The sequence below is a fragment of the Lactuca saligna genome, chromosome 1, assembly GCF_052625555.1.
Source record: "Lactuca saligna cultivar CGN05327 chromosome 1, ASM5262555v1, whole genome shotgun sequence".
NCBI lineage: Eukaryota > Viridiplantae > Streptophyta > Magnoliopsida > Asterales > Asteraceae > Lactuca > Lactuca saligna.
In genome coordinates, this window is record NC_136417.1 from 43,522,073 (window position 1) to 43,594,161 (window position 72,089).

General features: G+C 34.4%; 3 protein-coding genes and 1 long non-coding RNA gene across 13 annotated transcripts; 2 read left to right on the forward strand and 2 right to left on the reverse strand.

Moving 5' to 3' along the window:
• Positions 1-8,646: 8,646 nt before the first annotated feature.
• On the reverse strand, positions 8,647-12,031 carry LOC145034377 (uncharacterized). Of its 8 annotated transcripts, none has more exons than XR_013678069.1 (6): positions 11,670-12,031; positions 11,374-11,551; positions 10,995-11,084; positions 10,883-10,916; positions 9,011-10,799; positions 8,647-8,851 (listed from the first exon to the last, which is right to left on the reverse strand). It is a non-coding gene; the product is annotated as an uncharacterized LOC145034377 (long non-coding RNA). The 8 variants fall into 8 exon arrangements; XR_013678067.1 differs by having other exon boundaries at positions 10,995-11,088; XR_013678064.1 differs by having other exon boundaries at positions 10,995-11,204.
• An 8,692-nt stretch (positions 12,032-20,723) lies between these two features.
• On the forward strand, positions 20,724-24,391 carry LOC145034396 (cell division control protein 48 homolog A). Its single transcript, XM_078982803.1, has 6 exons — positions 20,724-20,878; positions 21,024-21,189; positions 21,733-21,961; positions 22,071-23,413; positions 23,491-23,850; positions 23,944-24,391. Exons 1-6 carry the CDS (start codon positions 20,850-20,852, stop codon positions 24,247-24,249), a joined length of 2,433 nt encoding a protein of 810 aa, XP_078838929.1. The 5' UTR covers positions 20,724-20,849; the 3' UTR covers positions 24,250-24,391.
• An 11,885-nt stretch (positions 24,392-36,276) lies between these two features.
• LOC145034407 (cell division control protein 48 homolog A) lies at positions 36,277-39,923 on the forward strand. The gene is made up of 6 exons (XM_078982814.1): positions 36,277-36,423; positions 36,569-36,734; positions 37,279-37,507; positions 37,617-38,959; positions 39,037-39,396; positions 39,490-39,923. Exons 1-6 carry the CDS (start codon positions 36,395-36,397, stop codon positions 39,793-39,795), a joined length of 2,433 nt encoding a protein of 810 aa, XP_078838940.1. The 5' UTR covers positions 36,277-36,394; the 3' UTR covers positions 39,796-39,923.
• A 16,240-nt stretch (positions 39,924-56,163) lies between these two features.
• LOC145034417 (OVARIAN TUMOR DOMAIN-containing deubiquitinating enzyme 12-like) lies at positions 56,164-59,262 on the reverse strand. Of its 3 annotated transcripts, none has more exons than XM_078982826.1 (11): positions 59,071-59,262; positions 58,085-58,487; positions 57,826-57,998; positions 57,655-57,728; positions 57,514-57,568; positions 57,343-57,417; positions 57,154-57,227; positions 57,015-57,063; positions 56,821-56,905; positions 56,659-56,715; positions 56,164-56,565 (listed from the first exon to the last, which is right to left on the reverse strand). In XM_078982826.1, exons 2-11 carry the CDS (start codon positions 58,407-58,409, stop codon positions 56,489-56,491), a joined length of 1,044 nt encoding a protein of 347 aa, XP_078838952.1. In that variant the 5' UTR covers positions 58,410-58,487; positions 59,071-59,262; the 3' UTR covers positions 56,164-56,488. The 3 variants fall into 3 exon arrangements, with proteins under 3 accessions (XP_078838952.1, XP_078838960.1, XP_078838968.1); XM_078982834.1 differs by lacking the exon at positions 59,071-59,262 and adding an exon at positions 58,839-58,951; XM_078982842.1 differs by lacking the exon at positions 59,071-59,262 and adding an exon at positions 58,614-58,747.
• Between the last annotated feature and the right edge of the window lie 12,827 nt (positions 59,263-72,089).

Here is a 72,089-nt window from a genome sequence, read left to right on the forward strand (position 1 = left end):
ATGGAGTGTGGGTGATGACATCAAGGGGAGTTGAATGGAAGGTTTGTGTGATCATTGAGTGGTTCAATAGATTAAATCTTTTCTTTTTCAATTGAATTTCAAACCAGATATATATTTAATCTCATTTTATTATTACCTTTATATTTGATTTCTATATTTTTTTTTAATTAAATCACAAATAAAATTAACCATATTTTTAGGTATTATATTTTTAATATATCATTTTTTAGGTGCCATATTTTTTCAAATAAATAAATCAAATGAAATAAGTGAAAATAAAAACCTACCAAAATGCAACACCCATAAAAATCATGAAAATTTTAAACTTTTAAAACCAATCCACAATCATCATTGTTTACAAAATAGTTTTCAAAACATGTTTGACATCAGAGTTTTCCCAAAATCATAAATCAAAACACGAGGAGGTGCACGATCACGCCTTCGCCTTTCCACGATCATCTGAGGTACCTGAAACATAACCCAAAACTGTAAGCCCAAAGCTTAGTGAGTTCCCCCAAAGTACCAACACACAACAAATAAGGCATATACAATAACAACATGCAATGGGCCCACAAATAAAAGACTGGATAACCCTGAACCCATAACATAAGTCTGGCTTTCCCTTGGGGCTCACAGCTTATGTCTAGCTTGCTCTCTGACCAGATCAGTCCTCGGACTGCATACCAACAATCCCTCAGTACGAGTCTGACACGCCTTACACGGCCCTCAGCTCGTATTTGAAATGCTCATGAGTCCTCAATATGAGTTTGGCATGCCCTACCCGACCCTCAGCTCATATTTGGATTGCTCCAAGGTTTGTTGGCTACAACACGGAGCAGTAGAACCTCAACCCACCCACACCATTTGTATACATATAACATATACTAACATATATAGATAATTATACAAACAATATCACATGTACTCCTACCGATCTACCAGGCTAGCATATCAAAACTAGCATGCATATCTATTCCATACTCAGCATATCAATGAATATTAGGTTATCAAACCAATGGACGGGCCTTGGTGCCTTTGACCCGTAAATACAGTGAGGAAAACTCACTTCGCAAACTGAACAGAACTGATGAAGTCCGACTCTAAATCTCAGCTCTCTAACCGATACCTATTTCCACCAAGTGACCGATTCCATCAAAATCCCAAAATACCCGAAATGCCCTCAAAGTCAAACTTGATCAAAATCAAAGTCAAGTGGTCAAACCCACCAAATCAACTGAGTCAACTCAACATGGTTGACCCATGGGAATACGCGGGGCGTACTCCGGAGGTACGCTTAGCGTACTCCAATCCTCATAGAAGACCACCATTGGGGTGGTTGACTGAGTACGCGGGGCATACCCTCGCAACCTTCAATATCCATTTAGTGCTTAATGGATTAAGCACTTAAGCCCATACTTCATATCTACGGTCCAACTGCACCCTAGAGTCATAAAGTTTCCAACTTTATGACTTTACAAGTCCACAAAGTGCTTAACACTGGGTCTTAATCCATTAAGACCTTATACAAGATGAATTGAGCAAATCTAACTAAAGGGACTTCATTTTTATAAGTAAGGACCCCTCCTAGGGTCTGAAAGGACAACTCAAAAAATCCAAAACTTGTCATGCTCAAGATGGGACTTTTGGGACCAAAAAGTAACATAAAACACCCAAAAATGAGATCTAGTAAACAAGTCATCAAGGTATGAACTTTATACCTTAAGATGATGGAGAAAGGAGCCAAATTTCCAGATCCAAGCCTTTCTTCAAGCTTCCAAGCTTTATCGCCACCTTCTTTTTCTTATGGAACACTCACAAAGTCATACTCAAGCTTCCAAGGTCTCAAGAGAGGATAGGGTTACAAGGGAACTCGATTTCTACTAATGGAGACTGAAAAGTAGGGAAGAAATGAGATTTAAGGATGTTTAAATACTTGCCAAACCCTAAAAATTAGGGTTTCGACTTTTAGGAAGCACGCCCAGCGTACCAAGATATATGCCCAGCGTACTAGGGCGCGCCCTAGTATGCTTAGCGTACACCTCGTACGCATGGCGTACTCCGAAACCATAATTACCATAACACCATTAAGGCCATTATGCTTATAATTGTTGAACTTTGAGACCAATTGCAATATAATTAGATTAAAGGACTGGAAATAGGATTACCTTGACATCAGGATGTTACATGAAAAAGAAATATATCCATTACAAATCTGATAATTACTTATTTCGATAAAATATTACACATTAATTTTAAATTTATAATTATGTTTATAAATATAATGATGATGATATGGAAATCCATTAAACTTTGTAGGGTTTAATAGAGTGTAAATATTAAAGAGTATAGTTGAATAAAAATTAAAATGATGATGTGGCAGCGATGTGACAATCCGTTGAACTCTTTCGAGTAGAGTTCAATGGAATGTAGATGCCTTTAGGCTAATAAGCAACCTATCTAAAATCCGCTTTTTACGACGCGCACAGTCATGTCGGTTTAATTGCGAAACTTCGAAGAAGCATAACTTTTTCATATGAAGTCGGATTTAAAAGGTTTTTATATGTACGAAATCATTATCATATATACTATAACTTTTGTTAAGATTACTTATCCTAAATAATCTTCTATCAAAATGTCGTCGTTTTATTATTTATTATATCTAAATTATCTAGCCCTATCTTGCAGGCGTTACAATCTCTATCTTAGTTATAGGTTAGAATCCAAAAGAAAAAAAATGATATGCCCAGCTCCTACTCCTTCGAATATGATTTTTGCAGGTTTGAGTGTAAAGAAAACAAGAATAGTGGTTCTTTTTTTCTTTTCTATGTGATTTCTGTATTGCAGTTGTAGGCAAATAGTCTTTGGAATCTTTCCAACATTTCCACTTCAACATAAGGCTATGTTCTTCCTAACCTTCATTGTGTACCTGTTTTGTGATGGCAACCGAAAAAATCACAGCTCCTGGTCTTCGTCTTCTCCCTTCTTTTTCCCTTTTTCTATCATGGATGATAGTGGTAATCGATCTATCATCCATCACCAACGTGAAAATGATGAGGGGTTCTTATTGGTTAAATGTGTTGTTGTTTGGTGGGTGTTGGCTCACATCTTTCTCTTTTATTTTAAACCCGCCTTTAGATTTGAAGAAGGAGAGGAGGATCTGTGAGATCTGCAAATGATGAATCAAAGTACAAAGGGATATGATGGGTGATTTTAGAAAGAGGGGGTGGGAGGGTAGGTACTTACCAGGTGAAGGTGTGGTTCTCAAAGAAGATGATGAATAGAGGAGCCCTCATCTTCCTTTGATGAATCAGGTAATGGTAAGGAAACAATCCAACTAATTCACAATGAGAGAAACCCATTTCACCTGGATTTTCATCGATTTCACTATGTGAATATGTGTGCTTTTTCATTTCTAGAAATCGATTTGTGTGTAGGTGTTCATCCAAGAAATCAATTTGTATGTGTTTGTGGAAGGTTTTTGTTTATAGGATGGTTTTTAGGCGGGGATGAAGTATTAGAAAAAAATTAGTTGGAAATGGAGGTGGCAGACGGTGATCATGGCGGATTGTGGTGGTGGTCTATGGTGGCAAACAATGGTGGTGACGGAAGATGTTCTTGAGAGAGATGAGGGAGAGAGAGAGAGAGAAAAAAAAAGTGGAGCCTATAATTTTTATTAATAAAATTTTAAATTAAATATAAAAAAACATAAACAATGTATCAAATGGGTATTTTAGTCTTTTTAGTTTTTTGAAGGACCAAAAACACATACACACACAAAAGGACCATCAATGCAAAAAAGTTGTGGTTTCGATCAAATCCGGGAAAAAATATATACTATAGGGACCATTTTTGTAGTTTTGTCTATAAATAAAATAACCTAAACGGAAAAAAATGATTATCTTTAATATGAAGATTGATTGGATTTTTTAAACTTAAAGTTTTGAATATCATTATAGAAAACATATCATATTGATTAGAAAACTAAAACTATCTTTTTTTTTAGATGACTCACTTGACAACTCATTAAGAATTTGAGATACCCAAACCATAATAAGAAAGCTTTAAGGCTATGTGGAGTGGTATCGGTAACCACTCGGCATTTGCCTATTTGACATTTGACAAACCACGTCATGACCGCAACATGGCAAAAATAGCATATCTATTCGGCAACTTATTGTCAAGCACTCTCCCCTATTTGACTTTTTGACCAACCAATCACAAAAACTTTACTATTTTTTTTAATTAACATGGCAAAAATGACATCCTGCATCCTTTGACGCTCGACGGAATGCGGGTCGGCAGCCCTTGGCGAATCCTACCTAGACTCGGCAAACGTTGTGCCATGAACTCGACATGCCGATTTCGGTGACCAATCTCTATGGGTTTCTGACGTGCTACTCCTCTCTCTTCTCCTTTCTTCTTCCTCACTCGGCAACCTCTTCTTCCCCACTCCTTCTGTTTGGCGTTACAAAGAAGAAAATAGTGTTTGGTTGAGGTGGAGCTCGGGGCACTTACGCCACTCCCCCCGGCCTAAATGACAAATTTCAAAAGTCTACTCAAAACCTGCCATAAATAGCATTTAAAAGAGATAAGGAACGGAGAAAAAGTCGTTTCCGTACGCTTAACAAACACAACCAAAGATAATGATAGTTTTAAGAAAGGGCAAAATCATAAAAATAGCCACCAAGAGACAATTAGTTAACAATATGATCACGTTTTTGTTCTTATCACAAAAAATAATAATAAGAATGATGAGCGCTACTGTCATTAAGAAATTGTTTTTGTTAATACTCTCACCACAAAAAAATAAAATAAAATAAAATAATTGAAAAAAAATTAATGATTATTTTGTAAAAGTAAAAACGACCCTACTTACTTTGGTCAATATTGTAATTTTCCCTTTTAATAAAGACAACGCGTAATTTGCAGGTTTTAAGCAAAGATAGATAAATCACGTTTAATCACTTGCTGCTTAAGCTTAATCCAACTATTACATGCTAATAAAATTGTACAACTATATATAGGCCAATACCAAATTTTACTTACAACTAAGAATAAAACAACAAAAACTCGTAAACTAAATCAAAATTAATAACTTAAACTAATGATTACTAACGAAACAAAAAGTAAAATATGAATTAGACAAAAAAGAGAGTTGAAGACCACCAATTTTGACTTGCAAACTCCTCCACTAACTCAAAGATCAAAGCTTTTAATACATGAATGCTTGGTCAGGATGCCATTAATGCTACAGCAGCTTCCCTTTCATTTCCTACCCCTTCACCCAACAAATAAGCACTTTAAATTGAGTTTTAACTTGATACTAAGTGAATAAAGGCAAGAACATGAAGAATTATATAGTTGGCGTCAAGATTCTAATTACTTCAATGCAGCATTTCCTGTTATATCGATGCCAACACGTTGATCAAGTGATGTTTGAAGGAGATTTGGAGAAGGAAGTGCTACCTGGACACTTTGCTGTTGTTGCAGTCAAGTGTGAGAAGCCGAAGAGATTTGTGGTTGAGTTAAGATGCTTAACGAATCCTGGTTTCATAAGATTGCTAAAGGAAGCTGGAGAGGAATACGGGTTCAAACATGAAGGTGCCATTGTCATACCTTGTGAACCTCACGAATTGCAAATGATTATACAAGAAATGAGAGATATGTAACTGAGATTTGTGAGTTTTGTACCATTGATTCTTATAAAGTGTGTAGATAGCTAAGATTTATGAGTTCATTTCACATTATTCAGGTTAATTTCGACTGAATTTCCTCGATTCCAATTGATTTCGTTCATTCCTCCATATGATTACGATGCATGCACAATTGCACATTAATCATTTTATATGTAAAATCGGTTATTCAGTCGATAGATGTTTGTGTGTGATTTATTCAATTATGCGGTAGAAAGATTGTGTGGGATTCCATTATGGATTCCAAAATATTTGATCTTATATGGGCCCACTTGATGATAAGTTTAACTGCTTCATAATGATACCATTCATTGTTTTGTTTTGTTTAATGAGTACCACAAACCATTTATGTAATCACACCAAGCGTTGGCCTAATAGAAAGCAGTAAAATTCAATAAATAAGCATATAAAACGATTTACATTACATTAATAAAAATAATCCCTACCCAATTTGAACTAGTGTCATACTGTCTGGTGGACAGGTGGACAGGTTGACAAAATATGATTGAAAGTATGGATGACACAACTTTCATGACTAAGTGCTTAATCCATTAAGCATTTTAATGGTTTCAAAATATTATTGAAAGTGTGGATCAGACAAGATACAACAACACAAAAACATTTCAATACAAATGGGGGAGGGGTAAAATGGTCCAAAATCATTAAAATCAATTAGGAATTTATTATAATTGTAAAAAAGTAATACATATATTTTTCTTTTTAAAGAGCAATGTTGATTATGGTAATAAAATGATGGGTTATTAAAGATAAATCAAGAACTAATAAAATAAAATGTACTTTTTTTGTTTGTCTGATTAATTTGGCAGGGGGTATAAATCCTCTGTTTTTATTTTCTTATTGCATTTGGATGAGAATGGTAAGAATGAATAGGTTATATAAGTACTTTTATAAACCAATGTAGCACATTTGTATTTTAAATAAAGGTAAAACAATTAAGTATTTAAGCATTGTACTTTCGAATATAACATCATATTTTCAAAAAAATTATGTTTTTTCTTATTCATATTTTCTTTGGCAACAGATAAGCATTTCAATACAAATAGGGGGAGGAGAGATAAAATGGTCCAAAATCATAGATGATGCAGGAGGAGTAAAATGGTCCTAAATCATTAAAACGAATTAGAAATATGTTATAATTGTACAAAAATAATACATGTATTTTGCTTTTACGAATTCTCACTGGTTTCACCTGAAATTTTATAAATTTTATTAAAAATCGAGTCATGATGAAATATAGAATAATAGATATATAAAATAATTGTACATCTCCAATAAATGTTCAATAATGTTGAAGACAACCCGGTTGCCCCTGACAAATTAACATCCAAACCGGTCTCTGGAGAAACCTTAAAAATCACAAACAATTAAAAAAATTAAATTAAAATAGAATCCAATTAAAAAAATTAAAAATTAAAATAGTTTTTTACTTAATGTGAAAGGCATGTAATTGTTGTCATATAGTATCAAAGCCGCAATAAAGTAAACAAATGGTAAAATAGTACTTTTCTAACAAAACTTTAATTTAAGGAACCAAAAAATGGAAGTACATCTCCTCTATAATATAATATAAATTCTCACAACACAACTTCAAATTAATCATGATTTATAAAATATAATATAAATTTTCACAATTTCCCATAATCTTGGATGAAAACCCACTGTGAATCCTTCAAACACTCGTAAACCTGGTTTCTCACATGGAATTGCAAGTTCAACAATAATTTTGCACTCGAATATTATAAATAATTTAAAAAAACAATTGATTAGCATGTAGGAGTGAAAAAATTAGTGCCAATGAAAAACAGGAGTTTTGCTAACAAAACCTGCAAAGCTACTTTTATTAGATACGCAAGTACTTTTATAAATCAATGTATCACATCTTTATTTTAAATAAAGGTAAAACAATTAACTGTTTAAGCATTGAACTTTCAAATATAACATCATATTTTCAAAAAAAATTATGTTTTTTTTTCTTATTCATATTTTCTTTGGCAACAGATAAGCATTTCAATAAAAATGGAGAGCGGAGGGGTAAAATGGTCCAAAATCATAAATGACATATGAGGGGTAAAATGGTTCAAAATCATTAAAACGAATTAGGAATTTGTTATAATTTTAAATGGTGATTTGTAAAATCTACTTTTTTTTGTTTGTAATATACTTAACATTCATTTCTAAATCTTCATTTTTTTAATCTGTTGTTTTATTTTCTTATTTAACCATTGTACTTTGAAAGTACAATGGTTTAATAAGAAAAAAAACGTATATTTTTTTAAATATGAATTTAAAATTAAAGTATGATGCTATATTTGAAAGTACAATCCTTAAATAAGAAAATAACATAATTTTTTTTTAAAATAACAATTAAAAATTAAAGTATGATGCTATATTTGAAAGTACAATGCTTAAATAAGAAAAAGTAAAATAATTTTTATTGAAAATAAGTACAATGCTATTATTTCGAACAAACAACTTTCATGACTAAGTGCTTAATCTATTAAGCATTTTAATGGGTTCAAAATCTAATTGAAAGTGTGGAACAAAGCTTTATACCCTACTGTATTAGGTTAGGTCGGTATACTGAAATCTCAATCTTTGATTATGAAACAAAGTTTTATACCCTACATTGTCATCTTTACCGGTAACCATGTAGTAGTTGACACCAATTAAATGTTTATTTATGTAACAATGTTTCTGTATTCTTTTACCAATTTATGCAACTTATACAAATAATCTTAGATATCGGAATGAGTGTCATTAAAGGATATTAATCAGCAATTAAAAATAAATGATTAAAAATTATTATAAAAAGATTTTCACATTCTTTACAATTAACCACGTAATGATTATACAAATTCCTCAAACTTTCAGTTGACATTCTTTTAAGATATTTCTTAAAAACTAATCATGGCTATACTTAATAGAGAAAAGGTAAAACAAAAACATTATAAGGGTATTATTACCACAAATCCCAGCAACAAAACATCATAATGATACATAAACATAGATTTTTTTACTTCAATTATTTCTATTCTGCCATTTGTGCGACTGCGGTGTGATAAAAAAGTACAAAACTTTTATCATCACAACTGTTTCTCAGGAGTAAAAATGTGAATCACTTGATCCTTCACCATATCCTGCAATAACATTGATGTTTAGTTTCTAATAACTGTTCCATAACATTTTTCCTTTCTGTATGTGTATTTTGCTCATAATAGCAATGTGTTAATGTGAAAAAAAGTGAAAATGCAACGTTATAATAAAAAAATGTTATATTAAACATTTGGATGGAGTACCTTGCTATTTCTTGCATGTCTATTCTTCTGCATGTTCAGTTCAGTTACATTAATTGATTGTATACACCAAATTACACCAAAAAAAATATGAAACATAAGACAAATAAACATCATTATTGAACTAAAGCCATATCTAAATTAATTTTGTTTGGTTCTGATGTAACCAGTAGAATATAATATTTTTTTCCGACTTAAAGAAAATTAATTTTTAGATTAAATTCAATCTGTATTTCAAAATTCGATCACATGGACAAACCCAAAGAAAAACATGACACTTGATAGACCAAATTGGCAAATAATTAAACACAATTTAAAAGTAAGAAAAATGGTTAGTTAACTTAATAGACTTCTGTCTCATCCTTTTATTCCCACTGTATAAGATTCAATTCAACCAAAGTGTCATAAATTCAAAAATAAATAATAAGAGAAAATAGTTAACATAAACTTACATTGCATTGTCATCTTCTTCAAAGTTCAAATGGATGGTGATGGTTTACCATATTGTAGCTTTTTTGGGGAAACGTGGGCAGCAACAAATTAACATCATGTGAAAAAACCCTACCTAGTTTTGGTAAAATTCCGAAAATGCCCTTATTCCCCTTGACTTAGGGTAATTTTCCCAGCAAATTTAATGACTTTTATCTACCATTTTGCCTTTTATCTTATTAACATCATGTGAAAAAACCCCACTAAGTTTTGGTAAAATTCCGAAAATGCCCTTATTCCCCTTGACTTAGGGTAATTTTCCCAACAAATTTAATGACTTTTCTCTACCATTTTGCCTTTTATCTTATTAACATCATGTGACAAAACCCCACCTAGTTTTGGTAAAATTCCAAAAATGCCCTTTTTTCCCTTGACTTAGGGTAATTTTCCCAGCAAATTTAATGACTTTTCTCTATCATTTTCCCCTTTATCTTATTAATTTAATAATATAGTCTTAAATTTAGGATGTTACAATATTGTTGCATTCAGAAAGAGATACTTTCTTCTCAATAATAGCATCTAAAAGAGGTTATGATATTTTCAGAACAATTCCAGTATAAGAAGTCATCATGACAGAATCTTTAGTGCCAAAATCAGATTTATTGCAGGATAAATGGAAAAGTATCATATTATCCCTAAATTTCTCAAATTATTATCTGATTGTAATTCTTGAAATCAAAATAATTACTTAAGAAAAGAAAATCCAAACACCCTTTTTTATATTTGCTCCAAAAGATATAATGAATACCAACTACTTCCTACTTTGAACTTTGAAGTAGTGTTTGGGATTTACAAAACATACTTTGAGAAATTTGAGTCTAAATCCAATGGAAACAACTGGAAACGGAGACTTATATCAACAATTTAGGTGAAGAGTCTTCTAAAAGGATAATTCATGAAGCTGTAACAATTTCTCCTTAAAAAATGCAACCTCATGCCTTGCTTCCACCATGTCTATGCCTCCAAACATTGTATCTTCTCCACCAACAGATGACACTATGTGCACATACCCTTGAAAGAAAACGCTCATATTTACACTAAATATTAATATCACTTTATTGGAATTCGGCAAAATTAAGTGTGTGATCTTTTATAAGAAGATGTTTCACAAAAAAAATTGACAAAAAAGTATAATGAACTTACCTGATATGATTCTTCCAAGATGGGTTCATTCATCATTTAGGCGTGGAATCAGATGCTTGGATTTTTTTTCGTTCTTTTGTTTATTCAAGTTCATCTTCAGGCTCATTTCCTTCAATTAATTGGTTTCAACATACCTGCTAAAAATATTTCTATTCCCAATCTGTAAAGGTCATCAAGATCAATCAACATGAAAAAGACAAAGTATAAAAAATTGACAAAATTATTAAAAAGAAAATCCATTACCTCAATGGGGTAACATGTTCAACTATTTCGAATTCTACAACAACAAAATCAACAACTTTGATGTTACAGGTGGATATTGATGACAATTTTAATTACTAACCTAAGTTCATACCTTTCAGTTGATATCCACTTCCCATGAATCTATCAAAACATAGCAGAATCATTGGTAGACTTTTGGTTTCCAACTTCTTAAGCTACAAATCTAACTACATAGAACAAATAATTTGTCAAAAGGGGTAATTAGGTTAATAAGCTTCTAGTCGTTAACTTATTGTTCCAAGATATCCATTTCCCTTTCAACATCTTGTGATCTGCACCAATTCTGCCAAATAATAATAATAATAATAATAATAATAATAATAAGGGTGAAGAGGAACATATGATCGATTGAAAAGGAGCAGAGGGGGTATACTAATTTGAATTCCTTGAAACTTACCTGCGATCAATGTGATCGAATTAGAAGAAGAAAGAAAAGGAAAAAAAGGGCGAACCTGGAGCTTGACGCAAAGAAGAAGGAGGGTGCAATTTTGGCTGATTGTGGTTTGTCGATGAAGAACATCATCTGGTCCATGATTCGGTGAAGCAATAGAACCGATTAACAAAATTACTTCAAAGAGTACTCTTATATAGGCCTCAATAGACATATTTGTAGGACTAATGGGTCAATAACTGTAAGAACGTGGGAGGAATCAAAGCAGAAGTTACATATCTGCGAAATTCAACTAAGATTGAAGCATTTACAGTGAAATTCAACTCTTATATAGACAAGACAGTTAATCAAAACCACCTGATTTCTAGCAATCATGGAATCGTGTGGTGCAGTTCTTGATTAAAACCAATTTGTGGTTTAGGGTAAAAGTCGGAGGCGTGCTGCAGTTTAATGCAGTTTCCAATTGAATTGCTTCTTGAGGAGACAATCGACAATTGTGTAGAACGTGGGTAGAGACACAATCGTACATAATCGTGGGGAGAAGAATCAGGAGGCGATGAACTGCAAACAACCGCCAAAATCGAGTTTATGTGGCTCAGATTGAAAGAACGTGGAGTTTAGACGGCTGAGATTTTGAGGATGGCAGTTAGACTCACTGTCGTCAATAGAATAAATAATTCGTCGTGGTATAAAGTTTATCTCCTTAGTTTTCAAATAAGTTGTAATTATAAAATCATATGACTATTGTTATATGGTTTTTCACCTTTTGGAAATTTGCATCCTAAGTATATATTGCTACTACCTATAACCTATAAGACTCGTTCACTATATAAGTTTATTTAATATATATATCGAGCTACATATTAAGAAACTTTGAATTTATAATGAAACTAAAATAAAAATATTGAATTATTGAAATTGAAATGCTATTTTTTTTAAATTTTAATAATTAATTTAAATAAATAAACAAAAAATAATTGGATTTATTTTAGAAAATTTTAAAGTAAAAGGAAAGTTGCATTAATTAAATTGATAGTCATGTATTTTACATTTATATATTATATGAAATTTAATAAAACGAAAAAAAACCATAAAATAGCATGTGACAAAATGAATGAGAGTATGACATGTGACAAAATAACTCCTAAAAAATCTTTTTACATTTTAACTGATATATTGACTGTCAATATAGGCTTAAATTATGTAAATTTATTTTGAAAAGAACGTATAATTAGAATAATATTAATTAGGTGACATTTTTAAATAATTGAAAAACATAAAATAATGACAAGTAGAAAATAGTTAATTCAAAATTATCAAAAATTATCATGTGGCAAAATAAAAGAGAAGATGACATATGACAAAAGATTCTTATTTATTAGGATAAGATTGAAAATATAAAAAATAGCAAATTTCATATATGCCTAAATAAAAGCCCAAATATCAAATTTACTCTATCTAATACCAATATATATATATATATATATATATATATATATATATATATATATATATATATATATATATACACATCCTAAATAAACACCTAAAATATCATATTTGCCCAAAATCTTTTTTTGAACAATGTTTAATTATACTTTGTTATTTAAAATCATTTTAATTATTAATAAAACTTATATTGACCATAATACCCTTGGATTCTCCTAAATATGATTGTAAAAAATCGTTTCCTTCTGGCTCCCACGACTCAAACTAGGGTTGTTCTTCAAAGAACTCAAAAAGTCAAGACGATCTATTTATTTTCTGGATTAGTATTGGCAGGACAGTTTTTATTTATCTTATAGTTGGATTATCAATCTTATGATTTCGAGTTTCATAACTGATTGTATAGCATGAGTTTCAAGAAGGAATTATTAAATGTGTGAATCCTATAACATTACCTTAAATGAATGATGCATTACTCTACGGGTGGGCAATCTATTTCTTGATGTGTACTTTTTCTCACAACTTTCTTGATAATGTGTGTGTTTGGTTTTCGTATGTGTAGTTCGTTGAAAACTATTACTATAGCCTTATGACTATTTGGTAATGTTAATTACATATTAGTAGGGATGAGCATATGGACCGGGGAACCGACCGGAACCGGAACCCGATAGAACCGGTCAGGCGTGGAACGATACTATAATTTCGTCAATTTTTGTAACCAGGACCCGGTAAGAACCGGTCGTTAGAACCGGCCCAAAACCGGGAACCGGACCGAATAACTCTATTGGAATATATTTGCCTTTATGAAAAATGTGTATAGTTGTATATAGTTCAGGGTTGGTTATGTAAATATTTTGGAAACTTGGTAAAGTTAGTCATTGTATCTGTTAGAAGAGAGTAGAAGTAGATAATCTTGTATATAATGAATCTTCTTGATTCATTCTTTCAATAATGATAAAAATGACTTCTATCTCCAATTCATTGAAAAATAACATGGTATCAGCGCAAAAGTTTTTCGATCTGTAATTTCTCCATTGCTGTTTTCTCATTCATTCTTTTCATTTTCGGATTCATTTATGTATCTGTTCTTGATTCATCATGTCGATTCCTACATCATCAAGTAGTTCTATAGGATCGATTCCTTCGGGATCGATCGAGATCTCAAATCCTCTTTTTCTCAACTCTTCTGATAATCCGAGTACTATACTTGCGTCAAAGGTTTTTGATGGAATTGGATTCGCGATGTGGAAGAGATCTATAATTCTTGCTTTATCAACAAAGAATAAGACCGATTTCATTGATGGATCTATTAAGAAACCAAATTCTAATTCTCTAGATTATCACAATTGGAACATAGTTAATTATATAGTTATCAGTTGGTTGCTGAACTTGTTGTCTAAGGAAATAGCTGAAAGTGTTCTTTTCTTGCAAACTGCAAAGGAAATCTGATATGAAATCAATCAAAGGTATGAGCAATCCAATGGAGCATTAATTTTTCAAATTCAAAAGCAATTGTTTTCTTTAAATCAAGGTTCGGATGATTTTTCCACTTACTTCACAAAGATCAAGCGAACTTGGGATGAGCTGAAAACTATACATGAAATTCCTAATTGTTCTTGTGGATCTACTGCTGCAATCAACAAATTTCTAGAAGAACAAAGGCTTGTTCAATTACTCATGGGATTGAACGACTCGTTCAAAGCTATTAAAGGTCAAATTTTGATGATGTCTCCTCTTCCTTCAATTTCTACTGTTCATTCCTTATTAATTCATGAAGAAAGACAAAGAGAAATTTCTGCTAATCCAAATCTGGCTACTGATTCTATGGCGATGCATGTTAACAATTTAACTCCAAATTATCAATCATCCAAGAAATATTGTTCAAATTGCAAGAAAATTAGACATGTCAAGTCTCAATGTTATAGATTGATCGGTTTTCCATCTGATTTCAAATTTACAAAGTCAAAGAAATTTGAGTCTGCTACTCACAATGTTGCTGACAATACTCTAGACAATAATCAAGGAATTTCCCCTAATCAATACAAACAACTTATTGAACTTTTATCAAAGGTGAATATAAATGAAGCTACTTGTGTTAATTCTGTTCTTACTGATGGTGCTATGGACACATCGGGTAACTTTATTGATTCTCATGGAAATCATGTTTCTTATGCATTCAATGTTGTTATGGGTTCAAATCAAGATCAATCGACATGGATTATAGATTCAGGGGCTTCAGGTCACATTTGTTGTGATAAATTGCTTTTCACCACTTTAAACAATTTTTCAAGACCTCATTTGATTGGGTTACCAAATGATCAGTCTATACAAGTTACTCAATATGGAACTGTACCCATTCATGACAAAATTATACTTTCACAAGTATTATATGTTCCTGAGTTCAAGCACAATCTCATTTCAATCTCAAAGTTCACTTCTCAACTTAAGGTTTGGGTGATTTTTACTGATGAGTTTTGTGCAATGCAGGCCCCTTTATCTAGGAATAAGTTCATCATTGGAAAAAGGATTAAAAAGCTCTACATCAGGAATTACAAGACTTTGAAGAATCCTACATTTGTAGACAATTTTTCCAAATATTGTATGAATTGTAATAAGACTGATAATAATCATCTGTGGCATTTACTCTTATTCAAGCCTTTATCAAGTATGTTAAGAATCAATTTACATCAATGTTAAAACTATAAGAACAGACAATGCCTTTGAAATTGGTTCCAGCAATGAAGGTATTAAGTTTTTTCAAGAACAAGGAATCATTCATCAAAATCTTGCCACCATACCCCTCAACCAAATGGAATTTTTAAGAGAAAACATAAGCACTTGTTGGAAGTTTCTAGAGCACTATTTTTTCAATCTAGAATTGGTAAAGCGTATTGGGGAGAGTGTGTTCTTACTGCTGCATATATTATCAACATAATACCTTCTAAGATTATCAACAATTTTTCACCATATGAAATGTTATTCAAAGTCAAACCAGATCTCAATAACTTAAGGTCTTTTGGATGTCGATGTTATGCTTCCACAAATTCTCATAATAGAGATAAATTTCAACCAAGAGCAGATACTTGTATATTTGTGGGATATCCTTTTGGGCAAAAAGGGTATAAGGTTCTCAATTTAAATAACAAGGGTATTTCTGTCACAAGGAATGTTGTTTTTGTTGAAGACAAATTTCCATTACGCAATGGTTATATTTTTGATTCCTTATATTTTTCTGCTGTATTTGAAGAACCTTCTCAATCACTAAATGAAACCCAACCTTCTTTTTCTTCAAATGATCAATTCATTGAATCAATGATCATATTCTTGAACCACCTCAATCACCTCAACAAAATCCTACTCAACCTCAACCCCAGTTACGAAGAACAACCAGAATATCTGTCAAACCTGCCCAGTTAAACGATTATATCTGCTAAAATATTCAAACTTGCGTTGATTGTTTTGATGAATGTTCCAACACAATCACCAACTGGTTCATACCATACAAGCCATTTTTTGATCACTATATCAATCAAGTTGATTTCTTAGCTTTCAATGTTCAATCAAAACTTGTCGAGCCCTAATTTTATCATCAAGCTAAGGGAAATCCTTTATGGGAAGAAGCAATGAAGAAAGAATTTGATGCATTACATTCTAATCATACCTGGGATATAGTTCCTCTTCCGAAGGGTAAGAAACCAATTTCATGCAAATGGGTTTATAAATTGAAGTACAAATCGGATGGAACAATTGAGAGGTACAAGGCCAGGCTAGTGTAACGCCCACAGATCCGAGCTAGTCAATTTAGAGACAATAAGTGTCGAAAATGACTTTTTGGCAAAAGATTATTTATAATAAATAGTATTAACCAAGTTTTAGAATAGGTCTCAAGGTTTCCGTACATATAAAGAATGGCGAAATCCGAGTTATAACGAAGAAGTTATGGCCGATCGAAGTTTTACGGCAAAACCGACACGACACCGGGAAGCGTAAATAGTAAATTTATGATGGAACAAGTTTTAGCATTAGCGATCTAAATTAAAGTCTTAGAATATGTTAAACCGAGAAAATCCATAAAAAGAACGCCCAAATCTGACTTCGTATGAAAAAGTTATGATTTTTCTAAGATTCGGCTTAGCAGTGCACGACCTGAAAACTCGAATTTTAGTTCGTGCGGTTTTTAGCTTACGCGACCTAAATGAGAGTTGAAGATCTCATTAATAGGAACTCAATGATAAAAAGATGGACGAAAACGGATTCCGTATGAAGGAGTTACGAATTCTTCGCGGTCATTTAGCAATCTAAACGCCTCCTACTGTTAAATTTGAGATCGGTCAAGAATTAGCCGACGAAGTCTAAATGAAAGTTGTAGATCTTGATTTTACCTACATGTTGAAAAAAAGAACATAAAAAACGGAGCTCGTATGCGAGAGTTATGAATTTTCTAAGTTTGAAGGCTGATACGCGATAGGGGGTGACGTGACACCACCAGAATTGGACACGTGGCACCACCAGAAGGCTGCCACATGCACCAACTCAGTGAGTAGGTCCTCTTACTCGGCGAGTAGGTCAGTCAGCACCCCTATAAATAGAGGTGTCGGGTTCCCTCATTTCCTCACCCCTCACCCATCTTCTTTCTCTCTCTATACTCTCTCTCTAAGCTCCCTAACCCCACTAAAAGCCTAGGTAAACCCCCTAGCACCCGAAGGAAGCCCCGAGGCTCCCGGAGCCTCGAGAAAAGAGCCTTTTGGCTCGGGAACGCTGCTCCAGCGAAGCCCGGTTTTCGAGGAAACCCGCTGTAAGTGAGCTATGCCTACCCTATCTTTTGTATAGCTTATGTTTTAATATAGTAACGTTATTAGGAACTTATAATGAGTATTTGGGCTATTATTATGAGTTATATTGAGTGTTATTTAATACTTATATAATAATAATAATAGCTAGACTATTAATTTGTCGCGGTTATCGTTAGACTAAACCCTAGTGGTATTGGTATTAGGTTTTATCGAAGGAAAATTGTTTTGAGAGTATCGAAGCGTTGTCCGAGTACTGCGTCACCACCTTTCAGGTGAGTGCATGGTCCCCTTCAACTTACACATAGATATGAAGTATTTACTACGTGCTATGTGTGCATATTGTCTGTTTACTTGCTGTCTATGCTCGGTGAAAGATTTTATACATGTTTTAAATGATTTAAACTATATATGTATTTTATATCTACGAAAATGTTGGGGTAAAACATGGGTAGATATAATAGATGAAATATGAGTTGGACGATGAGTTGAGAGGTGATATAGACCATGAGGTATGGGTGAGAGGTGTACGATGTGAGAAGCCTTTTTCCTAAACGATGTCCCCGTCATTCAGCAGAGTATGGATGACAACCACGGACTATTCTAGACAGTCCAATGGAACACTAGCAGACTCGCAACCTGTAGGTGTTGTGAACGATGTGTTCACCCGGTGTACTCTAAACCTTGGTGACTATGCAGACTTGGTGCCTAAACCTTGGTGATCATGCATACTTGGTGCCTAAACCTTGGTGATCATGCAGACTTGATGCCTAAACCCTGGCGACTATGCAGACTTAGTGCCTAAACCCTGGCGACTATGCAGACTTAGTGCCCGTTGTGTAAACCATGGCAACGATGGACTTCGTGCCGATTCCTTTGGATGATCCTTAGGAACAAATGAACGAGGAATAAGCTGCCCAACTACCCGACGTTCTGTTAGTGGTTATTATATAACCATGGGAGGAAGTCCTATTTCCTGGAAGTCAAAGAAATAAACAACTGTTTCTTTTATCTTCTGCTGAAGCAGAATATCGTTCCATGAGCAGGGTATGCTCTGAACTTGCTTGGTTAAGTCGATTGCTTACAGAATTTGAAATTCCCGAAATTACCCTTATTCATTTACATTGTGACAACATGGCGGCAATATATATTGCAAAGAATCCAATCTTCCATGAACGCACAAAAATATCGAACTTGATTGTTATTTTGTGCATGAAAAGCTTCAAGGAGGATTGATTACATTGTTCCACATTCCTACTAAACAACCACCTGCTGATGGTTTCACTAAAGTCTTAAATGGTTCAGACCATAATAACGATGTTTTCAAGTTGGGTATGATTGATCATCCTCCAACTTGAGGGGGGTATTGGAATATATTTGCTTTTATGACAAATGTGTATAGTTATATATGATTCAGGGTTGGTTATGTAAATATTTTGGAAATTTGGTAAAGTCAGTCGTTGTATCTATTAGAAAAGAGTAGAAGTAGAGAATCTTGTATATAATGAATCTTCTTGATTCATTCCTTCAATAATGAGAAAAATGACTTCTATCTCCAATTCATTGAAAAATAACAAACTCACTCAAATTTTGAAAGTTGCATAACTCACTCAATTTAACTTTTTTTTTTACCTGAATCTTTTTCCTACATGTAGATTATGGTTTGTAGTTAAGTTTAGACTAAAAAAAACGCTTGATTTGGTTAAAAATTGAATGAGCTACAAGCCCCGCAAGGAAAGGTGTCAAATCAGAAATTTTTTGATGTTTCAGCAATTAAATATAATATGACTTTGTTGTTCAAATGTGCATAACTCACTCAATTTAACTTGTTTTGACCTGAATCTTTTTTCGTACATGCATATTAGGACTTGTAGTTAAGTTTAGACTATAAAAACGCATGATTTGGTTAAAAATTGAATAAGTTACAAGCCCCGCAAGGAAGAGTGTTAAATCATAATTTTTTTATGTTTCAACAATTATATGTAATCTGACTTTGTTGTTCAAATGTGCATAACTCACTCAATTTAACTTGTTTTGACGTGAATCTTTTTCCTACATGTATATTATGATTTTTTTAGTTAAGTTTAGACTACAAAAATGCTTTATTTGGTTAAAAATTGAATGATTTACAAGTCCTGCAAGAAAGGGTGTCAAACATAATTTTTTTATGTTTCAACAATTAAATGTAATGTGTTGAAAGTCTAAATTTGGTCAATTTTACTATTCACATCCACCAGGGTTTTTAATATATGTATATAATATGATTTTGTTGTTCAAATGTTCATAACTCACTCATTTTAATTTGTTTTGACCTGAATCTTTTTCCTACGTGTAGATTAAGATTCATAGGTTCAAGAAGTAGTACTGTTTAAAAAGAAGGGTGGGGTTGGGGTGGTATTTATTTATTTATTTTTTTTTTTTTTTTGAGAGAGAGAGAGAGAGTAGGACCTTTTTATATTAAATATTTATATTTTATTATTATTATTATTATTATTATTTTAAATAGAGAAAACCTTAGAAATGGTCACTGGGTATTGAAATGACGAAAATGATTCTCATTTAACGGTAGAAAGTTGACCGAGTTAGGCGGAAGGATTAAACATTAAAAGTTTTGAAACCACAGGGACCATCCGTAAGATTTTGTAAATTAGGTACCAAATTTTGAGATTTTATAAAACCATAGGACCATTTTGAAGTTTTGTCTTTTATCTTAATTTTATTCCAGTCCCCACAACCAAACAAAACAACCGCTAGAGAAGCTGTGCAAAAGAAGTTAAAGGCCAGGTAGTTATTATTAACACGCATAGCTAAACTCTTTTTGAATTGATATTTGCAATATTTTCACAGTCGACGCATCGAACGTTCCAGATATAACATTTTAGAGATTCTAATTTTTAGATTTTATATTTTGCTACCCATCAAAATACGGAACATTCTAGATTTGCTAAATGTTATAATCCTATTAAAACATTTAAATTATCATAAAGTTGATAATGCAAGAAAAGTTTTAAATTTAAATGGTAAAAAGCATCATGACTCATAAATCATAATCATCCTTTTATACGGTTTAACAACTAACCAGCAGGAGAGGACAATATATTATTATTTGCAGTTTAAAAAAAAAATTATAAACTGTTATTAAATAAATAAAAAAGCATTTCTTTCTTAACAAGAAAGGAGTCCTGCGCTTTCACAAATTCACCATATATGCATAAGTACCCCCTCCCCAAACCCTCACACATCCCAAAAATTCACAATTCTGTCAATCGGAATTTACAATCAACCAATCTTCTTCAACAACATGAGTAATCAAGCAGAATCATCCGATGCGTAAGTCACAGTTTTCTCTAAATCTCTAAGTTAATGCTGGCAATAATGCTATATGAGTTCCAGAGTATGGCTGTTTCCCACTCTTGATGTCGATTTTGATATTGATCTCAAGTTCTGACTTAACTTTCATTGTGATTGTGTGTAGTAAGGGGACAAAGCGGGACTTCAGTACGGCGATTCTGGAGCGGAAGAAGGCTGCTAACAGACTCGTTGTCGATGAAGCAATCAACGATGATAATTCTGTTGTTGCCTTACATCCCGAGACCATGGAAAAGCTTCAGTTATTCAGAGGCGACACCATCTTGATCAAGGTAGTTTATTTCGTACTTCTGGTTATCGTTGTTTTGCCTAATGTATCGTAATTGATCTAAATTTTGTGCTAGGTTAGGGTTTTAGACTAATATTTAACTCTGCATATAGTCTCTCATTGAAGATTTTCCGTCGCAAACTTATAATTAAATTTCAAGGAGATTTCACGATCTAATCTTATGATCATAGTATTCTATGCCATCTTTACTTGATTCCGTTGTTTAAACATCCAATGTTACTTCAAATCTGGTAAAATATCTCTAGATTCGTGAAACTAGGTCGCTTTATTACTGTGAAGATCGATTTCATTACTGCTAGTGCTTGATTAAGTTGCTTTTGCTTATTGTTTTTTCCATGCTGACTGATGCTTCTATATGGCCAGTGGCCTATTCTGAATCATTGGTACACATAAAGATGAGTAGCCTGTGTATATGATTTTGAAACATGTTCTTGCTATTGTTTGCCTTATAATTCTAGTTTTGTACATAATTAAACTAGTATGCTAGTTATATCAAGATTCTTAAGGTATCTGTTTCTATATACAGGGAAAGAAAAGGAAAGACACAATCTGTATAGCTCTTGCTGATGACACTTGTGAAGAACCAAAGATCAGGATGAATAAGGTAGTCAGAACAAATCTCAGAGTCAGACTTGGTGATGTAGTCTCAGTTCATCAATGTGCTGATGTCAAATATGGGAAACGTGTTCACATTCTTCCAATTGATGACACAATCGAAGGCGTAACAGGAAATCTCTTCGATGCTTATCTAAAACGTAAGTTTCTCCATACAAAATCACATTAACTTTCTTTAGTCTTTACAACATAATCCATTCAATGTACTCAACTCACATCATGTATTATAATATTATACACTGTTTGCAGCTTACTTCATGGAGGCATATAGACCAGTGAGAAAGGGTGACTTCTTTCTTGTAAGGGGAGGAATGAGAAGTGTAGAGTTCAAGGTCATAGAAACAGATCCACCAGAGTATTGTGTAGTAGCACCCGATACTGAAATCTTCTGTGAAGGTGAACCCGTAAGAAGAGAAGATGAAGATCGGTTAGATGAAATCGGTTATGATGATGTCGGTGGGGTCCGCAAACAAATGGCACAAATCCGTGAGCTAGTTGAGCTTCCATTGAGACACCCACAGCTTTTTAAGTCAATAGGGGTCAAACCCCCAAAGGGTATTTTACTATACGGCCCCCCCGGATCCGGGAAAACTTTAATAGCTCGGGCAGTTGCTAACGAAACCGGGGCTTTCTTTTTCTGCATCAATGGGCCCGAAATCATGTCGAAAATGGCGGGAGAAAGCGAGAGTAATTTAAGGAAAGCTTTTGAAGAAGCTGAAAAGAACGCTCCATCAATTATCTTCATCGATGAAATTGACTCAATTGCCCCTAAGCGTGAGAAGACACACGGTGAAGTTGAAAGAAGAATTGTGTCACAGTTGTTGACTTTAATGGACGGGTTGAAATCGCGTGCACATGTTATTGTCATGGGTGCTACCAATCGTCCTAATAGCATTGACCCTGCGTTGAGAAGATTCGGGAGGTTTGACCGGGAAATTGACATTGGTGTCCCTGATGAGATTGGGAGACTTGAAGTTCTTCGTATTCATACCAAGAACATGAAATTAGCTGAAGATGTTGACTTGGAGAAGATTTCGAAAGAGACACACGGGTATGTGGGTGCTGACCTGGCGGCTTTGTGTACTGAAGCTGCACTTCAGTGTATTAGAGAGAAGATGGATGTGATTGATTTGGAAGATGAGTCGATTGATGCGGAGATTTTGAACTCCATGGCTGTAACGAATGAGCACTTTGCAACTGCACTTGGGACTAGTAATCCTTCTGCTCTTCGTGAGACTGTTGTTGAAGTGCCTAATGTTAGTTGGGAAGATATCGGAGGCCTTGAGAATGTCAAACGTGAGCTCCAAGAGACTGTTCAATATCCGGTTGAACACCCGGAGAAATTTGAAAAATTTGGAATGTCACCATCAAAGGGAGTCCTCTTCTATGGCCCACCAGGGTGTGGGAAAACACTACTCGCGAAAGCTATCGCCAACGAATGCCAAGCAAACTTCATCAGCATCAAGGGACCAGAACTACTCACGATGTGGTTCGGTGAAAGTGAAGCGAATGTACGCGAGATCTTCGATAAAGCGCGTGGGTCCGCCCCTTGTGTTCTTTTCTTCGATGAACTCGACTCCATCGCCACCCAGGTATATAACAAGATACAGATTACTTACTATTTACGTTTCTGCCATTTTCGTATTTGACAAGTTTATTGTTTTTTCAGAGAGGAAGTAGTCAAGGAGACGCAGGAGGTGCAGCGGATCGGGTTTTGAACCAACTGTTGACTGAAATGGACGGGATGTCTGCGAAAAAGACGGTTTTCATAATCGGTGCGACGAACCGACCAGATATAATCGACCCGGCGCTTTTGAGACCCGGTCGACTCGATCAGTTAATTTACATTCCTCTCCCTGATGAAGAATCTCGCTATTCCATCTTCAAATCCGCTTTACGAAAGTCGCCCGTTGCAAAGGACGTTGACCTTCATGCTCTTGCTAAGTACACCCAAGGCTTCAGTGGCGCTGACATCACCGAAATCTGTCAACGCGCGTGCAAGTACGCCATCCGTGAAAACATTGAAAAAGTAAGTTGGATTGTTGTTTTTTGATATGATAAGAGGGGTAAAATGGTAATTAGGTAATTATCTAAGATTTTGATGTAATGTGTGGTTTTGTAGGATATTGAGAGGGAGAAGAAGAGGAGTGAGAATCCGGAGGCGATGGAGGAGGATGTGGAGGAGGATGAGGTGGCGGAGATAAAGGCGGCTCATTTTGAAGAGTCAATGAAGTTTGCACGAAGGAGTGTGAGTGATGGGGATATTAGGAAGTATCAGGCGTTTGCGCAGACGTTGCAGCAGTCGAGAGGGTTTGGGTCGGAGTTTAGGTTTGCGGAGGCCAGCGGTGGTGCTGCGGCGGCGGGTGGTGGAGCGGACCCGTTTGGTGCGGCGGCAGGTGGTGCTGATGATGATGATCTTTATAATTAGTTTAGTTTGGTTAATAATGTCATACACGGATGATGCTTTCTAATATCGTTGTCTATGGTGTGAAAATACTTGGTTTCTTGAATTTATTTATGTATTTATGCAACTTAAATCCTACCTTGTTTCTATGAGCATGGTTTTATTAGACGTTTTCTAAGGAAAGTTCACCAACATAACGTATTATATATATTACCAAAAGATGGAATGAATGAATATGCACAAACCATCATACATGAGAAACCTCAAACCATGCCCTGATCATAACGTATTATATGGTTTTATTAGACGTTTGATACTAAATATCCCAATGTTGTTAAAAAACACCGACTATGATGTTTCATGGCAATTCAAACGAGGAAATTTTCACCCGCATACGGCATACCAAATTCTAGGTCAAAAACCATAGATTGAACTCACAAATAGCGATCTACCAATTGTTTAATAATGTACTACCTATAACAAAATAAAAAAAAAAGACAGAAATCTAAGAACTATAAAAAAGGAAACTAAAAACCGAAGTTCACCTCCTTAATTTCCCTCCCTTATTTGTAACAATAATCCCAAAACAACGATTGGGACGCTATGCCATAAAAAATAATATTTTTTTTAACCAAAAATAGACATATTTCTAAACTTCCAAAGATTCCAAAGATACCACCAAGCAACAAGAAACACCCTTCAAGAATTTCCATGACCTACTTCTTTAGTCTAAGATTTCCAATCAAATACACCCAATCAACATAAGACTCAAAATAATACGGTTGTAAACCCACCAGACCAAAATTTTAGCAAGCACCATCTTTACAACCAAACACTTGAAAAAAAATGATTGGTGGATTTCATACAACATCACAAATAGGCATAAAATAGAATGAATGTCCAAACCTTAGGGACAAATTCTCTCTTGTAGTTAAACAATCCCTAAATATTTTCTAACAAAAAACATTCACTTTTTTTAGCACCAATTTGACCTATCTAGTAGCATTAGAAACCGTATCCATAAATCAAATCCACCAGATTTCAAGCAAAAGAAACAAAAAAAACTCCAAAATTCTCTAGATCCTAAACCCATTGATCTGACACAACTCCCCAAAACGTCTTATTGCCAAAAGGTTTTCCAAATTTTCCTTACAAATCTTATGAACTTTCGATAGGATATTCACATCATTTGCACCGCTTTGGGGATTGTGGGACGCGTTCGTTCATGTAGATGTCACTGAGCTCCATTGAGGCTTTGTTAGCGGTCCTCCATTTAGCATTGCGATACTTCTTTTTTCATTCGAACACAAAAACTAATCCAAACTCTATTTTTAAAGGTTGTCGAATCTTGGTTGTCGCCCGTCGTCGGATCCTCCGACACATCAAGCCCTGCTTGTGCTAATGCCATCTTTTCATCATCTGTCTATCCTTTGCTGCATAGAGCCTTCCATTTTCCTTTACTTTTTTCATTTGGTTTGATTTTGGGCTTTTGACTCATTGAGTAGGCGACGTAGTTGGGATTGCAAATTAGTTTGGGGTTGAGGTTATGAAAAAAATTAGGTTACTTAAACCGTCTACTATAGATCAAGATCAATATTTGGATGAAGTATTAGTTGTGATTGGAAATTAGTTTGGGGTTGACTTTGGTAAAAAGACATGGGTTGAGAAAAGTATGAATTGAATGTAAAAATTTGTGGAGTCATAGTAGGATAATAGAAACTAGGGGTGAATGAATTGGTTGATCAATTGATGGTCGATAACATGATGGTGATTGAAGGTTTAGTGATGTATTGTTCGGTGATTGAGGGTTTGGAGGTGGAAAGTTTAGTGACAGAAGGTTTGAAGTTTTTTTTTTTTGTGTGTGAATTGAGTGTATTTGTGAGAAAGGTAATGATATTTTGTGTGTGTGAAATGTTGAAAGTGTAGTTTAGTTCATAGTGGTTGAATTATAATTTGAAAATTTGAATTTTAGAGGTAAAAATGTTTTTTTAATTAAATGAAGTTAGGTTTGAAAATTAAATGAATTTAGGTTTGAATGGTCAAGATACTAACACATCTTCTCTAATCACAACCAATTATTTCCTTCTCTCTCCTCTTGCTACGTCCGAAGCGATCTTCCGTTGGCGAGTCCCTAATGAGTGTTAGGGGGTGGTGCTCCTTGTCCTAACGAGCAACTTGGCGAGTCCACTCCTCGTAGCCTTACCTTACTGATCTTCTTAACCTTTCTTTGGCGAATCATATTGCTACTGGGCTAATCCTGATAGATTCAGTCCAAAGTAGCACTACAACCGATACAAACACGGTTTGGTATTCGATCATAGATTCGGTCTAAAAATATCTGACACATCTCGGTTCGGAACCAGTCAAGCACATTCTTGTTGTTTGGTTTATTAATCACTACAACATAAAAAAGTAAAAAAATAAGTTAGTTTATGTAACATCCCAAAAATACAGTCTGAAAATTTCTTTTAAAATTAGTAATAAAACCATATTCATCAAACGTCATATAAGAGTCATAAAGAATTTATCTCAAAATATCTTAACAACTGTCAAATATATCTGAGTATAAACATCCCAGGCTGAACAAACGGTGTGTGCACTGCAATCTTTCCGAGCTCCTCTTTTGAAAACTTTATACCTGAAACAAAAACTGAAAACCGTAAGCACGAAGCTTAGTGAGTTCCCCTAATCTACCACAAACCATGCAATAACATATAAAGCACATACTGGGCCCTGCCCACTGCATCGGACCGAAGTCCGGGCTAACTGGGGCCTTGCCCCCTCCATCGAACCGAAGTCCGAAGCTGACTGACTGGGACCTTGTCCCCTACATCAGACCGAAGTCTGAAGCTGACTGACTGGGACCTTGTCCCCTACATCGGACCGAAGTCCGAAGCTGACTGACTGGGACCTCGTCCCCTACATCGGACCGAAGTCCGAAGCTGACTGACTGGGACCTTGTCCCTACATCGGATCGAAGTCCGCAGCTGACTGACTGAACACAACATAGCATAACATATCAATTAGCATAAACACATAAATCCTGCCTGAGCCACGGAGGCGTCAAACATACTAACTACTGCATTGGACCGAAGTCCAGAAACTACGGCTAACTGAACGGGCCGGCATTGGGGCCTTAGACCCGTTCCTACTGGAAGGAAACTCACCTCACACTGCTGAAGTCCCGTAGACACAACCCCACACTACTGAAGTCCCGCAGACTCGACCCCAGCTGCTAGATGACAGATTCCCGAACTGTCCACACCAAAATAACACCCAATTAATAATTGGGTACTAACACATAACTAAAAATACATGCTTTGGATAATTACTACATTACCCCTAGCTTAGCTTACCCAAGCCCAAGGCCCAATCCATAGGCCCAAAGTCAACTAGGGATCAAAGCCCAACGTATGGCCCAATTTTCCAAATTGGGCCCAAACCTCTACATGGACTTCCCTTAAGGCCCAATTGATCAGTCCAGTCCAACATGTATCACTCTAGGGCCCAATATCATACAACTATATAGGCCCCCAACTATGGCTCATCTATGGCCCAATTTTCCAAATTGGGCCCAATCCTTCATATGGGCCTCACCCTAAAGCCCAACTAATTACTCTAGTCCATTTGATTATTCTCGGATGGCCCAACACAAAGCCCAAGTGAAATTAGGGTTTCACATCAAATGATACACTTAACCCATTAAGGGCTTAATCCACTAAGGACTTAATCCATTAAGTCCATTATTGCTTAGGTTAATTTCTGCCAATGATTATTATTTAATATTTCACTTATTAAATAATTCTCGTGTGTCCTGATAAATTCCCAATTATTAATATTTTCTCAATAAGCTCATTAAGGACTTAGTCCATTAAGTTCTTTACTCTACTAGATAAATGGCATGGAATAATTTGGGCTTAATTCACAATTCAATCCCAATGGCCCACAAGTGGCCCAATTAGTCTAAGGCCCAATACTCATAATTAGGGTTTTCCACCCAAACATGGACCAATAGGCCCAAAACCAATCTCTAAGCCCATTAGGGTTTGCTAGCGGGGCACCACCCACTACCACCTCGGGTAGTGGTGGTTGATGGCGGCACACGGCGGCGGCCACCACCTTAGGGTGGTGGTTTTGATTCATTTCATTAATCTTTCACTAATTACAATTACAATGCTTTTAATCCAGAAATAAACACACACACTAACTAACTAACACACACACAACTACCCTAGTGGAGGACGGCGGTGGTAGAGGGTGGCAGCCACCACCTTACGGTGGTGGTGATGGCTTTTCCGGCCAAATAAACCCCCACACACCTCTCCATTGAAATAAACCCATACATACAAGCTTTTAATTTGCAAGGTTCACCCCAGCCACCAGCTTGGTGGCTCACGGCGGCAACGACATCACCGGAAGGCGGCAGTAGCAGCGGCCACCATGTCAGGAGGCCATGGTGGTTCTTTTCTTCGAATCCCGGCCAGCAACAACCTCACAGCACCTCTCGGTTCAACACGACAGGTGATAATCCACGTAGGCCCGACTGTCCTTTCGGGGTGGCGATCATTACCGGAGCAAAAACAACCCCATGGCAGTGAAAGGAACGAAAAGAGAAGAGAAGAACGGCGGCAATGGTGCTGGAACAAGAAAACGACACCCGAGGGTCACCCGATAGCAACAACAATTCTAGCTTCGTGTTCACAGTAAGAACGAAAGGGAAAGGAGGTGAGTGACGGTTGGGTCTTACCGGCCGTTCTCGTTCATTCACGCCCAACAGATGACAAACGCTGCTCCAAAGACCGATCCTCAGCGATTATGCGTGATGCTCATGACGTCTCCGACAGTGCTGTTATGGCGCTCATCGGTGGTGTAGCAGCGGCGGACGATGGCTACTCAACTGATCGGAACATTGGACTAGGGGGCGACTTCATACATGGCGGCTGAAACCCTTTTCTAGGGTTAGGGTTCACATATCCCTTATATACCCGATGCCTTAAAACACATTCCCATATTAACATAATTGATCCCTCCTTCCTTCTTTTCTTTCATAATAAGTTCATAATTTACACTTTTAACCCTGCCTTCAGAAATCTTTACAAACTAACTCCAAAACTTACATTTTAAGCCTTGATCCCATAAATTTCTTTCATAATAACTCCCTAAATTACCAATAAACCCTTCAGCCCTCAAATCTTTTCAATTTAATTCCGAACTCACTCTTTTAACCCCCGAATTCTAAAATTCTTCACAAATTAGTCCGAGACTCACATTTACTAATTAATTAATTTTTTTTTAAGTAAACGGGGCGTTACAGTTTACAAGTTAGCTATAATGCAAAAACATGTTTGTTTGAAATAAATCTATGTATTTAACAAATAATCAACACGGACGTCGCGTTGATTTTGAGGGACCATTGCGAAAAATAAAAATAAAGCCCTATATATATATATATATATATATATATATATATATATATATATATATATATATATATATATATATATATATAAGCAAAATTTGTTCATAAGATGATAACTTGACAAATGTTATAAAGACAATAGAAAAAACGAAAATACAATAGTGAAATGAATCGCGAGACTCTCATAGCATTATTTAGTTATTTAGAATATGTTTTTTAATGTGTTACATTGGTTAATCGATGATAACAATCAGAATATAAAATGAGATGCTATCAGATTTATAAATTAGGAATAGTAAATTACTTCGTTGTTTAATTTCAGATAACAATAAAAAAGTAGAGCGAGAGTGCAATATAAACGAAATGTGGAGTCTAGTGGAATCAGAAAACAACCAAGAAACAAAAAAAAAATGTCATTTGAGCTTTGTAGTTGATACAAATTTGAAAGTTTGAAATTGGAACAAAACGTACGCTCTTGTTTACTTTAAATTCACATTAGCCTAAACGCAATTTTTAACTTTAAGCCCAAATTTTTCAAAATGTGAGTGTTGTAATTTTTAATTGTAGCGTTAGCTATTGGAATTGGAAAATACGTGGACTTTTATCTTTTTGATTACTGAATTGTCGATTGCTAGACTGTGAACATAATCATATGTAAAATTGGGTCTCCTCCACGACATGCGCCCCGAGCTCTCAACCACCTCACGCACCCTCAAAGATGCCCATAATAATCAACCAAACCTTACCAAAAACGCTCATATATATATATATATATATATATATATATATATATATATATATATATAGTTTATTTACTAAAATAAAAAGAAAATTAAACGAAATAACTTATCATAAAATTTGTGAATACAGTTATATATAACAAAAAAAATTGCTATATACTTTAGAATAGGGATGAGATATAAATCGGAAAACTGGACCGGAACCAATATAGGTGGAATATGTTAAACCAGTATGGATTTTGGATCTAAATATTTGTCTTATACGGGTTCCGGGTATGAGTCCAATGGTTCTGGGTATCTTGGGTTTTAGAACTGGATTTGAAAGAGGGAACCAAAACCGGGTATTTCGGGTTTTAGAACTAAATGTGAAATAGAGAACCGAACCGAGTTAATGTCTTTGAACTTTAATCATGTTTTTTAGTAATTTTTTTTTGGATATATTCATTTATTTTAGAGATAAAACTTTTCACATATTGTCTTCAAGTCATAACATATATTAAGTTCAAAACGGTTCCATATCCACTAATTCTTTCAAAACATGCAAAAACTGAATACATAAGTTATATTAGGTACTACAATTAATTAGATTATGAATCCAAAATGTTGCATTTTCTTTTTTGCTCCATAAGTTCAAGCAAATCAAACGTTGTGGATTAAATTTAGGCTATGTTTGGCGGACTAGCTGAAAAGTTAGCTGTTAGCTGAAAAGCTAGCTGATGGTTGAAAAGCTAGCTGTTAAATAAAAAGCTAGCTGATAGCTGAAAAGCTAGCTGATAAAAAATAACGTTTGGTAAAACTAGCTGAAAAGCTAACAGAAATATATAAAATTACATAAAAGGACATGTAAGAATATGTGTTTCTATAATTAATTAAGGGGTGTATTTGAAAAATTTTAAAAAAGCTCTTAAAAAGCTAGTCTAAGTAGCTTTTCAAAAAGCTAGCTTATAAGCTAGCTGTGGCGCGCCAAACACAGCCTTAGTGGATAAAACATGCTACATTGCTTTCTTACTAAATACAATATTATATATATATATATATATATATATATATATATATATATATATATATATATATATATATATATATATATATATATATATATATATATATATATATGGAAAAGTTCAATAGAGAACCATAATTATGGGTTCTTCAAGGAACCAAATCTTTTTTTTTCAATTTCTAGAGCTTATTCTTTATCGAAAAAAAAATCTAAAAATATCTAAATTCATATATTAACATTGTGAATGTGAAAAATATTTTTCGGATTCAACGTGTGAATCCGGATTCACGTTGTGAATTTTCGAAGATTCACATTGTGAATTTGACGTAAAAAAAACAAAAAAATTCGAATTTTATATCATTGGAAAAAGGATAAAAAGTTATGAATTTCAGTATTTTTAGTTTTTTTTTTGATAAAAAATAAGTTCTAAAAGTTGAAAAAAAGATTAGTTCCTTGGTTCATTGGTTAATTATGGTTTTATATATATATATATATATATATATATATATATATATATATATATATATATATATATATAATGAAAACCATTACTGAATGAACACTTTGAAATTTCTTAGCCAATTGCATAGAATTTCGAGAGAGAAGTATGGAATGGAGTGGAGAAGAGAAGAGAATGGACAACAAACGACGTTATAGGCTGAAAATTATGGAGGCATGTCATGACCTGACTTTGTCGACCTTCCTAGTGTGTGACATGTGTTGGGTTTTCATTGGAGCATCATGGCCCTTCTAGAAGCTTGCATGTCGTGCCTTTTTGCACGTGGCGCACTCGGGAAAACTTCAAACATTTGTAACTTCTTCATACAAAGTCTGCTTTTTGATGTTCTTTATATCCACGCGTAGCTATTGACGAGATCTAAAACTTTTAGTTAGACGCAGTCTGCTAACTCTTACTTTATTTGTTATTTATTATTTTAGAAGGCTTAGGTTGCTAAACTTCGTTTAAAATTCATATATTTTTCATGCGATGTTCACTCTTGGTTGTCTTTAAATTGACGAAATCCTATTTACGAGATCTTCAACTCTCATTTATATTGTGTTTGCTAACAATTAACCGATCTAAAATTCGATTTATGTGTCTGCACTGTTGCGCTGAAACTTCAAACAATCATAACCTCCTCATATGATGTCAGATTTGAACATTCTCTATATGCACGCTCATGGTTTTACGATTACTACGACTTTCATTTTGATCACTTAGGCTAATAAGCGATCTATCTCTGATTCACCATTGAACATGAAAGTTCAAACGATCATAACTTCTTCATACGAAGTCAGATTTTTGCCTTCCTTATATCCCTGGAATCCTCATTACGACTAATTCAACTTTCACCAAGGCTATTTATCTTAGTTAATATTTTATTTTAATATTTCTTGTAGCCATTTTTATTAAGTTTTCTCCTAATATTATATACACATAATATAAGCACAAAAATCACATAGATTTAATCAATTTCCTTTTATTTATTCGTCAAATGATTACAATTGTTGACCAAAGTCAATTACACATCTTATAAATGCCTAGCGAGAAACGCAAGCATTACATAATAGATCTAGTATGAGCATCATGCTTGATTTGTGACAATGGTTTTTTGACATCTGTAGGATTATCTTTTGATGAAACATCACTCACAATAAGGTCTCCATATTCAACTAGCTTCCTTATATAGTGGAACTTTTTGAGTATATGTCTTGTGCGCTTGAGATCTCGAGGTTCTTTAGCTAAAGCGACCACACTCTCGTTATCATAGAAGATCCCAAACGATTCAGCTATGCTTGGAACAATTCCCAAATCGTTGATAAAATTCTTTAGCCACATTGCCTCCTTGGCCTCTTGATTGGCCGTAATATACTCTGACTCTGTTTTTGAGTTCGTTATAGTCACTTGCTTATAACTCCATCAAGTTACCCCTCCTCCATTTAACATGAATACAAAACCCGACTGAGATTGAAAATTATCTCTGTTAGTTTGGAAACTTGTATCCACATATCCTTTAACACTTAGCTCTTCTTTACCACCATAGACTGAGAGCATATATTTAGTCTTCCTAAGGTACTTCTGAATGTTTTTTATTGTGATCTAATGACTTTCAGTAGGATTGACTTGATAACGACTTGTTATACTAATAGAGTATAAGACATTTGGCCTTGTACATATCATGAAGTACATGATCGATCCTATATCCGAAACATATGAGACTCGACTAATTATGTCCAGTTATTCACTGGTACTGGGACATTGAGTTTTACTCAATACCACGTCACGTTGTATAGGTACAAATCCTTTCTTAGAGTCTTCCATCTTGAATTTCTTCAGGATTTTATCTAAGTATGTATTTTGGAAAAGTCATACCAGTTGCCTAGATCCATCCCTATAGATCTTGATACCAAGTATGTAAGTAGCTTCTCCTAAGTCCTTCGTAGCGAAATTATTCCCAAGCCAAGCTTTTACACTATTCGGTGTTGGGATATTGTTTCCTATAACAAGAACGACATCGAAACATGAGACAAGAAAGAAAAATACTCGTCTACCAGATCTAACATATTCATCTTCATTCCTTAAGAAACCAAACTCCTTGATTTTCTCATTGAAACATATGTTCCACCTACGAGGTGTTTGTTTATGGAAAGTGAAAAGAATCAAATATGACATCATCTTTAACACCATTGAAGATGTTAATCCCTCTAATTAAGTATTCTCCTCTTTTGATTTAGTATTTACCAAGTAATTAATAAACTGATCTTGGATTATACCTTCATCTCAACATAGTTCATACTTAGGTGGTCGTTATTTAATTTCTTCCTACCGGCATAGATGTTCTTCAACTCTTCTTACATATCTTGTTCAATTTTGTTTTGATAATGATTAAAAACGATTTTGGGCAAATATGATATTTTGGTTGTTTATTTATGGTATATATATGGTATTTTGAGATTAGACAGGGTAAATATGATATCTTGCTCTTTATTTAGGGCATATATGAAATTCTCCCTATAAAAAAGAAGAGATATATAATAATGAAAGTCTCAAAGTGGACTATGTATAGTTTATACAAGACAACCACAAGTTTCTTCTCATAATTAAAACAATAATGATATTAATGTCGATAATGTGGGTGTTGATGGAGATCAAATTGATGATGTTAATGTCAATATTAATCATGTTGATATATTTGATCCAAGAACATGGGAGGGACTTATGGGTTGTTTGTTTTGTCTCCGAATGATTACATTATGAGGTTGGCTCTAAATCATTTAGCTTCGGAATGTTTGGTTGAAACTTATTTTGGCAAAAAATAATATGAATCATTAAGAGATGAAGAGGAGTCTGAATAAAAACAATTGTAATCGATACCCTTCCCTAACAACAAAGCATGTCCGCCTCTTTTTTTTTTTTTTTTTTTTTTTTTTTTTTTTTTTTTCTCTCCCTCTTCTCAGGCACCGGCACCATCCCCCTGCTGGCCTCCAATATCGTTTGGGTTTAAGCTTGTGGCCCTTATGGTTTCAATATCGTTTTTATACATTCCTTATTGTAATTCTTAGTTGAAAGATGAGTAAGTTAATGCATGCATCTACTGTAAAAGAAATCTAGTCAAAAAATGAGAAAAAACATAAACCTGTTTGAAGGATTCCTTCAGATCAAAACTAAAACTAAAACTAAAACTAAAATTGAAGTTGAGTCAAAGAGACTAAAACTAAAATCAAAGCATGGAGCTATACCTTTCTTGCATTTAGCCGATCTTAAAATAAAGTAGGTAAAAAAAGTAATTATATATATATATATATATATATATATATATATATATATATATATATATATATATATATATATATATATATATATATATATATATATATATATATATATATATATATATATATATATATGAAAGTCTTTTGTCTATTCGTAATGACCCTTTTAAAGAGACAATCCTTGACTTTATATATATCTTTACAAGGCCCTTAAGGTTTAGGTATAAACTTTTTATATTTTTTGTAATTCACAAATTATAATAATAATAGTTAGAAGGGCAAAATGTTTTTATACATCAAGATTAACTTACCAAACAACAGTAAATCATTCGGATCTTTTAATGATTCATACCACTTAATTGTTCAATAATGCCAAACAATCCTAAAATATTTTTATATCTATATAACATTAAGGCTAGTGGGATTGATAACACTCGTATTTTGTCATATAAGATTTTTTCATTGTCACATAGGTTTTTATATTGCCATGTAAACTCAAGGTATTTAGGTTGAAAAATATATGAAATGGTAGTGAGAAGAGTTTAATATGTTTTGTTTTGAAACAAAAAAATTAAAAAAAGAAAAACACCACAACCAATCATAGTCAATCTTTTACGTCTTAAGCAATCCATCACTAACGAGTCCCTTAAGAACTCTTAAGGGGTGGTGTAGAAATGGGTAAGAGTGTTTTGACGAGAGAGAGGTGACGATACCAATCCCTCAAATCTAACTATCCATTTAATCTGTATATTATTCTCATCCCTGCAACCAAACAAAACAAGGCTAGAGAGGCGGTGCAAATCGCACATTCTAGATATAACATTCTAGAGATTCTAATTTTTGGATTTTATATTTTGCTACCCAACATTCTTGATTTGCTAAATGTTATAATTCTATCGAAACATTTAAATTATCATAATATCATAACGTTGATAATGCAAGAAAAGTTTTAAATTTAAATGGTAAAAAGTATCATGACTCATAATCATCCTTTTATACGGTTAATAAAATTACAAATTATAAATTATAAATTAATAAAAATAAAATAAAATTATAAATTGTTATTAAATAAATAAAAAAAAAAAAACATTTCTTTCTTAACAAGAAAGGAGTCCTGCGCTTTCACAAATTCATCATATATGCACAAGTACCCCCTACCCAAACCCTCACACATCCCAAAAATTCACAATTCTGTCAATCGGAATTTACAATCAACCAATCTTCTTCAACAACATGAGTAATCAAGCAGAATCATCCGATGCGTAAGTCACAGTTTTCTATAAATCTCTAATTTAATGCTGGCAATAATGCTATATGAGTTCCAGAGTATGGCTGTTTCCCACTCTTGATGTCGATTTTGATATTGATCTCAAGTTCTGACTTAACATTCATTGTGATTGTGTGTAGTAAGGGGACAAAGCGGGACTTCAGTACGGCGATTCTGGAGCGGAAGAAGGCTGCTAACAGACTCGTTGTCGATGAAGCAATCAACGATGATAATTCTGTTGTTGCCTTACATCCCGAGACCATGGAAAAGCTTCAGTTATTCAGAGGCGACACCATCTTGATCAAGGTAGTTTATTTCGTACTTCTGGCTATCGTTGTTTTGCCTAATGTATCGTAATTGATCTAAGTTTTGTGCTAGGTTAGGGTTTTAGACTGTTATTTAACTCTGCATATAGTCTGTCAATGAAGGTTTTCCGTCTGCGAACTTATAATTAAATTTCAAGGAGATTTCACGATCTAATCTTATGATCATAGTATTCTATGCCATCTTTACTTGATTCCGTTGTTTAAACATCCAATGTTACTTCAAATCTGGTAAAATATCTCTAGATTCGTGAAACTAGGTCGCTTTATTACTGTGAAGATCGATTTCATTACTGCTAGTGCTTGATTAAGTTGCTTTTGCTTATTGTTTTTTCCATGCTGACTGATGCTTCTATATGGCCAGTGGCCTATTCTGAATCATTGGTACACATAAAGATGAGTAGCCTGTGTATATGATTTTGAAACATGTTCTTGCTATTGTTTGCCTTATAATTCTAGTTTTGTACATAATTAAACTAGTATGCTAGTTATATCAAGATTCTTAAGGTATCTGTTTCTATATACAGGGAAAGAAAAGGAAAGACACAATCTGTATAGCTCTTGCTGATGACACTTGTGAAGAACCAAAGATCAGGATGAATAAGGTAGTCAGAACAAATCTCAGAGTCAGACTTGGTGATGTAGTCTCAGTTCATCAATGTGCTGATGTCAAATATGGGAAACGTGTTCACATTCTTCCAATTGATGACACAATCGAAGGCGTAACAGGAAATCTCTTCGATGCTTATCTAAAACGTAAGTTTCTCCATACAAAATCACATTAACTTTCTTTAGTCTTTACAACATAATCCATTCAATGTACTCAACTCACATCATGTATTATAATATTATACACTGTTTGCAGCTTACTTCATGGAGGCATATAGACCAGTGAGAAAGGGTGACTTCTTTCTTGTAAGGGGAGGAATGAGAAGTGTAGAGTTCAAGGTCATAGAAACAGATCCACCAGAGTATTGTGTAGTAGCACCCGATACTGAAATCTTCTGTGAAGGTGAACCCGTAAGAAGAGAAGATGAAGATCGGTTAGATGAAATCGGTTATGATGATGTCGGTGGGGTCCGCAAACAAATGGCACAAATCCGTGAGCTAGTTGAGCTTCCATTGAGACACCCACAGCTTTTTAAGTCAATAGGGGTCAAACCCCCAAAGGGTATTTTACTATACGGCCCCCCCGGATCCGGGAAAACTTTAATAGCTCGGGCAGTTGCTAACGAAACCGGGGCTTTCTTTTTCTGCATCAATGGGCCCGAAATCATGTCGAAAATGGCGGGAGAAAGCGAGAGTAATTTAAGGAAAGCTTTTGAAGAAGCTGAAAAGAACGCTCCATCAATTATCTTCATCGATGAAATTGACTCAATTGCCCCTAAGCGTGAGAAGACACACGGTGAAGTTGAAAGAAGAATTGTGTCACAGTTGTTGACTTTAATGGACGGGTTGAAATCGCGTGCACATGTTATTGTCATGGGTGCTACCAATCGTCCTAATAGCATTGACCCTGCGTTGAGAAGATTCGGGAGGTTTGACCGGGAAATTGACATTGGTGTCCCTGATGAGATTGGGAGACTTGAAGTTCTTCGTATTCATACCAAGAACATGAAATTAGCTGAAGATGTTGACTTGGAGAAGATTTCGAAAGAGACACACGGGTATGTGGGTGCTGACCTGGCGGCTTTGTGTACTGAAGCTGCACTTCAGTGTATTAGAGAGAAGATGGATGTGATTGATTTGGAAGATGAGTCGATTGATGCGGAGATTTTGAACTCCATGGCTGTAACGAATGAGCACTTTGCAACTGCACTTGGGACTAGTAATCCTTCTGCTCTTCGTGAGACTGTTGTTGAAGTGCCTAATGTTAGTTGGGAAGATATCGGAGGCCTTGAGAATGTCAAACGTGAGCTCCAAGAGACTGTTCAATATCCGGTTGAACACCCGGAGAAATTTGAAAAATTTGGAATGTCACCATCAAAGGGAGTCCTCTTCTATGGCCCACCAGGGTGTGGGAAAACACTACTCGCGAAAGCTATCGCCAACGAATGCCAAGCAAACTTCATCAGCATCAAGGGACCAGAACTACTCACGATGTGGTTCGGTGAAAGTGAAGCGAATGTACGCGAGATCTTCGATAAAGCGCGTGGGTCCGCCCCTTGTGTTCTTTTCTTCGATGAACTCGACTCCATCGCCACCCAGGTATATAACAAGATACAGATTACTTACTATTTACGTTTCTGCCATTTTCGTATTTGACAAGTTTATTGTTTTTTCAGAGAGGAAGTAGTCAAGGAGACGCAGGAGGTGCAGCGGATCGGGTTTTGAACCAACTGTTGACTGAAATGGACGGGATGTCTGCGAAAAAGACGGTTTTCATAATCGGTGCGACGAACCGACCAGATATAATCGACCCGGCGCTTTTGAGACCCGGTCGACTCGATCAGTTAATTTACATTCCTCTCCCTGATGAAGAATCTCGCTATTCCATCTTCAAATCCGCTTTACGAAAGTCGCCCGTTGCAAAGGACGTTGACCTTCATGCTCTTGCTAAGTACACCCAAGGCTTCAGTGGCGCTGACATCACCGAAATCTGTCAACGCGCGTGCAAGTACGCCATCCGTGAAAACATTGAAAAAGTAAGTTGGATTGTTGTTTTTTGATATGATAAGAGGGGTAAAATGGTAATTAGGTAATTATCTAAGATTTTGATGTAATGTGTGGTTTTGTAGGATATTGAGAGGGAGAAGAAGAGGAGTGAGAATCCGGAGGCGATGGAGGAGGATGTGGAGGAGGATGAGGTGGCGGAGATAAAGGCGGCTCATTTTGAAGAGTCAATGAAGTTTGCACGAAGGAGTGTGAGTGATGGGGATATTAGGAAGTATCAGGCGTTTGCGCAGACGTTGCAGCAGTCGAGAGGGTTTGGGTCGGAGTTTAGGTTTGCGGAGGCCAGCGGTGGTGCTGCGGCGGCGGGTGGTGGAGCGGACCCGTTTGGTGCGGCGGCAGGTGGTGCTGATGATGATGATCTTTATAATTAGTTTAGTTTGGTTAATAATGTCATACACGGATGATGCTTTCTAATATCGTTGTCTATGGTGTGAAAATACTTGGTTTCTTGAATTTATTTATGTATTTATGTAACTTAAATCCTACCTTGTTTCTATGAGCGTGGTTTTATTAGACGTTTCTTAGGGAAAGCTCACCAACATAACGTATTATATATATTACCAAAAGATGGAATGAATGAATATGCACAAACCATCATACATGAGACACCTCAAACCATGCCCCGATCATCATTTCAAGTTTGATAATAAATATCCTAATATTGTTAAACAACACCAACTATGATGTTTTAATGGCAATTTATTATAAAGCTAGCGGGGAAATTTTCACCCACAGATCAAATTCTAGGTCAAAACCATAGATTGAACTCACAAATAACGATCTACCAATTGTTTTATAATTTACTACCTATAACAAAAATAAATAAATAAACAAATAAATAATACAAAGAAATCTAAGAATCATAAAAAAGGAAACTAAAAACCTAAGTTCCCCTCATTAATTTTCCTCCGGTATTTGTAACAAATAATGCCAAAACAAAGATATAATAAAAAATACTTCATCCTTCCCTAAATTATTGTTCACAAATATAATAAAATGACAGTTTTGTTCTTATTTGGAATTTAATGTTTCATTAAATGTTTAGTTTGTTAAGTAATAAATAGTGAATATTTTGGTAAAAATGTTATTCATTTTTAGAAGTGGACTATTATTTTAGGACAAAATCAAAAGAAAAGATGAACTATAATTTTGAGACGGAGAGAGTAATATTTTTTTTAACCAAATATATATATATATATATATATATATATATATATATATATATATATATATATATATATATATATATATATATATATATATATAAACTTCCAAAGATTCCAAAGATACCACCAAGTAACAAAAAACACCCTTCAAGAATTTCAATGACCTACTTCTTTAGTCTTAAGATTTTCAATCAAATACACCCAATCAACATAAGATTCAAAATAATACGGTAGTAAACCTGCCAAACCAAAACTTTAGCAAGCACCATCTTCACATCCAAACACTTGAAAAAAAGATGATCGGTGGATTTCATACCAACATCACAATTAGGGTATAAAATAGAATGAATGCCCAAACCTTTTAGAGACAAATTCTCTTTCATAGTTAAACAATCCATGAACATTTTCTAACAAAAAACATTCACTTTAGTTAGCATCAATTTGACATATCTAGTAGCATTAAAAACCGTATCCAGAGTAATCAAATCCACCAGAGATTTCAGAAGAAACAAAATGTCTCATTTCCAAAAGTTTTTCCAAATTTCGCATTACAAATCTTATGAACTTTTGATAGGATATTCAAATGACGGTTGAGAAGAGTATGAATTGAATGAAAATATTTGTGGAGCCATAGTAGGATAATAGAAACTAGTGGGTGAATGAATTGGTTGATCAGATGACGGTCGATAACATGGTGGTGATGGAAGGTTTAGTGATGGAGTGTTTGGTGATTAAGTGTTTGGAGGTGGAAGGTTTAGTGATGGAAGGATTGCAAATTTTTTTTTGTTTTTTCTTAGGGCTTTGTTTTAGGTAGATGAAGACATTTTTTTTTTTTGTAAATTGAGAGTATTTGTAAGACAGGTAATGATATTTTGTGTGTGTGAAATGTTGAAAGTGTAGTTTAGTTTATAATGGTTGAATTATAGTTTAAATTTTTGAATTTTAGAGGTAAAAAAGTTTTTTTTTTAATTAAATGAAGTTAGGTATGAAAATTAAATGAATTTAAGTTTGAATGGTCAAGACACAAACACATCTTCTCTAATCACAACCAAGTTTTTCTTTCTCTCTCCTCTTGCTACGTCTGCAACGATCTTTCGTTGATAGGTCCCCTAACGAGTGTTACGGGGTGGTGTTCCTTGTCCTAACGAGCAGCTCGGCGAGTCCACTCCTCGTAGCCTTACTGATCTTCTTAACATTTCTTTAGCGAATCGTATTGCTACTGGGCTGATCCTACTAGATTCAGTCCAAAGTGGTCCTACAACCGATACACACAAGGTTTGGTATTCAATCATAGATTTGGTCTAAAAATACCCGACACATCTCGGTTCGGAACCAATCAAGCACATTCTTGTTGTTTGGTTTATTAATCATCACAACATAAAAATGAGTAAAAAATAAGTTAGTTTATTAGTTACCTATAATGCAAAAACATGTTTGTTGGAAATAAATCTATGTATTTAACAAATAATCAACATGGGCGTCACGTTGATTTTGAGGGTCAGTGCAAAAAATAAAAGTGGGCCCCTAAATATAAATTTGATATGTATATATAAGCAAAATTTGTTCATAGGATGATAACTTGACAAATGTTATGAAGACAAGAGAAAAAATGATAATACAATTGTTAAATGAATCGCGAGATTCTGATAACATTATTTAGTTATTTAGAATATGTTTGTTAGTGTGTTACATTCGTTAATCAATGATAACAATCAGAATATAAAATGAGGTGCCATCACATTTAGAAATTAGGAATAGTAAAATACTTAGTTGTATAATTTCAAATAACAATAAAAAAGTAGAGCGAGAGTGCAATATAAACGAGAGATGGAGTATAGTGGAATCAGAAAACCAAGAAACAAAAAAAATGTCATTTGAGCTTTGCAGTTGTGTGGCATCCCCATTTTTACGGTCAGAAAAGACCGATTTTGTTTATGCTTTGTTTAAAAATTAGAGTACCTCTTTTAATAAAAATGTTGCGGAATTTGTTCCCAGTAAAACATGATAAATATGTTATCAAGGCATTTCTGAAGAAAAATATTTTTATTCATTTTAAAACATTTGGGATGTCATCGTCAATACAGAAACATAAGCATAAACAAAACTTACATTCATTATCACTAATGATTTATATCTCCTAAATCTCTCAGTGTAATGTGACTTCATATCAACACCCGTGATATAAATAAACTGAGTGGGTCAGGTTGGAAAATCTGGTGAGTACATAGGGTTTTCAACCCACAATAATATAATTATTATGTTTAAACATCAAACAATCAATCCAATTATCCATCCCTATTATCTTCCTTACTCTTAAGGGTCTACCCTAAGAGTCATCTATCCTGCATTCGTTCATTTCGAAGTCCCTTGCTTCCAGGGTTTATAAGACAGGCGCTAATTCCATAGCTGCCAATACACTAAATCCATAGCTGCTAAAGTTCATTCATCAGGTACTAAATCCATAGCTACAATGTAGGTACTAAGTCCATAGCTACCAACGTTTATCTAACAGGCACTAAGTCCATAGCTGCCACGTACTAAGTCCATAGCTACCATCACCTAACAGGTACTAAGTCCATAGCCACCCGTGTTTACCTAATAGGTACTAAGTCCATAACTTCCAGTGTTTGTCCAATAGGCACTAAGTCCATAGCTGCCGATGTTATTTATTAGGCACTAAGTCTATAGCTGTCAATGTTTACTCACATCATCTTTTATCTCTCATTATTCATCTACCCATGTCATACCCAACAAATTTGTAGATATAAAATACATATACAGTTTAAATCATTTAAAACATGTATAAAATCGTTCATCCAACATAGATAGCAAGTATATAGATAATATGCACACGTAACACGTAGTTTATATAAAATACTTCATATCTATGTGTAAGATGAAAGTTACTATGAACTCACCGGGTAAGGTGGTGAGTCGGCACTCGGACAACACTTCGTTACTCTTAAAACAATTATCCCTTGACGAAACCTAGTATCATTACCACTAGAGTTTAGTCTAACATTTGACGACACTAATTAATAGTCTAGCTATTATTACTATTATATAAGTGTTGAACAATACTTATATAACCCATAATAATAGCCCAAATACTCCTTATAAGGCCCTAATAACATTACTATATTGAAACATAAGTTATACTAAAGATAGGGTAGGCATAGCTCACTTACAGCGGGTTTTCTCGAAAACCGGGCTCTGCCGAAGCAGAGTTTCTGAGCCGATGGCTCTTCTTTTCGGATCCATCAGGCGCTCCGGGGCTTCCGTCTCGTGCTAGGGAGTTACCCTAGGCTTTGGGGGGTTAGGGAGGCTGAGAGAGATAGAGAGTTTAGAGAGAGAAAGAAGTGGGGAAAGGTGTGGGAAATGGAGGAACCTGACACCTCTATTTATAGGTTGAATTCCTGATGGACTCGCCAAGTCGGTGCCACGTGTCATCACCTGATGGCTTTTCTTGGGGAGAAAGCCTTGGTCCATATTCAGCCACGTCACCCTTTTTGCAGCAGCACCCTGCCGACTTCTAAATCCTGTAACTTTCGCATATGAGCTCCGTTTTCGGCTAATTCTCGACCGATCTTAAATTTAACAGTATGAGGAGATTAGACTGTTAAATGACCACGAAGAATTCATAACTCCTTCATACGGACTCCGTTATCGTCTGTCTTTTTACTGTTGAGTTCCTATTAATGAAATATTCAACTCTCATTAAGTTTGCATAAGCCAAAAACTGCTCGAACTAAAATTCGAGTTTCGGGTCGTGCACTGCTATGCCAAATCTTAGAAAAATCATAACTTCCTCATACGAAGTCAGATTTAGGCGTTGTTTTTTTTGTATGTTCTCGGTTTAACATATACTACAACTTTTGTTTAGATCACTAAGGCTAAAAAGTCTTCCATCGTAAATTCACTATTTACGTCTCCCGGTGTCGTGCCGGTTTTGCCGAAAAACTTCGACGGGCCATAACTTCTTCGTTATAGCTCAGATTTCGGCATTCTTTATATGTACGGAACCCTTGAGACATATTCTACAACTTGGTTAAGATTATTTAATCTAAAATATTTTTTCAAAAAGTCGTTTTCGACCTCTATTATCTCTAAATTGACTAGCCCAGATCTACAGGCGTTACGGTTGATACAAATTTGGAAGTTTGGAATTGGAACAAAATGTAAGCTCTTGTTTACTGTAAATTTACATTACCCTAAATTTAATTTTTAACTTTAAGCCCAATTTTTCAAAACTTGAGTTGCTGTTACTTTTAATTGTAGCGTTAGCTATTGGAATTGAAAAATACATGGACTTTTATCTTTTCGATTATTGGATTGTCGATTGCTAGACTGTGAACATAATCATATGTAAAATTGGGTCTCCTCCACGACATGTGCCCCGTGCTCTCACCCACCTCACGCACCTCAAAGACGCCCATGATAATCAACCAAACTTTTATTTATCACTTTATGTATATTTTTTGTTTATTTACTAAAATAAAAAGAAAATCAAACCAAATAACTTATCATAAATTTGTGAATACAATTATATATAACAGAAAATTGTTATATACTTTAGAATAAGGATGAGATATAAAATCGGAAAATCAGACCAGAGAACCGATATAACCGGAATATGTTATACCTGGGTTTTGGGTCTAAATATTTGCCTTATCTGAGTTTTAGGTATGAATCCAACGGGTCCGAGTATTCCAGGTTTTAGAACTGAATTTCAAAGAGGGAACCAAAACCGGGTATTTCGGGTTTTAGAACCGGATGTTAAATAGAGAACCGAACCGAGTTAATGTTTTTCAACTTTAATCATGTTTTTTAGTAATTGTTTTTGGATATATTCATTTATTTTAGAGATGATACTTTTCACATATTGTCTTCACGTCATAACATATATTAAATTCAAACCGGTTTCATATCCACTAATTCTTTCAAAACATGCAAAACATGGATATATTAATTGGTATCGATCTGAATACATAAGTTATATTAAGTCTTATATAATTAATTATATTATGAATCCAAAATGTTGTATTTTTTATTTTTGCTCCATAAGTTCAAGCAAATCAAACGCAATGGATTAAACGTAGCGGATAAAACATGTTACATTACTTTTTTGCTAAATACAACATTATATATGAAAATTGAAAACCATTACTGAATGAACACTTTGAGTAAAACAAATCGTCAAATTTAAGGCTTTCCGGTTCCAAACTTCCGGGTTTCAAGTTCCATTTCCGGTTTTCCGGGTCTGATACACGAATCCGGTTCCAATTTTCAATTTTCGGTCCCAACCGGTTTCATATCCACTTTACCCTGTCCGATACCTGGAACCGAACCAGAACTGATTCCTATATACCGGTCCGGTTCTCGAGTCTTATAATCCGGTCCCTAGTTTTTTCGGGTCCGGGTCCAACAGTCCGGGTTTGGACCCACTTTCATCTCTACTTTGGAACATCTAACCTAATAAATAAGAATGATTGTGTCACATGTTATTTTCTCATTCAATTGACCACATGTCATTTTGTCATAATTTTAAGATATATTTATTTTCCACTTTTCATTAATTCATTTTTCATTTCCAATATATCATTAATTTGGTTTTCATAAATTAAACCTGTCATAATAACTATTAATTTTAAATTTAAATTTCAATTTCAAATAAATTTACAGTTTAAACCTTTATTTTTAATATTTTGTTATAAATTCCCCTTTTAGTACACAAATCTGATAGCTAAACACATAATTTTAATTTATTTATTTTTTGCATGTTTTTTTTCTTATAATTTTCAATTATTTCAAATTTCAAATTCAAATAAACTATCTATTTAATCGTTTCTATTTAACATTTTTTTTAATCAATTCGTATAATATATGAGTCTCACACTAGTTTGTTAATATGGTTAAATTTTTAAAAACTTAGAAAACTTATTGACATATGATATCTATGAATAATCGACTTGGAAGAAATTTTTTTCCCTACTATAATATAAAAACTCATAATTTCGATTTCATTTCAATTTTAATTAATTAATACATATACTGCCTTAAGAGTTTAAAAAGGTAATGTGTTTGCAAGTAATGATTACATCATGCATGCGAAATGACAAAAACAAAATGTAGCTGAGATCACTAGTGCGATCAATAAAATCATCTAAACAAATTTATAAAAACTTCATCCGAGTTCATAACTTCATACTTTTTCTCTCTCGGATAAAAATGGACGATTCACCTCGTTTCGATCCATCGTTCCAATGGAAACCATCCTCTCCAATTCCAAACTTTCAACCACCGATTTTATCATCATCCTCGTTATTATCACCACCACCCTTCGTCGCGAACCGCCCCTTTACACCACCAAAATCAGCCATAACCACTTTCTTTGCTCCTTCACATATGTCGCCACCTCCTCCACCACCACCACAATCAACCATAACCACCTTTTCTGCTCCTTTAAAGATGCCGCAACCACCATTAGAAATGTCAACTTTCTTTGCTCCCTTACGTCCATCACCACAACCATCAATCATTACCACCACCTTCGCTCCTTCACAAAGGTACGCACCACCGCCGACAACCACCTTCTTTGCTCCTTCGAAAACGTCGACACCACCACTCTCCACCACCGACTCTGATCGTCTTGTTGCACCATCATCCGTTCAACCCGCCCAAACACCACCACCACCATCACCTCCGACTACTACGACCAAAACCACCACCAGGAAAAGGAGCCGGAAGCTCAAAGACAGGAAGATTGACGACCGTGGGCTGCGTATCAGGTTGCCGGCACCCTGTGCCGCAAGATTATTCAAGCTCACAAATGAGTTGCACTTTAAAACTCATGGACAAACCGTACGATGGCTTCTCCAGCAATCTGAAAACGCCATCATAGCTGCTACGGGTACCGGCACTGTTCCCGCCGGCTTCTCTAGCATTAGCGAATCCATTACCAAAAACCACCACCAAACACCGATCTCGGGCCCAGTCATGATGAGTAGCACCGGCTACATCCCTCAAAGTGTATCGCCAAACATTATCATGCGGCAAGCACAACTGCAGCAGGTGGTTACCGAGGTCGAACCATCAGCAACGACGGTGAATTACGGCTACCCTCAGATGCCGTATAACTATGGCTGATAAATGCGATCCAATAGGCAGATAAAGACAACTTTTTATTTTTTTATGCATGGGGTGAGAAAATTAGATGAATAGGATGGAATATTTTTTTGTCATTTTCTATTAGATGTTGACTAAAGTCATGCCATCCTTGAGAAAATTAGATGAATAAGATAGAATAAAGACTTTTTTTTTTTTTTTTTTTTTTGTCATTTTCTATATATCATTAATGGAAATATATTTTAACATGTGTATGTTTAGATTTATGATGCCGTTCAAAAAATAAAAATAAAAAAGATACATAAATACACAATATATTTATGTTATTATGTATATACATGTACATATAAGTTACATGTAGTCTAAGATTTATTAGTATAATTGCATTGTATGTATGTGTTTATATTGAGTACCGAAAGTTCCTTGATTGATAAATGAGATAGACAAGAGAATATGTATACAATTAGGGGTGAGTATCGGAACAAGGTACCTGTTTTAGGAATCAGAACTGTCATGGAACCGCCGGTTCCGGTTCCCAAAGTTTTGGAACCGCCTTATGCGGTTCCAGTTTCGGTTCTTAGTTTTTTTTTGGAACCTCTAACCGCTGGGTAACCGTCAGCATATATATATATATATATATATATATATATATATATATATATATATATATATATATATATATATATATATAGTAATTTAAACGACTTACACAGTTATGATTTATTGAGTAGTTTGATTTGTTATTGTGTAATTGTTACTGTGATGTAATTAGTTTCAATTTTAACATCAAATTGATGTATGCACACAAAAAACGTTAGTACGTCTGCATGATTAATTTTCTATTTAAATGGGTCACACATGCTTTTTAGAGTTATGCTATAGTTATCGTTCGATTCTTACTTCTTGATGCTTAATGAATGACTAGTTTGATTTTATTGATAATTATTTTTTGTAAGTATGTAAAATATATAGGTGTTTTAAGATATTGAAAGTCTAAAAAACTAACGAACCGGGTACCCGGTTTTGGAACCACTACCCGCTGGTTCTGGTTCCGGTTCCAGTCAAATATGGCGGGTACTACCGCCTATGCTCACCCCTATATACAACCACAAGTAACACGAATGGGCCTAAACTAGTGCTTACAACATGGGGCTAACATTTGATATCATTTGTCAACTATGACAAACATGATAAACTTATGTTAAACTCCCTTATGCTATTTTTCTTGACCACTACTCAGCATTACCTTTCAGCTTCCAAGATGATTTCCCTTTCTTTTTCTTCCTTTAAGAACACCAAAAATGCACTCTCAAACTCAAAAGGCTTACACAAAGGATTAGGTTTAGCTAGGGACGAATTGGGAGATGGAGGCAGATGAGGGAAAGGTCTTGAGAAGTTAACGATGCTTAAATAGTGCTCAAGCCCTAAAAATTAGCGTTTACACTTTTGCCACGTACACACTGCGTACCAAAGAGTACGCCTAACATATGCACAAAAGTCATACGCTTTCATTAAGTGGACAATGGGACCAATTTTGCAACAAATCAAATACTTAGGGGTAGAAATGGAAAATACATTGAGTAATGTGTTACAGATGGTGTTCTATACATGCCTCACTTACATACAATAACCAACTACCTTGTATGTGGATCTTGTGTAATGATCATATTATCCTAGCTAACAGTGTGCTTGCATAATGTTTGGAATATGTTCATTTTTTTATGGGTAAAGCTTGGCATACGTGCCTTATTTGGGCATTCCCTTAGTGACGATGTGAGATAGTTCTCACTCAAGGATGTGTAAGTATTAGACGTGAGATGACTTGGTATAGGTTGGAAGCACATTTCATTGCATTTATTCATATTATGACTTAAATGGTGATTACTTTTCAAATCCTTAAATGTTTAAATAATAATGAAAGAATAATGACTTATGATGACGACTCAATGAATTACCATGATGACTCAAATACTTATGATAATTATTAATATGGCTAATAGTGATGACTAAAGACTAATGGCTAAGACATTATGATGATTACACCTATTATTAATAATGATGAATACCTTATGATGATTACACAAATGATTAATAAATATGATTAGGATTTAAGGATTTAAGAGCTTTTAATGACTTAATGAATGTTTCTAAATGACTTTAAAATATTTTTAGGGATTCTCATTGGCTAAAGGAATGTACCAATCATTTGACTTAAAAGTTGATGAATTCTGATGTTACTTACTTAGCATTCTAATTCCTAACATGCATATTTTGGCATGTATTCGGACGAGAGTAGTGAATGAAGATCATAGACGAGGATTTGGATTTAAGAAGGCTACAATTGATATAGTGGTTTATTTTGAGCAATTGTTGGGTTATATTTAAAATTGTTTTCCTAAAAAAACTAAAAATGACAACGAAAGTCTAGAATTAGAATAAACTTAAAAGTATTTTTAACCCACCAATGATCATTTTGCAATCAAGGAAAGATTAAAACAACCATATAAATAAAAATGTTACAAACTTTGAAAATTTTGATTCTCATAAGATGGAAGTTGATGAAGTGATGCATGAAGCTCCAAATAAGAAGCTCTTTACAAGTGTCCACCAAGCAAGGATAAACCACTTCAAGATCTAGTATTCACTTGTATATATATATATATATATATATATATATATATATATATATATATATATATATATATATTGTTATTAAGCCTTAAAGTTTATACCAAATAAACCTTAAAGAGAAGAAACATATAACAACTTAGTCATGCACCAAATTTCAAGAAAGAAGAGAGGGAAATAATGCTATAAAATTAGAATTTTAGCAGTTGTAACGCCTATAGATTAGGATTAGTCAATTTAGAGACAATAAGCATCAAAAATGACTTTTTGATGGAAGATTATTTGGAAGGATTAATCTTAACCAAGTTGTAGTATATGTCACAAGGTTTCCATGCATATAAAGAACGCCAAAATCTGAGTTATAACGAAGAAGTTATGACCTGTCGAAGTTTCGCGACAGAACCGGCACGACACAACGTAACGTAAATAGTGAATTTACGCTAAGAGCGATATTTATCCAAAACAATCTAAATGAGAATTGAAGATCTCATCGATAGTATCCCAATGATAAAAAGATAGATGAAAACGGAGTTCAGATGAAGGAGTTATGAGTTTATAATGGAGTTTTCTTGTCCCGACCTACTAAAAATAATATATAAGTAATATAATTATAATATATTAAAAATAAATTCAAAATTAGCCAATGGAGTCTAAACGAGAGTTGTAGAGCATAATCTCACCTTCGCGTCGATATAAAGAACGTCGAAAACGGAGTTCGTATGCGAAAGTTATGAATTTCTGAAGTTCGGGGCGCGAACCCCAAAGTTGTGTCAGAGACCACGACGTGGCAAGCAGTGCCACGACGTGACAAGTCTCCTGACACCTCCGGGAGCCCCCAGATGCAACTTGGGATGACGCATGCAGTGACAACCAAGCCCACGATGTGGAAAAAGGTTCCACGACGTGGCAAGGGCCAGTTTTGCCCTATAAATAGATTTGAAGGGCCATCCGAGTTTGGTTGCTCATTCTATCATCTCTCTCCCATATCACATCGATTTACGTGCAAAGAAGTACCCTCGAAGCCCCGATATCAAACCCGAGACCCGAAGCAAGTCCCGAAGCCTGAAGATCCTGAGAAGAAAAAAGTTTCCGAGCCGAAGCTCTGCCCGTGAGAAACCCGGTGTGTGAAGTGATCCCGGTTTCACTGAAGAATACTACTTCTAAAAGTCGTAGTGTTGTCCGATCATCTTCTAATCAAGTGAGTGTATAGTCACTTTCATCTTACACATAGATATGAAGTATTTTATAAAATATGTGCTATGTGTATATATATTGTTGTTTATACGTGTGAGTATGTGATCATTTTCTTCTAACATATATATATTAAGTATTTGCTATGAAATACGTGCTATGTGTTTATATATTGTTGTTTATTTGAGATGAGTGTGGAATGGATGTTTTATATAGGTATTAAATGAGTTAATATGTATATGTATTTTACATCTACAATATGTTGGGTAGAACATGGGTAGATGAATTAGATGATGTGTGATGATAATTAGGTGATGAGAAATAGGTGATAATAATTAGGTGATGAGAAATAGGTGATGATAATTATGTGATGAGCAAATAGGTGATGATAGAAAGGTGATGTGAGATGAGAGGAGATACCATAACCTTGACCGGCGATGTGGCAATTTGGCAATGTAGTCATCTACCAGAGTATAGATGGCGACCACAAACTATTTTAGATGACCCTGTGGAAACACCAGCAGGCTCATAACCTGTAGGTGATGAATTACAAGTCCAGACGATGTTGTGGCTACGTATTCATGCGATGATACTCTAACCCTTACTATGAATTACGAGTCCAGGCGATGTTGTGGCTACGTATTCATGCGATGATAGACTAACCCTTACTATGAATTACGAGTTCAGGTGATGTTGTGGCTACGTATTCATGCGATGATAGTCTAACCCTTATTATGATTTAGGAGTCCAGGCGATGTTGTGGCTGTGTAATCATGCGATGATACCCTAACCCTTACTAGACATATATTGAATGAGTGATCCCCGAATTAGTATTGTCTATGAAATGTAGGTGATGATCCTTAGGAAAAAGTTCTTAGGAACAAACATACAAGGAAATGTGATGTAAGGAGATGAGAGGTAAATACGATGTAGGAGATGACCCTTAGGATAATTCCTTAGGGAAGGTACTTAAGAAATAAATGGAGATAACGGGGATGGGTAATTGGGTTGATTGTTTGATAATTAAATATAATAATTATATTATTGTGGGTTGAAAACCCTATATGCTCACCAGGCTCCCAAGCCTGACCCACTCAGTTTAATTGTATCACAGGTATCGATACGAAATTGCTTTGCACTGAGAGATTAAAGAAGATGTAAATCACTAGAGTAAATGAATGTATGTTCTGTTTATGCTTATGTGTCTGTATCGGAACATGACATCCCGAGGTTTTATTATTTAATGAAAATACATTCTCTTTGAGAAATGTTTTGATAAGTTTTTATCATATCTTGTTTTGGGAACAAATTCCGCAACCGTTTTCTTTAAACGATTACTTTGATTTTAAAAAACAAAGCATAAACAAATCGGTCTTTTCTGGCCGTGAAATTGGGGATGTCACAGCAGCCCCGTATAGAGAGAAAATAATAGAGAAAACTTCTGAAAACTAGCTAGGTTTTGCTCCAATACCTTCTTTATATACTAGCACAAATGTACCAAGTCAAACAATTCATTTAATGAAAGCATGGAACCAACTTACTTACAAGCATGACATGGAAGAAAACAATACAACACTCAAACTCTTCCTTACATGAAGAAGTTACGGTTTTTGGCATCAAAGTCAAAACCAAAGTGTGTGTCATACTCCATCTTCTTAACTAGTAGTTACATGTCTAACTAAGTGGTTTAGTCAAAATGTACAAAAAGTTATACATAATATATATATATATATATATATATATATATATATATATATATATATATATATATTCATACATTCTGAATATGTAGATACTTTTTGTTCTCTTTTGTTTTATTTCCTAGAAACAATAATTCATAATATGTTGGTAAAATATTATTTTCATAAAATAATGATTTTCCAATTAAATATAAGTGTTGATAATAGTTATTAGTAATCAAATTACTCTAATAAATAATCAAGTAGTAGCATCATCAACTTGCTATAAGGTGTGACTCTATATGATCATGTTATTAGTAAATATCATTTTATAATGACTAATGGGCATAAAGATATTTCACTTGTATAATGATATTATGATTGATTGAACCTTCCATTATTAATCTTTTAGTACTGTTAAGCTTTGAATTAAAGACTATGAGACCATACTTCCACAAATGGTTTTTTAAAAGTGAATTAAGTGGTTTTAACTAGTTTAATCATTTAATTAAAAAATGGATGTTTCACAAATACACCTACAACCCTAGAAAAGAAATAACATAATTTCAATAACACTTGTATGATAGTGTATAAATAACAAATTAAGCATATCTCAAAATAAAAGATGCCAATGTACCTACAACCCAAAAGAATCAAGAAATCCAAAGTAACCTTGGAGGTAAGTCATCTTCCAAGTCGAATAAGTATATGTACAAAACTAAAAATATCACAAATGCCACACTAAGCTTTGACATGTCTATCACCTAGATAACACTTGTACTATGTCCTAAAATGGACCAAGAAAAAAATATACACCTTATGAACCTAGAGTCATCAAATCTCAGACCAAGCTTGAATGTTGACATGTCTCTCCCTCTAATGTTTCGACTTAAATGTATTTCTACCAAATGCTTTAATGCCTTTTGGTACCAAATGTTAAAAACTTAATTGGATTATCTCTAAACAGTTATGCATAACCACCTAGATGAACATTCTTTAGTGATAGCAAGACCTTTCAACCTGAAAAGCAAACATTAAATATTTCCAAAATATGGACTTGTTTTTGTTCTCAAACCGAGTGACCAACACTACAATGATGAACTATGTATGTTAAGGCATAGGTAGATTCATGATTACAGGTTCAAATCACACATAATCTAAAACACATTCAAATAAGAACCTATAATACTTGAGTTCCCTGCAAGCACTTCAAAAATACATATCACAGTATAGCAATTGTATCCTAATATAGGTACATATGTTGTCTCTCATATGATCAAATTATATATCTTTGTCTAAAAGTTGGATTTTGATGGTATTAAAAACATTTCTACCTTTGAAAATCTTGAAAATTCTAATTTTAAATAGGCCCTAGAGTGTTATATGTAGTGACACAAATTAAAGGAAAACTCGATATTACAATTAGAACTAAACATACAACTAAAAACTAAGCAGAACAAGTAACAATATCATGAATACAAAATTTATAGATTCCAACACTATCATAGGACTTCCTAACAAACATAACAACATTTAATAGAATCACAATTTCAAAATTTATCCTATACTTGATCCACTTCTTACATAACTTTAATCATGACACAAAATTCTTTCCAATAGTGGGAACATGAAGAACATCTTTAAGGAGCAATTTCGTTCCAGATGCAAGTTGCAATGCAACCATTCCCGCATTAAGGACTTTCAAAGTATGATGATCTCCAATAATAATTTCATGTATGTTGGCAAATGTTGATTCCATATAATCCTTAAAAAGAGCTTTTTCGATCCACACGTGTGTTGTAACTCAAGAATCGTACCACTTGAGATAGTACAACTTGCCATGTGTAGTTATTGTATCATTCTAATATTAGAAATAATACCAATAATTTCAATAGTATCACCCACCATCAACCATGTTTGCACCTAACTTTCACAATGATTCTTTGTATTGAAATTTGAGTTGTGCTTGTTCCTAGAGCATTTTCAAAATTATTTAATGTGACCCATTGCACCATACTTGCCTTGTATCATTCTCCACAACAATTTTTCGTTTGTGTCTTAAGAGTCCTTATCCCCATTGTGCTTCTTGTTCATTGCCAAAGACTTGACATGATTCAAATTCGAAGTCAGTGCATCATCCAAAGTCTTTTCTCAAGAGCAAGTTTCTTCCACAATCTTTAGGTGAATCTGAATCATTTCAAGATTAAGATCTTCAGTAGTATGCATCATACTATTGCGTAATTATGTCAAGATGGGGGGAATTTTGAAATAAAGCCCCCCATAAGAAGCTTTTCAAGAATGTCAACTTCCAAATTCCTTAACCTAAAAACAACAATCCAATGACTTGATATCAACAATGTTAACATCCACTTCATTAACCTAAAAACAACAATCATTGATTTGATAAACGGTAGATCATTGATCTTTCATGGTATATTCATTGAAATTGACCACAATGAACTTATATGCACCTTGTTTCTATGTATTTTATTTGTTCTCAATCGCATCCCAAATTTATTTTGCAGATTGCGTGGGAGCATAGAAGTTGTATAATCAATCTCTAATAGTGGTGTGGGAGCATAGAAGTTGTATAATCAATCTCTAATAGTGGTGTGAATGTAGCCACGACACATTATATCACTGTGTGCCCTCTTGTGAATGTTCTCTTCATTGATTTCAACAATCACTTGCCAATGAGGTTCCAAGACATCATAACCAATTAAGACCTTGAACATAAGCTTCATCTTTTCACACCATCACATTAAACTTATACCGTCCATTCAGTCAAGTGTAATGGTGTCTTGACTGAGCATGCAAATGAATATTCCCATAGAATCCATTTATAAGTCATCAAGATGTAATTCCAATATTAGAAGCCGAATACCATCAAAGAAACTTTAACAAATATACAAAAGGGACAATAAACAACAAATTAAGGAGATTGTAATCGTTGTCCTTAAAGAATGTTCGCATAAAATCGACCATTTTATTCAGCTAATGAGTCACATTTACTCCTAAACAACCATCTTTCTTCGACAACTATCTAGCTACAAAGTAAGCTTTATTAATGAGTGAATCTAAAATCAAGGCTCCATCAATCCATCACAATGCCATAAATAACCATGCCAATTCAAGAAAACAGAAGCATGCATGCTTATATCAGCATCATCACCTTTTAAAGAGCCAAGAAACATTACTATACATGATGTAAAATGACAACTTATTTCCTATAGATTTCAAGAATAACCATTAACCACCCCTCATCAGAAATCTTTTCAATCAAGGTACGCTTGATGCCTGTGTTTGAAGTTCCACCACCTTTTCTTCTTTCTGTATTCCGGAGGTGGCAATTCTTTAATATAATAAAAACAAAAACATATTATTTCATCAATTCAAAATAAATAAGTAAAAGCTAATAAAAAGATTTTGAATAGTCCATACATACCTCCTTCAGGGTAGATTGAGTTGTAGTGCACCTCAGCCCAAAAGCTCAAGAAAATGACTACAATATAGTCAATATATAAAAAAGGTTATAACTTTAGTTATAAAAGTAACAAAAAGCAATTAATATAACTATAAATATAAAAGATTTGAACATTGTCATTACCCCTTTTTGAATTCTGAACTTTTGGAAGAATCTCAATGGAACATGTATCTTTAAATGAGGTTAGAACAAAAATTTTGACCCCATACTGCATAAAGCATTGAAAAACAAAAGCATTAGAAAAATTAGAAAAAAGAAAAAAAGATATTTTCATATTTTAATTCACAAAAAAGAAAAAAAAAAGATGGTTAACTTACAGAATCTGCTGCTGCTTGCAAGGTGACATGATCTCCCCATTCTCCACTCCTATACTCGTATAAATATAAAAAAATATATAAATATAAAAATATATATCTCATGAAAAATTGAAAAAAAAGAAAAATGAGAAGTATTTACTTGGAAATTCTTTTTAAGTAGTCACTATATGCCATGGGGACATATCCCTCATACATCTCTGGATGTGATTTAAGCTTCAAATTTTCAAATAATGTAATATTGTTATAAAATTAGAGCATTAATAAACTGAATAATATAAAATATGAATAAACAGTAGCCATGATTTATTATTTTAAAAACAAATCTAACCTGATTAACCACTTGTCTTCTCACAAATTTATGATGCTCTGGTGAACGATAAAACTGGTCTGATAACGCCCGAAACTGTACAAGAAACTGGTTATAAAAAATATAAAAGAATTTTCAATTTTTTATAAGTTTATAAAAATGATTGTTATGTTTAACATAATCAATGCTGACCTGGCAGTTACCATCTCCTTGGACTTTTGACTCTACCAAGTTATATAACTGCAACCTGAAAGCAAACAAGATATATAATATAACAGTTTTAATAAAAATCATATTTAGTAAATTTGATTTATGATAAATTAATATGAACACCTGTCTAATAGTCTTTGATGATCAGAAGTAGCTTCATCAACTGAAGGTATGTCTCCATTAACTTTAGGGATATGCTGCATTCATGTAATAATAAAAGTAAAACAGATGTTATTACTCAAAATATAATTAAATATTAAATCTTTTTTTTTTTTTTTTTTTTTGAACACTTACAGGAACAGGGACAATTTCAGTCAATCTTTTGCCTACTTCACCATCAAGCTCAGATTCATCTGTTATTTCTAAATTGTATGAATACTCATCACCATCATAAGACCTGTTTCCAGGACTTGAACAAGAACTTGAATGTCCCATTTCCTCTGTTTCCTGTACCCTAGATTCATCACCTGTAATCAAAACAGTTTTTTATAACTAATGTTGTGAAAAAATGGTGATTAGGTATTGGAATTTGATTATTTGAAGAGAAGATTACCATAGTAGTAATTATCTGGTGATGGAGTATACCATTCTTGAGTATCGTTTGATGTTTGTAAATGTTCTTCTGGATTGGATAATTCATTTCCATCTGAAATTGAGAGATCTAATAGCTCTTGTTGAAGAGAGTGAGCTAGCATTTCATCGTTTTGGACATTGTTGAAATCGTTCTCTTGATAACTGTTACCTCCATTGTTATACTGTTCATGGCAGATGTTCACGTCGTGTTGATTGCTATCGCCGTAATAAGTGGAACTGAATATTTGGTCGACATCGAGGAAGTGGAGTCCCCATTTCATGACATCGGAATCTGGTTCGCACATATTTTATCAACAATTGAATGTATTCTCGCGCTTTCACAAATACGATCAGAGCTTTACGCTTTCAATCACTAACTCTTCCTGAAAATTAAAAATGGAGAATCGACGATGAGAAGAAAGTAATAAGCTACCTGGATGACCTAGAATTAATGTGTTTTGTTATAAGTGGGATGTTAATTAGCATCAGAAGAATGATTAGTGAAATACCCCTTCTCATCGAGTTCATAAACAGTTGTTCCAATTTTGGGACTCCATAACACTAATGTAAGACAAGTGCAAAATTTCAGATAGAGGGATCCCTTTCGAAATATTCATGTGTTTATCATAATCATATAGCATCTCCAATCAAATTGTGGAATCTCAATGTTAGAATATAGAAGAAAAGCAAATACAACAAACAAAAACAAGCATCAATCGATTGAATACGCGTACCTATACGGAAGATGAAGTAAAGGTTATTCAAAACTTAAGCATTAAGATTTCTGAGCACGACCCATTCGAATTGGGAAAAGAAAAAAAAAAATCGATTTTTATCGTTGATCTTAATCTCAATTTCAGTAGCAAAAAAGGTTGCCAAAAATGAACATGATCCCAAATAATTCACAAAGTGATTCAGTACAATAATTTTATAAAGAAAAAACAAAATAAGTACAACTTCAATTACCATGGGTGTCAGACAAACATCTTCATTTCTGATTGAACTTCAGAACCCCAATCTAAATGCAATTCACCCACCAAGATTTAATAATATCAGTATGTATATGTGTGTAGTTATTGAGAGAGAGACGATAATGGAAGACAGATAGAACGCGGGAGGAGATAACGATGAACGGAGGAAGAGGAAAAGGAGGAGGAAGAGGAAGACGAAAGCGTGAAGGGGGACGAATGGTGGAGGTATATATACAGTTGCACGGCGTTAAAAGTCGAACACGTTTGTTTACACCTACAATGGCCCTCGCTGACGGCGTGTATTTTGGTATTTTCTTAATTATTACTATTATTTTATTATTTTTTGTATGTTCAACAATTAAGTGCAAAGGACAAAATTCATATATGGGAGAAAATTGGGTTCAAATCATTTTCTGTGAGACAATAACGACAATTGTTATTTGTAGATCACGACATCACGTTTGATTTGTTGGATGTAATTAATCAGTTTTTAGCCCATTAAGAGTATTGAATTGATTACATATAACAAACCAATCGCTCACTTCAGACTTTTATCTATTCTTATTTGTAAATTACGATTTTGATAGGGTTTAATCCATCTTCAAACAACAATCTGATATCATTGTAAATTTACAATTTCATTTGGTTAAAATTTTCCGAGTCAATGAATATTTGAAGGTGCGAAAAAATAGGATATTTTAGATATGGCAAATTACAATAAAATCATTAACTTAACTGAAAATTTCAATTTTGATATCATATTTTCTTTCCTCTAAGTTAACTATACTTACAATTTTATTGTAATATCAACCAAATGATTGATTTTCCTTATTATCTTAGAAACCACTTTTTCAAATTGCAATAAAATCATTAAGTTTATCAAAATTTCGATTTTGACATTGTGTTTTGTTTTTCTTAATTATGTTATTACATTTACAAATTTGTTTTAATATCAACTAATTGACCAGTTACTATCAATCTAGCAGGTTACGAAATAAATAACAAGATAATATTGTGACGTGGAAGCCATGTTGGATCTTATGTGGACGGATTGAATTTCAAATTTAGGGTTTGCATCGAACCCAATTTTGCATATCATCTTCTCTTGTTCTCCTCTTCTCGTCGGAGTATTTCTTCAAAAATCACATATGGAGGTCGGTCCAATGGTTCAAGCTCACTTACAAGTCATCGAAAAGATCCTAGTCACCCTTTCAGGAGATGTCATTGTAGTTTAGAAGCTCGATTTGTACAACAAGTAAACGAAAACCTCTACAAGGTCAATCCAGTGGTTCAAACTCACTAAGCATCACCCGAATCAACCTACAATGGGTCTTCATTTACTTGTTGTACAAATCGACATTCTAAACCACAATAACATACCCTGAAAGGGTAAGCACCCCCTTTTCGCTGACTTTTAAGTGAGTTCGAACCATTGGATTGACCTTCAGACGCCATTTATGAAGAAATACTCTAACAAGAAGAGGAAAAGAAGAGAACACGATATGTGAAATTGCGTTTGATGCATATTTTAAACTCAATCCTGTCACATAAGATCCGACGTGGCTTCCACATCATAATATTGCCCTTTCATTTATCTGGTAACATGCGAGATCGATGGCAACCGGTTAATTGGTTGACATTGCAACAAAATTGTAAATGCAATAACATAATTAAGAAAAACAAAACATGGTGTCAAAATATAAATGTTGGTAAACTTTGTAACTTTATTAAATTTGGAAAAAGTAGCTACCGGGAGAATCAGTCGTTTGGTTGATATTGCAACCAAACTGTAAATATAGTGACTTAATTGAGAGAAAAAAATATAGTGTCAAAATCGAAACTTCCGGTTGACTTTGTGACTTTATTACAATTTTCCCATTTAAATACAACCAAACTAGCCATAGTGTAATATTATACATCAATATAATCGGCCCAAAGTAGTAGGTAACTAACTAATATGAGATATTGAAATTTTAACATGGGAACCCTCAAAACGATAGTCAAAACAACATGATCACGTGGGTCACTTCAAGTTAATATTAAGTTTTCTCTAGATATACTAAAGGTATGCAATAACTATCTTATACTTTGAACAAGGTACGTCAAGTACATGGAATCAAAACAAAGAGTAATGATGAATATCCCCAAACAAAAGCTATTGTCCAACAATATATCGAAGCAATCATACTTGAACATCTAGCACTAATAAATCAATACAACTATTGAAGATGCTGACCTAAATGTTGTGAAACTATGATCGTTCAATCTCCAAGAAATTTACGATGACTTGATGGTTGGTCTTTAAACGTGAATAGAGTTTGATCTATGTTTCTCTTTATACCACTATTTTGGTAAATGGTTGTTAATAATGTTACACACTTACAAATGAAAATAAGACAACAAACACACTGATATGGCCTTATTTAATTATATATTTTTTGGCCATTAATTAATCTAAAATGTTATATTTAAAGATAAATGACATTTAATATGCTTTGCAATTGATCATTATAGTTAAATTCAGAGCTGGGATGCAAAAAGGAAGAGAACAGAGTTGATATAGAAGAAGAACTGAATGATGCTGAAAATCACGCTGCACCTCTCTTTAAAAGAAGATTTTTGGTTTCCCATCTTACACAAGTTTACTTGTTCATGTGTAATACGGATTCTCAATACCATGGTGCTGTATAAACACCACCACTACGCAATTGCACACACACACACACACACACACACATATATATATATATATATATATATATATATATATATATATATATATATATAGGGCTATGTTATAATGTGGATGGACAACTATTGTGTGGACGTGTGGATAATGCTATTTTATGACAATTACTAAGATAATATGTTGTTTAGTAATGTGAATATGTTCAATCTCACAAAACTATTGTTATTTTAATCGGTTTTTACTAATTCTAATTCATTTTTGTTCTTATGCATCGTTTTTCATTTATTTTTATTCTTACAGAATACGACTCAATAAACATTCTGATAACGTTATGATAGAATGAGAATAATTAAAAAAAGTCTATAATAACCTTATAGACGATTTAATTAGTGAAAATGCGTTATATTTACAATAATTATATAATATTGAACATATTCATATTATCAAACAGCATATTTTATTTGTCATTCTCACAGAATAGCATTGTCCATACGTCCACACAATAGATGTCAATCCACATTTGAACTTAACTCTCTCTCTCTCTCTCTCTCTCTATATATATATATATATATATATATATATATATATATATATATATATATATATATATATATATATATATATATATATATATATAGAGAGAGAGAGAGAGAGAAAGAGAGCTAGGTTCAAATGTGGATTGACATCTATTGTGTGGACGTATGGACAATGCTATTCAATTTTTCTAACCCTATTGAGTGTGCCAACTTGTACCAAACTTGTGGAACAAGATTTTTATGACAACCAGATGAATTTTAGAGTTGAATAACACTTTTGAAGACTGTGTTTGAAGATCAAGAAGAGAAATCAACTATTTTATCATTTCAATTTCATTTATGATATGCATTTCGATTCCGAATTTGATAGATTCTATTTTCTGGTTTTGATGCAAGGCTAAAAACCTTATTATTTCCCTAGATGATGATGAACCCTAGTTAATATGGTACGATTTCATTAGTAGGATTAATTGAGTTTGGTTATTTTATGTTTGATTGATCACTTTACCTTCGATGTTAAGCTTATGATTTGTATTGTGTATTGCTAAGTTATGTGTAGTTAAGAGTATCAATCAAATTACATTAACTTGAATCTTAACTGATTTATGATCATAAATTGTTAGGACTAGAGATCGATCCAATCCTATGGTTAGGTAATATTAATTGCTAACTTTGAATGTTTTAGAGAGCACTAGATATCCATGCTATGATTTGATTGATTGTCATGAACATTGTCTCGTATTTTCATAATCCATATTTATTGAATTAAATATGTGTTCACCAATCACATGATCATTGTGTTAGTTGTTCATTAATTATTAGTATCAGGAGATCCGATCAAGATGACTAATCACAATAAAATTTGATAACCAAATTATTAATTTATTACACTCATTACTGGTGGAAGTACTTCAAATCTACTGTTTTAAAAACAAGTTCCTTGCTTTTGTTTGCTTTATTTAAGTGCTAAAACAAGTATAATTATTTTAAACAAAAAACCCCATCTTTACTTTTATCTCTTTAGTTTAATTATAGCTTATTTGTTTGAATCAAAATCATACCCTTTCCCCAAGAGTTTGACATCCATTCTTACCTTAATCTATATTATTTCACGATTAGGTACACTGTTTATTTGTGTTTAAAACTAATTGAGATTCGATACGACTTTATAAATATTAAACTAGTAGTTAAAAAGAACACATTAAGGTTTTGACCTTGTTAACGGGGAACGATTTTACTCTGTTTCAGATTAATTAGCCTATAGTTATTCGATCCTTTTGTGGTTCCCATAGTAGTTATTTAATTTTATCTAGTTTTAATTTTTTTTCGAAAGCAAATCGCGATACTACCCTACCACACCATGTCTTCGTTGTTCTTTTATTTATCCTTTTAGTTCTTTTTTACGTCTTTGCTTTGTGTTATTTCAGATTGTTTTAGTTAGTATATAACTATAGCATCTTCATCTAAGGCAATACCTACCTTTATAGAACCTGAATCAAAATTTCACAAACAAAGAAAAGAAAAGAAGGAGGTGAGTTATGAATTAGAAAAGACAGAACCAGAAACAGAGGCTGAAGACGAAAGTGATCAAGAAGAAAACATGGTTGGTATAACAGAGATGAAGATGGAACAATACGCCAAATGTACCAGGGATGGCACCGGACCAGGCCTTGTGTGACTGTCAATTCTGGAAGCAATAAATTTCGAGTTAAAAGGGAAATTCCTCAACATGCATAAAGAGATAACCATTTTACGGAAAAGACAACAAGGACGCCTACCAACATATAGAAGAAGTTCTCGAAATACGAGATTACTTCAACATTGTTGGTATGAATAAGGATGCAGTAATGCTAAGGATATTACCAATCACGTTCAAGGATGCAACTAGACAATGGTTAAAATCATTACCACCAGGAACGATCATAACATGGGACACTTTACAATAGCAGTTCATATAACAATTTTTCCCTCTATCAAAGGTCACAAAATTTAAGAAGAACATCCAAAGCTTTCAATAACTCGATGGGGAATCACTGTATGAAGCATGGGAAATATACATATAGATGTTATGAAGTTGTCTTCAAGATGATCTCAACATTCAACAAGAAATCTTAACCTTCTACAATGGGATCAACGTTTGCATAAGACAACTTTTAGGTTCTTAAGGACCGTTCACTAAGAAAAATCCTGAAACTAACAAAGAGTTTATAGAAGAGTTCGCAAAACACTCACACAAATACCGTAATCCGAGAGATGATGTCACATGAAAAAAATCAACCGATGATGGATCTTGGATAACCTAGTTGCAATAATCGCTAAACCTGACACCTTTAGATTGAAGAATTAATAAGATTAATCAAAACATTATGTAGCATTCCATTTGAAATTTAATTAAATAAGTAAATAAATAATAAACTCTCCCCGAAATGTAAATCATATTATTTTATTGTAACCCAAAATCCTTAATATTTAGTGTGGTGTTGGTTTAAGGGAGTTAAATGATATAATTTGGATTTTGGGGGTTAAAAGTGTAGATTCCATATTGGTTTTGTAAATATTTTCAGACTCTAACCCTAATCATGTATGAAGTCAGCCGCCACCCTTACATCTCCTATCTCCAGTCGCTGCTGGAGAACCACCAAGTAACCATCGTCGATGTTTTGCTGTCGGTGAAGACGAAGAGTCGCAATCCCGTCGTTGATTCAGTCGTGGAGATCAGAAGAATGACGATTTATGAGGTTGCTGTTGTTCGTGGTTGGGTTGCACACACTATCTTTTCCCCCTTCTTCTGCGGCTGCACCGTTCCCGTTGAAGACGAAGCCGCTGTCGGACGCCGAGGCTGTCATCGTTTCTATTCCGGTTCAGCACGCTGCCACCTTTCTTCCATTATTTCATCACCGTTGCTGCTCCTACGGCTGTTACACCCGTTGTCATTCGTCGTCGCTAACGTCGACCGTTAGCGTTGTTGTTGCCACTATTTCAGACCGTTATCGTCGTCGTACGTCACCAGGTGGGTGGTTATGTTCATATTTCGAGCAAAGATGTGTGTGTGCTTCTGCTGCTAGTGTGCATGTTGTGTGTGTGTGTGTTTTGCTTGGCCAAACATCAAAAGAGAACCATCACCGTCAACGTGAGGTGGTGGCTATCATCTCCGACCAACGCCTGCCGCCATAGGGGTGGCTGTGCATGTGTATGTTTGTGTTATGTTGTGTGTGTGTTTCCTTTTAGAAAATACGTTGTATGTACATTGTTTGGTCGGAAAATCAGAACAAACCCCCACCACCACCACAAGGTGGTGGCTGCCACCGTTGACCACCACTACCCGAGGTGGTAGTGGGCCACCCGCATTATTTAACATTAATTAACCTAAAAATTTAAACATTGGATTGATTGGCACGCGATTAGGTTGGAAACCCTAATTAGGGTTTAGAAAACCCTAATTTTGGATATGTTAGTTTTGGAGTTTTCAGGACCTGCATTTTGGACCATTAGAATTGAATTATGAATTAATCCCGACCACATTGTATGGTTAACCTAGTAGAGTGATGGACTTAATGGATTAAGTCCTTAATGGGTTAAATGTTCTTAATTAACCCTAATCATCATTTTATATGAAAACCCTAATTGTGTTGGGTTTTGAGTTGGGCTTAGATGATTAGATTTTTGATGGGTCATCTAAGAACAAGTATATGGACTAGGATATTTGGAGAGGATTTAGGGTAAGGCCCGTGTGAGGGGTTTGGGCCAAATTTGGAAAATTGGGCCATATGTTAGGCCTTGGTTCATTGTTTGACTTTTGGGCCTTCAGAGTTTGTGTTTGGGCCTTGGGCTTGAATCAAGCTAGGCTAGGGGTAAAGTAGTCTTTTACCCCAAATATGGATTTATGGTTATGTATTGGAACCCAATTATTAATTGGGTGTTGTTTTGATGTTGACAATTTGGGGATCTGTCAGCCAACAACTAGAGTCTTATCCGCGGGACTTCAGCAGGACAAGGTGAGTTTTCCTCACTATATTAACAGGGTTGAAAGCACCAAGGCCGACCCTTTGGATTGATATCCCAATAGTTATTGATATGTTGAGTATGGATTATATATTCATGCTAGTTTGATATGCTACTCTGGTATATCTGTAGGACTACCTATGATACTGTCTAGTTATCTGTATGTGTATTTATCTATTACATGGAGACATGTTGTGTGGGTTGTGTTGAGGTTGTATTGCTCCGCGTGGTAACCAACAAACCCTGGAGTATGCCATATATGAGATGAGGGTCAGAGAGTGCATGCCAGACTCATACTGAGGACTCATAAGCATTCCAAATACGAGATGAGTGCTAGACAGGGCATGTCAGACGCGTACTAAGGGCTAATCATTTATATTCGAGCCCGAGGACTAAGGGAGCAAGCCATACATAAGCTGTGGTGTAACGATCGTTTTTCGAGGTATAAATTTATTTAATTCTCAAGTTTTATTTTGGGCTATAATAGATTTAATTATGGGAGTGGGCCTTTTGTTGGGCCAAGTTATAGCCTGCCCATAAGTCGTACGCGGGGCGTAACCCGTTGTACGTTGGGCGTAAGGACTAAATGAAACGTGAGGAAGAGAGGCGTACGCGCAACGTACCATAGTGTACGCCCAGCGTACGCGGCCAGAGGAAAAACCCTAATTTTAGGGGTTGAGACGTATTTAAACCCCATTGTAGCCTCCCATTTGGCCTCCTCACTTGTCATTCACCCCAGAGAAACCCTAGTTCGTCCCCTTTGCTCCTTGCTTGTGTGTGTTTGATCTTTGAGCTTATTTTTGTGAAGAAGAAGAAGAAGAGAAGTGGAAGAAGGAGAACTTGAGTACCTTAAGCTCATAGATCTGGGATCATTCCTTCATTTGGAATTCAAAAGAGTTATAAAGCTTTCAACTTTCCTCTTGTGAGTTTAGATCTAGGAGTTTTCGAAGTTTGGACCTTTTTAGGTCCAAAGGAGGGATCTTTATCTTACAACTTCGTTTTTGGAGCTTGGGATTGCTATCCTTGAAGCTCAAGTGTCCCCATAGCAGTAAAGTTTCGATCTTTGAGGCTTATTTGAAACCATGCATGAGATCTAGTTGGTTTTATGGAAGTAGAATGTTATTTGTGAGAGTTTGAGCCTTTATGAGACTTGTAAGCCATCAAGTAAGCAACTTTATGGCTTAAGTCATTGAATAAGCTTAGGATCTGGATTTGTAGCTTCTAGATCGGATTATTAAGCACTTAATAAGATGTTGGCTTAACAGGGCTGTACGCTGGGCATACAAGGAAGTACGCACCGCGTACAGGCCACCAGCCAGTACGCTTAGCGTACCTTGGTGTACGCTACCAGTTTAGGCTTCGAGTGTTGGGCCTCAGTGTGGGTTGGGTTTCAGGCTTAGGGTCCTTGGGCCTTTATGGCCCATTAGAATTCAGATGCTAAGGACAAAGGATTTGGTATTGGGCTTAAGTAAGGCCCAATAAAAGGATTCTAGGCCCAATATAACAAATTGGGCCATTAGTGGGCCTATAGTGGGGCCATAGATGGACTTAGAATGAATTGAGGTTTTGGGCCATGTTGTGTCCCACACCATAGTAAGGGTAAAATGGTCATTCTACCCATAGAAGAATCCCTATCCTGATTTAGTATTTATTTCCCATTATAGCTAGGAAGCAGACGGAGCAGCCGTCAGTGATTTCTCATTCAGGATTTCAACAATCAGCATCACGAGGTGAGTTTCCTTCCAATAGGAACGGGTCTAAGGCCACAATGCCGGCACGTTTAACTAGCAGTAGTTTCCGGACTTCGGTCCGATGCAGTAGTTAGGATGTTTGATGCCTTCGTGGCTCAGACAGGGTTTATGTATTATGTGTTCTGGGCTACGACCCGATGCAGTATGCAGTTTATGTGTTCATGCTAGTTGATATGTTTATGTTATGCTATGGTATTCTTAGTCAGTTTCCGGATTTCAGTCTGATGCAGTTAGTTTCGGACTTCGGTCCAATGCAGGGGACAAGGTCCCAGTCAGTTCCGGACTTCGGTCCGATGCAGTTTTCGGACTTCGGTCTGATGTAGAGGGCAAGGCCCTGGTTAGTTCCGGACTTCGGTCCGATGCAGTTTTCGGACTTCGGTCTGATGCAGTGGGCAAGGCCCAGTATGTGTTTATATGTTATTGTATGGTATGTGGTAGTTTGGGGGAGCTCACTAAGCTTTGTGCTTACAGTTTTAGTTTTGGTTTCAGGTACTTTCGCAAGTAAAGGGAAGAGCTCGGGTTGATGACATCGCACACAACACAACTTCAGTTTGTACTGGGAGTTGTTTTAGCTTTTAATAGATGTGATTTGATACAGTCTTGATACAGTTTCCTCGTAATACTTTGCTATTGTTTTGAGATATTGACGTACGAGTTTTACTTTATGATATTAACATGGTGTTTTTAGTAATTATTAAACAAAAATTTTTGGGTTGTATTTTGGGATGTTACATGTGGGCCCGAGGGCAAGCGAGACTTATGCTTTGGGCTCGAGAGCAAGCCAGATATGTGCTGAGGGCCAGAAAGGGCATGTTAGACTCATACTGTTAGCTCAGGGGTAATCCAGTCTGTAGAGTTGTGGACCCATTACATGTTGTTATTATGTGTATTATTTGTAAGTATCGGTATTTTGGGGGAACTCACTAAGCTTTGGGCTTAGAGTTTTGGATTTATGTTTTAGGTACCTCTGATGATCTCAAAAAGGCGAAGGCTTGATCGTTCATCTCCTCACATTTTGTGTTATGATTTCTAGGAATTCTATGATGTTAAACTATTTTGAAAACAATTTGTAATAACTAGTGGTTTTTAGTATTTAAAAAGTTTAAAATTTTTATGGTTGTTACAAGTTGGTATTAGAGCCTCGGTTTGAGTGAATTGGAGGAACAATCATGTGAATCCAGTCTCAAACTAAGGAAAAAAATTTCAAAAATGATTTTAAACGGTTTTCAAAATACTAAAGGAGGATACGATGTGTACGATCAACCGGAGCCAGTAAGTAGACCCCAAAATACCATATTACTGTTTGATGAATGTGATATGATAGAACAACATACTAGTGATAGGATAGGGCTCTTCAAGAATTGCATGAAAGAATTGATGGGTTTTATCCATAAGAACATCCTATATGCTCATACAAACCCTAATGCTTGGATCTAGGTTTCTCTATTGTACATGCAATTTATCCAAGACTATAAACCCTAATTCTAGCATATAATAATCGATATTAACATAATAATAGGTTTAAGATATTACCTTGATTGTTATGTAACAATAACAATCACAATTCCTTCTTGTAATGACTTTAGAAAGCTTAGAGTCACAAATGTCACTCCTCTAATGGTTCACAAACACCAAGAGCAAGAGGATGAAGAGGAGAAGAGAAGGACGCTGCCCAAAATCATCCAAAACCCTAGAGAACAAGTTCACCACGTTTTTGGGGCTTAAGGGTGCTATTTATACATGTAGGCTATTAGGTATTCAAACTAGGAAACCCCCAATCTGACTGCTTAAGCCCTAAGTAGCCCATGAATTCCTTTCTTAAAGGCCTTGGACAATTTCTAATGGGTTTCCCCATAGAATTCGTCCGACCTTATAATATAAGGTAATCCATAGCCCAATTGCAATTATCTTATAATTACAATTCCAGTCCCTTAAGTTTAATTAATCTCTTTTAGCCACAAAATTAATTATCAATTAACTCTTGACTAATATTAATTAAACAATATGATTTCTCCTTTAATATATTATTCCCATAATATATTAATAAATCATATTTAATCATTTCTCTCCATAATTCATCCTATCAAGTTGCTTTGGTGAAGGCAACCCAAAAGGACCATGCACCATCGGGTCAAGTACATACCAAAATAGTTATGGACTTAGATACTAATCCAACAGTCTCCCATAACTATTATGCGTATGACTTCAGATCCTGATCTGCAATCGTAGCTTTCCAAAGCCGCTGTCAACTCTGATCCTATCAGATACGCGTGTCCTTTAGATAAGGGATCATATATTCCTCCATTCTAGATACCGTATAAGACATGATTTCTAATCATTCTCTCTGTACTATTTCTCGACTTCCGATTTATGATGACTGACTAATTGAACAAATCAAATTAGCCATAGCCCAGCCGAGCATTTACGTTTGTCATCACTAAATCATCGAAGGGCCCAAAGATATCGCTTTGATCCTACTTTGGATAAAAGGAACGGATAAACTTTGATTCAATGCTCGCATGCACTCACTCACCGAATCACACACAACAATATGTTTTATAACACCAAGTTACTGGTGCGTTTACATATCATCAATGTGCAACCGACTCGCAAGATACAACTCACACATCTCGGTTTTAAGAATATAAGATGTTATCGTCTCACCAATCACTCGTGATAAAATCCATGAAGTGATCCAAGTGAGTGTGGGTTTAATCCAATGCTCAAATCATATACATAAGCACTCGTGAACATTGCAGCAAACATTTGCTTACGTCTAATGCTCTTTAGACAATCCACACACCAATTCACGATAGTCTTCATTCATACCTACTTCCAACATATGAACGACTGTGGCCCATTTGAATAATTTGACTGTTCTTAACCAATTAAATTATTCAGGAAGTCAAAACATGCAAAGTGAAACACAAAAATAATACTAATCCCATATGGCCTCAAACCTTTGAGTATAAATAAAACACCTTTTACTCATCACCATATCAATTACTCATTATTTGTTGTTTCGGGTAATCAACTTCTTACTTGAATTATTACAACACTTGTCCCATGCTATTAGCGTGCACACAATGTTTACCTATGGTTCTTACTTTTTGAAATAGATCAAATGAACACATTTCCAATCATACTCATTTCACAACTCGTAATCCTTTCCACAAGTGATAAAATATCAAATTCTTGCCACTTATAGAATATGTTAGATTCTAACATTTTATGCAATGATCCTTTCGTAATGTTATTGCACTAAAGTCACAATGACTATTGCCAATGAAATTACAAAGTCCTCTATCGGGGATTGTTACAAGACAATTCCATAGATATGATGTCTCTCACTCAAAGTACATTTCTTTGAACATCCTTTTGCATAAAGTTTCTAATCTAGACATAGATTCTCAATATCTAACTCCCAATATGGAAACCTTTCCATACTTACCATATAGAATCTTATCTATTCATAATAATGTCAATATATTCCATCCAATACTATACTTCCAACTACTCACAAGCGACCAATCCTCGGCGAACTTTGGATTGTCCTTTGATAGTTGTTTAATTATCTTAGTTAAAACCAATTCTTGTCCTTTGATAGTTGTTTAATTATCTTAGGTGGTCAAATTTAACGATTATACTTTTAATTCAATTAAATGTAAACCAAAAATGTATGGATTTATTAAATCTCTTTTAATTATACACCTTAATTAATTAATAAAACCATAGGGGTGTGATTTGAACTTTTCAAAAGAATACTAGGGTTTAAGAATTTAACATTCCTAGATTAAACTTTTAATCAACTTTTAAATTCCAAAACTTGAGGGAAAGTTTTGAAACATTTCAAAACATATAGGTTTAGAATTTAAATATACAATAAAATTAAACTTTTAATCAAAATTTAAATTCCAAAACTTGAGGGAAAGTTTTGAAACCTTTCCAAAACATTAGGGTTTCAACTATTTAAATTTCAAAACTAAACCTTTGAGTTCAAATTTAAACTATAAAACCTAAAGGGGAAAATTGAAAT

Bases quoted from the DNA above. Each gene is read 5' to 3' on its own strand.
- LOC145034407 (XM_078982814.1), top strand. From the start codon at position 36,395: ATGAGTAATCAAGCAGAATCATCCGATGC. The intron at 36,424-36,568 runs GTAAGTCACAGT...GATTGTGTGTAG, and splicing joins CAAGCAGAATCATCCGATGC to TAAGGGGACAAAGCGGGACT. The intron at 37,508-37,616 runs GTAAGTTTCTCC...CACTGTTTGCAG, and splicing joins CTTCGATGCTTATCTAAAAC to CTTACTTCATGGAGGCATAT.
- LOC145034417 (XM_078982826.1), bottom strand. From the start codon at position 58,409: ATGTGCGAACCAGATTCCGATGTCATGAAATGGGGACTCCACTTCCTC. The intron at 57,999-58,084 runs GTAATCTTCTCT...TTTTGATTACAG, and splicing joins ACCAGATAATTACTACTATG to GTGATGAATCTAGGGTACAG. The intron at 56,566-56,658 runs GTATGTATGGAC...ATTATATTAAAG, and splicing joins CTCAATCTACCCTGAAGGAG to AATTGCCACCTCCGGAATAC.
- LOC145034396 (XM_078982803.1), top strand. From the start codon at position 20,850: ATGAGTAATCAAGCAGAATCATCCGATGC. The intron at 20,879-21,023 runs GTAAGTCACAGT...GATTGTGTGTAG, and splicing joins CAAGCAGAATCATCCGATGC to TAAGGGGACAAAGCGGGACT. The intron at 21,962-22,070 runs GTAAGTTTCTCC...CACTGTTTGCAG, and splicing joins CTTCGATGCTTATCTAAAAC to CTTACTTCATGGAGGCATAT.